The sequence below is a fragment of the Lathamus discolor genome, chromosome 1, assembly GCF_037157495.1.
Source record: "Lathamus discolor isolate bLatDis1 chromosome 1, bLatDis1.hap1, whole genome shotgun sequence".
NCBI lineage: Eukaryota > Metazoa > Chordata > Aves > Psittaciformes > Psittacidae > Lathamus > Lathamus discolor.
The window spans coordinates 133,575,489-133,645,257 of record NC_088884.1 but is presented as its reverse complement, the minus strand read 5'-3'; the positions used below and the strand labels follow the sequence as shown (position 1 = coordinate 133,645,257).

General features: G+C 41.1%; 4 protein-coding genes and 1 long non-coding RNA gene across 18 annotated transcripts in view; 2 read left to right on the top strand and 3 right to left on the bottom strand.

Annotated features, from left to right (window-relative positions):
• Positions 1-10,737, top strand: part of PCM1 (pericentriolar material 1) — a 44,675-nt gene extending 33,938 nt beyond the window's left edge. For 9 of the 13 annotated variants that reach the window (XM_065696263.1, XM_065696348.1, XM_065696296.1 and 6 more), the window contains 12 exons: positions 1-93; positions 368-501; positions 1,074-1,208; positions 1,733-1,930; positions 4,021-4,080; positions 5,886-6,024; positions 6,897-7,045; positions 7,203-7,278; positions 8,232-8,482; positions 8,702-8,794; positions 8,898-9,021; positions 9,966-10,737. The exon at positions 1-93 is cut by the window's left edge and continues 45 nt beyond it. In XM_065696263.1, the coding sequence (XP_065552335.1) occupies positions 1-93; positions 368-501; positions 1,074-1,208; positions 1,733-1,930; positions 4,021-4,080; positions 5,886-6,024; positions 6,897-7,045; positions 7,203-7,278; positions 8,232-8,482; positions 8,702-8,794; positions 8,898-9,021; positions 9,966-9,991 (1,478 nt within the window). In that variant the 3' untranslated portion in view covers positions 9,992-10,737. The remainder of the gene's footprint in view (positions 94-367; positions 502-1,073; positions 1,209-1,732; positions 1,931-4,020; positions 4,081-5,885; positions 6,025-6,896; positions 7,046-7,202; positions 7,279-8,231; positions 8,483-8,701; positions 8,795-8,897; positions 9,022-9,965) is intronic. The other 4 variants (XM_065696303.1, XM_065696287.1, XM_065696338.1 and 1 more) reach the window with 2 other exon arrangements.
• Positions 10,738-12,421: 1,684 nt separating this feature from the next.
• Positions 12,422-20,676, bottom strand: LOC136007369 (general transcription factor IIE subunit 1-like). Of its 2 annotated transcripts, none has more exons than XM_065665253.1 (5): positions 20,597-20,676; positions 15,778-16,257; positions 14,293-14,494; positions 13,560-13,783; positions 12,422-13,143 (listed from the first exon to the last, which is right to left on the bottom strand). In XM_065665253.1, exons 2-5 carry the CDS (start codon positions 16,223-16,225, stop codon positions 12,746-12,748), a joined length of 1,272 nt encoding a protein of 423 aa, XP_065521325.1. In that variant the 5' UTR covers positions 16,226-16,257; positions 20,597-20,676; the 3' UTR covers positions 12,422-12,745. The 2 variants fall into 2 exon arrangements, with proteins under 2 accessions (XP_065521325.1, XP_065521326.1); XM_065665254.1 differs by having other exon boundaries at positions 12,422-13,140.
• Positions 20,677-29,583: 8,907 nt separating this feature from the next.
• ASAH1 (N-acylsphingosine amidohydrolase 1) lies at positions 29,584-45,968 on the bottom strand. Its single transcript, XM_065696231.1, has 14 exons — positions 45,815-45,968; positions 41,333-41,379; positions 41,048-41,138; positions 39,782-39,868; positions 38,762-38,840; positions 37,193-37,267; positions 36,408-36,453; positions 34,827-34,971; positions 33,672-33,726; positions 33,384-33,465; positions 32,631-32,762; positions 32,277-32,400; positions 31,660-31,716; positions 29,584-30,981 (listed from the first exon to the last, which is right to left on the bottom strand). Exons 1-14 carry the CDS (start codon positions 45,890-45,892, stop codon positions 30,892-30,894), a joined length of 1,188 nt encoding a protein of 395 aa, XP_065552303.1. The 5' UTR covers positions 45,893-45,968; the 3' UTR covers positions 29,584-30,891.
• On the top strand, positions 43,551-45,405 carry LOC136022653 (uncharacterized). The gene is made up of 3 exons (XR_010616245.1): positions 43,551-43,972; positions 44,636-44,771; positions 45,152-45,405. It is a non-coding gene; the product is annotated as an uncharacterized LOC136022653 (long non-coding RNA).
• A 6,878-nt stretch (positions 45,969-52,846) lies between the features above and the next one.
• FRG1 (FSHD region gene 1) lies at positions 52,847-59,620 on the bottom strand. The gene is made up of 9 exons (XM_065696217.1): positions 59,448-59,620; positions 59,040-59,107; positions 57,601-57,723; positions 56,597-56,654; positions 56,314-56,428; positions 55,823-55,927; positions 54,991-55,082; positions 53,863-53,973; positions 52,847-52,974 (listed from the first exon to the last, which is right to left on the bottom strand). The coding sequence occupies exons 1-9, from the start codon at positions 59,507-59,509 to the stop codon at positions 52,938-52,940; spliced, it is 771 nt and encodes a 256-aa protein (XP_065552289.1). The 5' UTR covers positions 59,510-59,620; the 3' UTR covers positions 52,847-52,937.
• Positions 59,621-69,769: the final 10,149 nt, after the last annotated feature.

Below are 69,769 nucleotides of genomic sequence, written 5' to 3'. Positions count from 1 at the left end.
AATATGAGCGTATGAAAATTGAAGCTGAAAGTACCCTTGACTCTGAGGGCTGCTCTAGTAATTTTCAGGGTGCTTCTGCTGCTAAATTAGAAGGTATGCACATATATACATATTTTGCCTAGTTTTAGAAAATAATTACTTTATCAAGAATCATGTAATCGGCTGAATTACTTTCCTCTTCATTTATTTTGTAAACTTAGCAAAGTTTCCAAGGAAGTTTACATACTTAAGTAAATATTATTTTTTTTTTTTTTTTAATGAAAATACGTGGTTTTGAAATTGCATTTCTTTGATAGTGATGTTGAATGACTTAAATGTGCCTTTTTTTCTTTTTTTCTTCTTTTTTTTCCTTTTTTTTCTAAACAAGGTCCAAGTAACAGTGAATGTCCTCCTGTGCTACAGTTAAATGAAGTTTCTGCAGTTCCGTGTCCTCATATAGATACTCAGCAGCTTGACCGGCAGATCAAAGCAATTATGAAAGAGGTCATTCCTTTTCTGAAGGTAAAAACTCCTTTCAATAAGGTGTGAATTAGGATAGGAAAGGGATCTGCACAATCGCATAGAAAGCATTGCTTAAAATTGGTAACTTGCATCTTGGAAACAGCTGCCAAGAAGTGTGTATGAAGTTGCAGACTTTGCAGAGGATGAAGCAATAAATGCTCCAACAGAAAGATTCTGTGGGTCTTTTAATAGGAGGAAAAAGAAGTTATAAGGTTTCTAGATTGCTAGAAAGGGTTGGTGACTTGGCATCAACAGGGATAGAGATTTATTTGTTTGGAGCTGACCAAATCAAGTAGAAATTTTTGTCCAAACATTAAAAGATTACATGTATTGAAAAAGTGGAATAAAGCTTTGTGTGTCAAGGCAAATCAGTCATTAATGAAGTATGGTATCTGCTATAACGGTAGTCCACTTAGTTTATTTTGTGAGGTGGGTTAGGACCTGCTCGTGGAGTGCTGTTCCTTTGAAGGACAGGTGATATTTTTATAAATTGATTTCAGGATTGGACTTGGTGGCTAGTTGTTTGGGGTTTTTAAGTAGTAACTATGCTTATTGTGTGATACTTGTTTTAGGAACATATGGATGAAGTGTGCTCGTCGCAGTTACTGACATCAGTAAGACGTATGGTCTTGACTCTTACACAACAAAATGATGAAAGTAAAGAATTTGTGAAGTTCTTTCATAAGCAGCTTGGCAGTATACTTCAGGTTAGTAGCTTTTTGGTGTTTTGCCACCCTGTTTCGACTTGGATAAAGAGCAACTGGTAAACCAGCTTCCCTGAAGCTGTAAATTACAGTATAGCTGCTGCTGTTCAACTTTGATACAGCAATAAGGTGTTTATTACCTTGTTTCCTAAAATTAAACTTCACTGGGTACAGAACTTCTTTTCCATCACTGCCAAACAGTGAGAGGTGTATCTGCAGCCTGTGGCTGTCTTCAGAGAGAGCTCTGGTGATGCTCTTCATGGACTTTTTGTGTAAATTCCTTAAAATCAATAGGCTGCTCTTGCTCCTTTTTTTCCCTGAAAGAGTTTCAGTCAGTAACTTGATAAGTTCTGTTACTTGATTAGAGATTCTACTTAAAATCTCTTTAAGACACTAAACTGTACTTTAAAAGAAGTACTAGCTATTGTATACCTAACTAGTTTTGAATTGTTAGGAATATGACAAATAATTAGTTTTCAAAGTTTGAAAGCCTGTTTCAGAAATGAAAGAATTGTTTCTCTTCACAGGATTCACTGGTGAAATTTGCTGGTAGAACATTAAAAGATTGTGGAGAAGATCTTCTTGTGGAGATCTCTGAAGTGTTATTTAATGAATTAGCCTTTTTTAAACTAATGCAAGACTTGGACAACAACAGTATTTCTGTAAAGCAGAGATGTAAAAGAAAAATGGAAACTACTGAAGTGATACAATCTCATGCTAAAGAGGTTTGTTTTATTATATTTTTGAAAAAATGTAGCTTTTTTAAGTCTCTTATATCTGTATTTCCTAAACTAGTTCAATTACCTTAATTCATACATTGTATATATGTGGGGTTTGGGAGTTTTGTTGGGTATTTGTTGTTTTTCATTGTTAGTTTTCATTTTACAAATGAGAACTATGTAGTCACAGTATTGCTTGTGTAGAAGTGTGAACTAGTTTTCCTCAGTAAGGGAGGTGTCCTGTATTATAGATGAGCATCTGTTATAGATATCTAAGTGCAGACTTTGGTTTTGGTAATTCACAGGAAATGTGTTTTAATGGTTATATGTGCACATAAGAATGAATGGTCAAGTCTTGGAATAGTATTAACATCTAAGGCCATTGTGTAGTTATTGTGGTTTAACCCCAACCAGCAGCTCAGCACCACACCACCACTTGCTCCCTTCCCCCCAGTGGGATAACAAGGGATTCATTCACTACTTCCCGTTGGCATGGGAATGTTCAGCCATCTCCAGGAAAGCAGGGCTACATCACACATGATGGGTACTTGGGAAGATAAATGCCATCCCTCTGAAAGTTTGCCCCTTTCTTTCTTCCTCCCCCAGCTTTAGATACTGAGCATGACACCATATGGTATGGGATATCCCTGTGGTCAGTTGGGGTCAGCTGTTCTGGCTGTGTCCCTTCCCGGCTTCTTGGCATTCCCAGCCTGCTCTCTGGTGGAGTGGTGTGAGGAGCAGAAAAGGCCCTGATGCTGTGTTAAGTAGTGCTCAGCAATAACTAAAACATTCCTGTGTTATCAACACTCTTTTCAGTACAAATCCAAACTGTAGGTCCATACCAGCTAACATGAAGAAAACTAATTTTATCCCAGCTATATATTTTGACATGGCAGTCCCAGTTCATCATCTCTCCATCTATGCCTACAGCTTTCCTTGCAGTAGCTTAGGCAGCATCTTTACCTAACTTGAGTAAGTCCTATGCAGTCATCAAATAGTTGCCTTGTTGGCATATGTAGAAAGTACCACTTTCTAGACTCAGAGTATAAAACATGTATAAAATTTTCAGAAATATTTAAGACCGTGGTACATATTCTGCTCTAACAAAGCAAGTTTTGGTTGGTTTTTGCACCATTTACATTATTAAGATGTTGTATCACCATTTCTAATCTTAGTCTTGCAGTTTCTAGGAGCACAGCATTTTTTAACTAAAAAATGGACTGTTCACAAAACAAACACTAAAACAGATCATGTTCATATACTTACATCAGTCAGGTATCTACCTTAATGTTTCTTGTATAGTTATGACTTCAGTGTCCTTTCAGGTTTCTTTTAGAAAAATGAAAACTAAAGCAAACCCGTAACTCATTTAAAAACTTCAGCAGCAGGTATTTTGTGAATCTGTCAGAAAGTTCTATAAGCAGTTTTAAGCATATCATCAGCTATATTTCTTGTTTAACTCGGGTATACCAGTAATACAGCTGGTATGAGAGAGACTGTGGAGTGCCTTGTAAAAAGGCCAAAGAAACACTCATGTCCAAATCTTTCTGGATTCAGACTTCTTTCTATCTGAAGTTGCTTGTTGGGTCCTTGTTACTTGAAGGATTGAGTCATACACTTACGAGGATGCATAGAGCCAACTTAGATATGGCATTTATCTTCTTCTGGAAGATGGAGAATTAGGGTGAAGGTCTGTTTGCCTTGTTCCTATGGCAGCAGTTCAGATTCAACAGAGTGAGAGATGAGCCAGAACTGATAGGTCTCCAGTTACTTTGTACAGATCTGCACAATTATCTGAGTGGTCTTCTCACAACTTTCAACTCTGGGATCCTGATGCAGACACGTCTGATCTTGCTCGATTTTTGTGGCTGTCTTGACCCCAGTAAGCTAACTGGTTTTAGGTTCCATGCTGAAAAACACAGCACTGTCTTGACAAGAGCTGGTGTATCTAATTCTGTATGTTAACTATGTTTTGAGATAGATAGTAGTTCTTGGTAAGACTGGCATTTCAGCCAGGCTTTCATGAAGCCCTAGTTTGGTTCAGTATTTCAAATTTATTTCAGTTTAGAATTGAAGACAGTTTGTGTTTCTTCTAGGCAAAAAAAGGTGTCCAGGTGGATGTTTGTTCATCTGCTGAAGATGTCGATGAGGATAAAGTATGTTTATGCTTCTCAACTGTCTTTATACCTCAGATAATTTCACAGATCACTTAGTCTTCCTGTTTCTGTCATATAAATCTAGTATCCGTAAGGAGCCCATTTCATAGTGTTAATAAATATATTCAACGTCATGGGTTTTATCTCCTTTTTGTTATTTTCAGCGATTTATTTTATCAAAGTAACAAAGTATAATTTCCTTTTTTTAATATGAGTAGATTGTCTGGGAAGGAAGTGACTACCAAAAAATCTGCCTTCATCAATAAATCTCTGTTACTGTATGCATTCAGTAAACATGACTTGGATATCACTTTCTTGGTTGCTCTTGTTTTACTCTTGTTTCTACTGCAGAGCCATTACTAGCTTAAACACTATAATAAAGTATTATCTTGTTACCTTTAAGAAGTGCATTCGGACCAACAAAGATAGTACTGAGGATGTTTTTCTGTTTATTGTTGGTGTCCTATATATAGAGTGACCTTTGCTTTAGGACTGACAATTTGAAAGTCTAAAGCAAAGTTTATGTTGAATGCTACACAACTGTAATGGAGTCATTTGTTACACTCACAGAGCAGCTTCAGGGTAGGGTTTCGGTTTTCCTTTTAGTATTCATTTTCTGTATTTTTAAAGAAAAAAAGACCTGTTCTGAAGGTGTTTATTGTGGGATTTGTTCTGGGGCTGTTTCCCTTGCTCTCAGCTCAGAGCACTGAGCATGCAGTCATTTGCTGAAGAATTCAGTAACAAGGACAGCTTAACTATTTTTAGCAATTAGCATTTTATTTCTTAATGGTATGGAATAAGTTGTTTTCATCTTCAAGAGAAGGCAGAAGTTCTGAGTTGAGAAACAAGGTATTTGCAGTTCTCAAAGTGTGCATTTGCTCTTGAGTGTTAAATGTCAAGGCACTAGATTTCTGCCTTTGCTCTTCAAGCTTGTTTCAAAAACCACTAAAATCATTGTGTTTGGGGAGATAGGTTATATATGAAGCTTTGTAGTTTCTGCTGGAATGTTGCACTCTTTCCAGCCAAGGGAAAGAGATGGGTTAAGTACTAAGTAGAATGTTGAATGCTTTCCCAAATGGGCATGGGCATAGGCATATGTGTAGCCATGTACGGGCTTAGAGTTACTGTAGCACTGCTTTGGAACTAAAAGTATGTATCACTTATTAAGGTTGCATATCACTTGTTATGCTTGCTGTAGTATAAAAGAGTGCTGCCAAAATTTGAAGCCTAGCTGAGGGATTTACTTGGGGGTTCATATAGGCTAAGCATCATTTTCTTATTCAGGTTATTTAGAAAATCGTTCAACAGAAACTGCTGAGTAGCTGTTGCTAAAGAAATGAGAAGGTGTAGTTAGAAATATTCCTAATGTTTTCTAGAAGTCATTTAGAAGCAGGGAAGTTGCTAGAAGGTACTAATTCAGGTGTGTCTGTCCTCCTCTAGATAATGACAAGCCTAATTTAAATAAGCTTTTTTAAGCTAGAATACTGATCAGTGTGAACCTTTTCAGATAATGAAAAACTCAAGTTACAGTGTTCTTGATAGCAATGTCTGAACAGTGCATGATCTCTTATAGTAGGCTCTAATGCTCTGTTTCAGGAGTAGCTTTGCAGTATTAATTTCAAGGCCTTAAGTACTACTTAAACATTAGGTTTAGTCTGTAGATACTTTTGAGCAGCAAAGGTGACTCCTTGATGCAGAAACCATAACTTAATCTATAGATAAGTGTCCTGGCTTCAGCAGGAACTACTGCTGAACCCAGGACAATAAGCAAGCATGAAAATGCACAATATCCCTTGTTTTCCTAGGACAAGGATGAGACTGAAAATGTTAAAGAAGTACAGGACTCGGAAACATATGATGGTAATGGAATTCCTGAAAGTATTAGGTCTGATGTGTCTGACCCAGAGGAAGATGAGGAGAATGAAAGTGGTCCAGTGGCAATAAGTAAGTGATTTTTTTTTTTTTTTTTTTTTTTTATAGCTCATTATTCAATGCTTTCACTGTAGTTTTGACCGACTAATTTTTACAACAGGATTTGCGTCAAGTACTGCTGTGTGACATCTCCTCTCACGGATTTTCTAGTTATAGGGTCACAGAATGGTCTGGGTTGGAAGGGACCTTAAAAGACCCCCCTGTCACTAGACCATTGGAACGTGCTCAAAGCCTTGCCCAACCTGGTCTTGAACACTTCCAGGGACTGGGCATCCACAGGTCCTTCCCAGTGAAAGTTTTCCAGTACTGTATTTGCTAGTATTGTGTCAGGGGTTAAACACTCCAATTGGAACAGCTTTTTCTTTGTAATCAGTACATCGGTAAAAACAGATTAGAATCAGATTAAGTTACATATTCTGTCTCAGCTAAACTTGAAGTTTCTGAACCTTTAAACTGAATATATGAAGGCTGCTGAAATTTCAGACTTTCTTCATGTAAATGATGATTTTTTCTTTTTTATATATTCTTCCACTTGAACTTGCATATTTTTTAATAATTTGTTGTCCTATTTGTGGCCTTACACCAAATACAGCTTGGTTTCACTTAGATTTAATTCCTTCACACCAGTTTGTTTAATAACTTAGATATTCCACATCAACACAGTGGTGTTTGCTTGCAAGATAACTTATGGGGAGCATATGGATCCTTGAAAGTTCAGTCATCACTATATGTTAAATTTCAAAGTTTTGAAGTGAGAGTTATAACTGATCATTGCAGTAAATTTCCAAAACAGGTTTGGGTTTTGCAGCCTGACTTTGACATAGTCTGACAGAGTAAATGTGTAAATATAATATGGAGGTGGTTTTCCGTTGATTTGCCTTCAGGTTTATCAAAAGCAGAAACCCAAGCTTTGACTAACTATGGCAGTGGAGAAGATGAGAATGAAGATGAAGAAATAGAGTTTGAGGAAGGGCCTGTTGATGTGCAGACATCACTACAAGCAAGCAGTGAAACAACAACTGAAAATGAACAGGTATCACCAAAGCTGTAAATGCAGTAAAAACTTAAGCCAGTGCACAGCTTTTCAGTACATATTTGTATGTATCTCAGTTTTTCTTGTTTCACTGTTTTCACACTAATGAAGGTAGAATGATAGAAGAAATTAACGTGTTTGCAACTTTCCTTAATAGACTTCAAAGCAAGAATTGAGTAGGACAAAAAGCAGTGAGATTTTGTCATCAGAACAAGAATCTGCTAATGTTAAAGGTAAGACCCCTGTGCAGTAACTGAGAGATTAACACTTCTGTATGAATTTGCTTGCTGTGACAGTTATCTTGGACAGTGCCTGTGATATATGTAGTTAAAAGGAAGGCGTTCAAAGCTGCAAGAGTTTACTGGGCTGGGTTTTTTTATGGAACCACATCAGCTGACTCAGTCTCTCTGTTGATCTAGACACAGCAGACCTTTTAAGGAGGAAACCTGGAATAAACTTATCTAGATAGATGTGGTTTTGATTTGATTTGAAAATAGCATGAATTTCAGTTAACTGTTGTAGCCCTTGGCATATAATTGCACTGGAGTTAAATTTGTCAGTTACGGCATTTTGATGTTTAGATTTGCCTAGTACTTGCTTTTCTGCTACTACGATTTACTAGCAATTGAAATCACTTTACATTTTAGGGATTTATTTCTGTGAATAATAATGTGTTGTAACTGATTAAGAACTAAGAAATCATTTTCTGTCAAAAGGCTCTTTGGGGTGGTATGAATGTTACTTCTAATCCAGCAGTTTTACCACCTTCTCCTGAATGTCCTTCTGTTGCAAATACTTGGTTTATTCTTGGTCTTTTTCTGTTGGCTAAAAGCAGTATTTGAGTAGATCCTGTGTTGCCGTAAGAATGTGGCAAAATGTGAAGGAATTTATTGTTCTTTATTATTTATTTCCTCATATCTAGAATGAATATTTTACAGTAGGTCATACAGTTCTGGAAGTTGTTTTTCGTTGCTTCTTCATTTTTACGTCTGTATGAAGTCAGATATTTTGAAGTCGCATTCTGCCTTGTGATAATTGCTGATACTTAACGAGAGTAGAAGTAACTTCCGTTCATTTGTAGCTTTGGATCATAATCTAAAAAACATAATACAAGGATCCGTGAATTTTGTATGCTCAGGATCTTTTCCTATCTGTACCTCGTTATAATGTAGTTTTGTGGTTTTAGGTGAACAAGATGTGGCTTCAATTTTGCCTCATTACCTCAATGGCGTAGAGAATACACCAACTTTAACACTCAGTACGCCAGAATCCTTTATAACAGCCAGCATGAAAACAGAAGAATCAAGCTCCTCTTTAACAGTAAATGAAACTCAAACACTAGATACAACATGTGTGGAAAACAAATCAGCTGCAAGTTCTGAAAGCTCCATGGCTGGCAGCCCCGATACAGAGTCACCTGTGTTGGTGAATGAATATGTGCGTATATTTCCACTAAGATACATCCAAGAGAAATGAGAAGCTTTTTTCTATTTCAGTGTTTAGTTCACAGTCTTGTACAGTTTTGATATGTGAATTTGATATTGTTTTTTGGTGTACTTTATTATAATAGTCAAGAATCTAGTTTTTGAGGGAAGATGAACTGAAGTAGCACTATTTAAGAGTAGCACTCTTAAATTTCACTGTTTCTATTTACAGGAAGCTGGTTCTGGAAATGTAAGTCAAAAATCTGATGAAGATGACTTTGTGAAAGTTGAAGACTTGCCCCTTAAACTTGCAGTATACTCAGAGGTATTTTGCTATTGTTTGTGGGGTTGTTATTTAGCAGTCTTAATTATCAAGAGAGCAGTAAGAATTATCCAGTATTTTGAGTTTTGCTTTCTGTCTTACAAAGGCAGATTTAATGAAGAAGGTGGCAACAGAGGCCCAAACCAACAGTTTGTCTGATGAATTACTGGGTGGAGGTGGAGCTCAAGATCAAGAATTAGTAGGAGATGCCCAAACTTTGAAAGAACCTGGTAAAGATTATTTTTTAAGTCCTCTACACCTATTGGGAAGACACTCTGGAATGGCCTAGAATTTAACTATTTTATTACGACTGACGGAAGTAAGCAGTCATTGTGGTGCTGAAAGACTATCCTTTTTTGTTTATGTGCATTTTCAAATGATGTATTGAAGTAAAGGGATTTTGCTTCTGTGTCCTTTATATACACACTTCTGTTAGATTATGTGGCTGATAGTCATAAAAAGTAACACGTTATAACAGGATGGTTTTAAAACTTACTAAAATTGAACAGTATTTTTGTTCCTTGTTACACAAGCTGAGGTTTAATAATGATGTAAATTCTAATTGCTGTTATCTGATATAATAATGCTTAATGCAGTTTGCTGACAGACTGCTCAGTGGTTTTGTAATAGAAGAGTTCAAGAGACTTCTCAATAGTAAAATCTCTCTTCAGGGAAATGAAAATAATTTTTAGTGTGAAGCACACCATGAGATAGAAAAAACTTTCAGTGTGTATGACAACAATAAAAGCTTGTCACTCTCATGAAACAGTATTTATGCAGCTACAACAACCTGATGGTAATACAGGTCAAAAAAACCTTTGCGGGTTTTTGGGTTTTTTTTAATGTTGATATTGTAATACAAGTTATGGCATTAGAAGCTTATGTTCTATTGTTAGGCTTGTAGCTCTCCAGTGGAAGGTACAGTACAGACATATGTAAGTGCATGAACTGGGTATTCTGATGGTAGTTTTCTGCTAATGTAACTAGTTCCAATTCTTCAAACAAGACAAGCTGTTCAAGTAAGCTATGATTCAAAATGCTTATAAAAAAGGTTGAGGATGAGATATTTCATCAAGTTGATTTAATGGATCCTTACAAGGAGCTGAAATGTGTTCAGGAGCTGTTTGATGCCTTGTAGCTATTAGACAATAATGAGCATTCTTTTGTTTTACAGAAACTTTTGGAGCTCAAAGTGGATGAGAACAACCTTGAAGATACCTGCATTTATAAACTCCTTGTATACAAACACATATAGAAGATCATCACTTATTTCCCAGAATTCTGGAAGTGTATAAAAATGTAAAATTTCTGACACACTGCCTCTTAGGATAGGTATGCTAACTTCTGCCTGTGGCAGTTTGAACAGCTGGAACTGAATCTTCTTCTATTCAGTTTTGCTGCACTGTTCTTTTTCTGTCTTAACCTTTTCTTTATTTTTATTGTGACTTGTTTAGTAATTTTTAAATTGTTCAAAATGGTAGTTTCAAATAAAGTTTGGACTTGTCTGTAAGTTCATCTTCTGAAAAATTTTACTCTGACTTACAAAGTGGTATGCAGAGTTTGGTGGTGGAAGTTAACAAACTTTAATCTTGGAATGCTTATAGCAGCCTGTTACTCATCTTCAGAGAAACATTGCTAATTTTCCTGGGACAAGAAACTCTTGTCCCACAGATTTTATCTTCTACAAATATAAAGTGTTAGCACAATATATGCCATACCAGTTTGTTGGCTTGTATAGCCTAGAGTATAGCTGGTCTGTAACAAACAAACCAAACAAAAAATGTTCCTGTTCAGGGCCTGTGGAATTCATTTCTATTAGCACACTTACTTACCCGAGGCAAAGTAAATACTCTAGGTTTGTAGTTAGCTGCAGAAACCAGCTCTTGTTTTCTTCATTTTCTGTATTGACTTTCAATGTACAAAGGAATAAACCTGTCTGAAAAATTTAGTGTTGTTACAGTTGCTGCAATAGGAACAGATTCTACAGGCTTTCAAATGTATTTGACTGTGAAGAGTTTTAACATTGAAAGGAAGAAATTTAGGAAATTCATGTTTAAAAAACCTTGAACAGTTAAAGTCAGCACCTACTGAAGTTCTATGGCAAAGGCAGGACTAGGGTTCTAGAAAAGTAGATTGGAAACATTGAATCAGAACAAACATTTCCTTCACTCTTTCAGATCAGAGTTGCTAATACCAGGAAGTCATAAAACAGAGCTAGAAGTAGCTTATTTGGCATATCTATCTGCTGCATTACAGAGATCCATTTACCTTAAAAACAAAGTTTTCTTGAAAGTGGTTAAAAAGCAGTGGTGATCTTTAATTCATAATTGTCTTCCTTTTGAGGTCACTGTAATAATACGGCTATATGCTGTGAGAAACAGTCTAGTGCCAGTGAAGCCTAAATATGCCTGAAGTTTGAATAAAAAGGAGAGTGTGATTCTTCTGTGATTTCTTTTTTTTTTTTTAGTTGAAGTCTCTCCAGGTCTATGAGCACATTTTGAAATGGCAGATTACAATCCAAAGAAAAAAGTGTATCAGAAAGTTCAATTTAGTTACTGTGCAGGCTCTAAACACACTGTAGTACTATGTGCAGAAAAAAGCTTCACAGTTTTGAGGACAGAGGAAGTATATTGTGACAAGGGCAAACCTGTGAAACAAAAGTTTTTAATCACTACAGTAAGGCACAAGAATAAGTAAGCCCAGGAGTGTACGTGAAAGGGGTCATTTTCATAGTGTAGAATGGTAAGATCCCTGAATAGTTGAGCTTAAAGTTTAATGATTTACCATATAAACTAGATTTGACTCAAGAAATGGCATAAGCACACACCATTCCTGAATTCTTGTTCTGGAATGGTATGTACGAACAGTGAACTGACATGGCATTTCTTTGGTCATGCTTTCTCTCTGCCCTTTCACTACAGGCTGGCTCAGGTTGGCAGGGACCTGTGAAGCCAGTCTTGTCCAACCCCCTGCTCAAGCAGGGCTACTTAGAGATGGTTGGTTAGGACTGTGCCCAGTTGTATTTGAGTATCTCCACACAATCTCCCTGGGCAGCCCATGCCAGTGCTTGGTTCCTCCTAAAAAAAGTGTTTCCTAACACTGAGGGAAGAGCCTATGTTTCAGTTTGTGACCATCATTTACTTTCATTCAAGTAGGAGTGCTGAGGAAGTTAAGATCTCCCTTATATTCTGATGCCACTCCTACTCATGTCATTCAGTTCAAGTGGAATGTGTTTTTTTCCAGTGGGGACAGGGAAGGTCTTGGTTTAAAAAAGGTTATGGGAGAATAGATGAACTTGTAAGAAGCAGGCAAGCATTGCTTGCTGTCTTACCCATCCAGACCAAAATGTTACATTTTGCTGTCTAGTATCCATTGCACAGTTCATCACAAAGAATTCAGGTAACTATTTTTAAGATTAAATTTAAAGAGATCAGAGATGGTTCTCTCCTACAGCCAGTGCAACTCAGTAGGAGTTGTTACTGCTCTATAGTGAATGACCTAATAAAACAAATAGAATACACTGGTGTGGAGTGAAACCAAATCATATTTGGCTTCAACTCATTTTCACTACTGGAAGTATCTGCTAAGTTCTGTATGGAAAGTGCAATAATAGATTTCTTACAAATAGAGTTCACCAGTGCTTTTGAAACTTTATTTTAATCAATCCACTGCAAAATTATTCATGCTCCAAAACTAATTACAGCATTCACAGAGTCTAAGCATTAAGACAACAGAAACCCCCTAATAACTTTGGGTGGCTTTTGCTGCAATGCTAGCATTTTGAGCTGTAGTCACCTACTACAGGTTTATAATCTTACGTAAGAGCAAGGAAATCAAACAACACCACCCTTTGATGGTAAACTTTGAAGAACATAAGTTAAACTAATAGATTGTCTTATTTCAAAAGAAGCCTTTACCCATTCTACACAAATTTACATGTTCACACTGCCATATTTATTCAAAGACAGACTGGAACATTTCTTGCCCTACTTTAATATACTCTTCCCTCTCTTCATTTGTCATTAGAGACACAAGCTCTGGATTTTCATTAACTTCACTGTATGAATGAGGCTGACCAGCTACCATTAAAATAGGACCTTGTGTTTCCTGTTCTTCATCCTCTTGTTCAAAGTTGCTGCCTGCTCCTTCCATTCCTGCTGCTCTTGAGTGCTTGGCACCACCTTCAGGCTCACTAACATCACTGCCTTCTTTCGGTGGTTTGCTTTTGACAACAGGAGCCTTGTCTGTGCTAGATGACCACTTGGGTTCATGGAGCAGGAGAGTCCTGAGGATTTCATTATCAGTGACAGTTTCTTTACCACTTTCTTCAGTTTCTTCAGAGGCATTTACTGCTAATACACAACACTAAGTGTCAGAGGTATCAATAGTTTACAGTTACCACAGGCATTCTGCATAAATTAGTTTCTTCTACTCTGGATCATCTTTACCCACACTATAGGATTTTCTTCAAAGTGCAGATGTCTCCAAGACTTTCCCACTTTAAAGATTGCCACTAAAGTTACTGCATGGCTACAGCTAAAAATTCCAGGAGCTGGTATCTGACTTTACAAATGCTGCCTCAGTCAGGTTAAAGACTGGTATTTATAAGCTGTGATAACCACTAATGCAGAATTAAAGTGTAACTCTATATTCTAAACCAAGCTGACTACATTTTCAATAGGGAAGCTATGTTTAAATGCAGTAAGGCTACCAAATGTAGAGTATTTGCTAAAAAAAAAAAAAAAAAAAAAAAAAAAATCCAACCTACCAACACTGTTGGTGGTTCTTGTTGCTCCTTCCACAGTGCTCTGCAACATCCAGATAGGTTGCTTCTTAGCTGGTTTTTCTCTTGTTTTCTTCTTGTCCTCAGAGTCTTGGACATCAACAACTAAGTTTTGAGTGTACATACTGCTGTAAGAGGAACATCTGCTGGCCCATTTCTCAGGTTGGCTGCAGGAGTCCAGCACACTTGAATCTACCTTCTGATCAAAGCTGAATGAAACATCACCCATTTGGGGCAGGTTAAATTCAGGCAAGAACCCTCCAGTTCCCATACAAGCAAACAAAACAAGACCAAGAAAAAGCATATTTTGTCATCAGAGAAGCTTTAACCAGTGCTCTATCTTAAAGCAGTTCTCATTCCTTGTTACTTCATCTCAGAGGCAAGTGGCTCTGAACTGATTTTTGCATGGTCTTCGCAGTTATGTGTCTCTGGATGGAGCATGCTGCTAGAGAAACATTACTTTCTCACAGAAAGGGTTATGAATATTAGCTAAAGAAGTCTGGAAAATTAATTACTTTTAAAAGCAGCAAAAAAACCCTATAAATACATAATAATTTAAAATGCCTTAGGTATTGCAGGCTTCTTTATTAAGCAGCTGACAAAGCAGAACTGAGTAGAAAGTGGGCTGCAATTCAGTATTTCAGAGGTTTTACAACTGAGCAGCTTTCGGGGCGCGGGGAGGGGGTGCTGATCAGAAGTTTGAGGGTTATGATTATACCTTCCTGACAATTCTGGTATTTCTGTTGGCTGCGGTTCCAGCAACTCATATGGCAGAACAATGTCTTCAGTTTCACGCAGCAGCACAAAGACAGGTTCCATCTGCTCATTGAATTTCGCTAGCAAGGTTTGAGTGTCACGCTTCAGAAGTGCCGAGGCATCTTCCTCTACTTCAGTGTTGCAGTAAGTGCAGTGGAAAGTCTCTGCAACATGATCCAACATGGGGAATTCGTGAGTTCATATGACACGAAAAAACAGCAGTATCTTGTTAAGAAATCCATAACCTGCACTATTAGCAAAACATTGCTTGTTCACATTAACTAGGGAACTCAAGTTATAAAAGCAAGCCTTTTTTGCCTTTTGGAGAGGGACTGATATTCACACTATGCAAGGGAGAAATGGCTGTATTGGGGGAGGAAAAGTTAAGTTGGCTAGACCTGGAATGTCATCAGATAGTAAGATCTAGTATTTTTCTTCTCTGTTCTCATCTTAGTTCATCATGTAAGAAAAGACATTTGCTAGCATAAATAGCATCTGTTGTTCAGAGGTCTGAAGTTCAGGAAGACTCATTTAATGCTAAGCCCCTGTATTTATGTCTTAAGCAAGAAAATAATTAAAGCATATTCTATTAAAAATATATTGCAAGCCTCAGTGTTTGCAATGTTGACAAAGTCCCTGCATTTAGAACAAGAGATGATTTTGCTAACTGACAGTACACTCCTTTCACCTTCAAAGGTCCAAGCTAAGCATGTAAAGTTTACTCTCTCTAGTTCTGGCATCCTTTGCCAATTCTACAGCCCAAATGTTAACAACACAGCAGCTGCGCTTAGAGTAATGCCTTGTAGTGTGGTGCCATTTTAACTCATTTTGAAAGAGTACTTTCTGTTGAGTTATTTTGATTTTGGAGAAAAGAAACCCTCAAGCCCTGATGCACTTCTGCTGTGGATGTGTTGTGCTGCCACAGGAGAAACCTGAGCTTCCCCGCTTCCAGCACAGGGAGTAACGGAATGCCTCTGCTTCTGAGCTGCAATACTTTTATCACAGTAGCTGGCTGCAAACAGTTTTCTCCATCTTGTCCAACTCTTTCAGCAGAAGAACTGAACACGCAAACGGATTAATTGATGCATTCAGAACAGAGTCAAGTGAGTACTGTATTCTCATTTCTGTATGAGGAGGTGGGGAATCACAAGACTTTGGTGAGTAGTATTAAAACAGGTTAGAAGTCTTGTTCATAGCAAAGCTGAGGCCTGAAATCTGACTCCAAACCCCAGCACATATATTTAAGATTGCTCTTCCTCTTGCTTGGCCTCTTCTACAGGGACAGCTTTCTTCTTACCCTTGCATTCCAGCTTCTCCTGTCTAGGACCTTTTCCACCGCAAACAAGAAATACATTCTAAAAACAAGCTTTTATTGCAAAGTTTGCATAGGAGCCAACTTTGTGCTATCAAATTTACTCTTTAAGACGAGAGCAAATAGGCAACATACCTGTAAATACATCAAAGATCTGATTGACCTCGAGGTCTGTGTAAGTGCTGGAGCAAGACGGACATTTAAAAGAGAACCTGGTAGTTGAATCCCGCTCATCCGCTTCTATTTTCCGGCGTATATGATCCATTTTGTATTTTACCACATCCACCAGCACCTTGTAGTTGATGTAATAGTAATTGTGCCTTGTGCTCTTCCCATTAGGCCCCGTTTCAACTCGCATACGCAGCTTCACAAACTTGTCTGCCTTGAGCGTATTGAGGACAGCTCGCAGTTGCTTATGTTCGTACTTGAGCAGCTGTAACAGGTCATCCTCTTTGATGCAGGGGTAGCGGATCAGTAGATCAAGGGCCAGGGAGTGCTCTGCTCCATAGAAACCACGCACTATGTGTTTGGCCAGGCGCTTTAGGGCTGCCGGGACCTCTGTGATAACACTTTGCTCTTCCATCAGGAGCTGAGCCACTGTCAGAAAGAGAAGTGCTGCACAACAAACAGAAGGGAGGTGAGCTACAGTGAGCCTTTCTTAGCACTGACCTGCTTGTACAGCAGGTCATTTGCTGTGCTTCTACGAGAGTCTTCATGGACCAACAGATTGATGTCAAATCCTTAACCTGCAACTAGGGATGGGGAAGGTATCAAAGATTACTCAATTTTGATGTAAATTATTCATGTCCTCTTGTGTAAAAACCCACAGAAGATATCTAGGAAAACAGGTTACAGAAAGTTCATAATGATTCTCTTTACAGAGGACAGCACAGTTATCTTGCATGTTCAAGTCTGCCCAAAGTGTCTGTTTTCATTCACAGCCAGCCAGGTAGGAACTCAACACCATGCACCTTCAAAAGTAAAGCTCAGGACACAAGCTAGGTAAGAAATCTTTGGCTTAGTTCATAACAACATGTGAAATAGATGAGCCTGCATCTCCCTTTGCGGCAAAGCCACAAGAGGCGTTTCAACACCTTTTAGCTTGTACTTTGTGATTTTTCTGCTGACTGCTGCATGGCAAATCTGGGGCACAGGCTTTTCCATCTTGTCTGGCACTGCTTTCACTCAGCACTGGGTGCCTGGGACTGTGCCTGCTTTTTCCACCACACCAGATCACCAGGGAACATCTGTAGCAGGACATTTTACTCCTTAGTACTTAATCAGTCCAGCTGTCCTAATTGTGCCTTACATGTAAGAAGTGGAGGGAAAATAAAAGAATTGGTATAGGTTTCAATAAAGCCACATCCCAGTTTCCTTCTTTGAGGCACATTAAAAATCCTGCAGTGGTGTTTGGTAGCACAGCCACCGGGCAGGCAGCTGTGCAGAGAACTGTGCCATGTGCAGCCAGGCAGTGTTGGTGTAGCTACAGGACCAGGCACTGAGCAGGCAGTGGATGCGTTACAGCACACTGCATTGCCAGCACTGGCACCTGCTGCTGAGTGGCAGCTTGCTCGAGCACAGCTAATGCCACACAGAGCTTCCAGGTGCCCTTCATCAGAAATCCTAGATAAAAACCCAGACCTGTTTGCAGTAGCCTTGTAGTCAAGCCATAATTGAATTTACATCTCACAGGAGCAGCCTTTTGGATAAGGAAAGCCAAACATAAACCTGCTGGTATGAGGCTGGAAACCCTGAAAGCAATAGCACCACACTGACCTAAATTTCCTCTCACAGGAAGAGCAGGGAAACTGGAATAGGCTGCCCAGACTGGGCAAGAGCCTGAGCAGCCTGACGTTGCTTGGAGATTAGTTGTGCCATGAGCAAGGTTTGGACCAGATGGCTTCCAGGTCCTGTCTAACCTAAATTTTCCTCTTCTGTGCAAAGTGAGGTAAATTCAAGCACAATAAGAAGAGAAGCTTTGGGAATGTCAGTCAGTTCCTTGACAGTCCTCCTCAGACTGCTAAAAGAGGATTTTTGTGCTTTTTCCACACAAGCCTGGAGAAAGAAGCATTTTTTTTATCATTGTTGTCATTTTCATAGTTCTACTCTTTCACTTCTCCTTTGCCCTCATCCTCAAAAGAGGCTCAATTACAGTGCACCTGATTGTCGCATTGAGACAGGCAGCATAGCTCATCGCAAGACAAACAATATTCCCTTCCACAGGCAGGAAAGGTTGGGACCTGCAGCTTGCATTCAACCAAGCCTCCCAGAAGCTAAACCCTGTTCTTGCTGCCAGCCAAGTCCTCATGAAGGTTTGACACGCATGTGGATGTGTCTGTGGTGGGACAGGGACATAGTCTAGTCCAGAGTCAGAAGCTCCATCTGCTGAGCAGAGGCTAGATGCTTAATAAAATCCTTTTGACTGCAGTCCCACCTCCACCTCTTTCCCTGATGGATGAGCTACCTCAGGTTGCCAGGGCATTTTCTGCTGGATAAAGCCATAAGCAGACCTGTTGGATAACAGGTCAGTGAGCACAGTGGCTACCCCTGAGCCACTCAACCATGTTCACGCCTCAGCTGCACTTGGCAGGCAATTTTCCTTTCCCCATCTACAGCAAGGACTCTGCTCTTGGCATTCAGTAGGCTTTCCTTTGCAGTCAGGATAAGGGTATGCATGCATATATATACATATACACACACAATGATATTGAGAATAGCCAAGAAGCTTCAGACTGCAAAGAAGCTACTGGTGTGTGGGATAGCTTATGTTTACTGCTCTTGACCCAGGGCTATGCTCTGGTTTCCCACATCTATCTAGTGCTTTAACCTCCGGGGCACTTGAGCACAGACAAACATCAGCCTTCTTCCGCAGAAAAGTGGGCTAACTTACAGTAAACACACCTCCTTCTTCCTCTTTCTGGCCTCACATATTTGGAATGTTTCTGTGCCATAGCTTATACTCAGCAGGAAGGACAGGCAGCCAGTGTTCTCAGCCGGCCTCCATTCCAAGGATCAGGAACATGTCTGCGAGTCTCCTCATGCTCTGGAGAGCCCTGAGCCTTGATCACTGAGCAGCACTAAATTGCAGCCCCAGCACCTGAGTCAGATGCAGGACTAGTCATGTGCACTAGTCTGGGCTAAGATCTCAGAAAGGGCCAACATGCCCCCTGCCTGGATTCATTTTGTACGAACACCAGTGTGAGTGTGGGAACCATTAAAAGAACAAATCCACTTCTGCGTCTAGCCCTTGGCTAATGGGGGCAGAACCCTGGCACTGAAAAGACTTGTATTACAAGCAGGTCTCATGACTGTTTTTCTTACCCCAAGCCAAATAGAGAATGTAATCATTTCAAAGGGAGTGTGATAAGTAGATAACATCATTAAGGAAGAAGTAGGACCTGAACTGTAAGTTTGAGGTTTGCTGACCTATCAGTTCTCTGGATGACTCCTTATCCAGACTTGCCTTGCGTACTTGCATCTCTAGGGCAAGCAGTGCTCTGAAGTGCTGGGAAGTCTGGACTGCGTTTAAGTACTTCCGAGCACCTTGATGTTAAAAGCTCTTCAGGTCCAGGGTCCTACAACCGTGTAAACTATTCAAGGAAGGGAAAAAACCCAGCTCACCCACACAGCAGAACGCCCCATACATAGACACATAGCGTAAATATCATGAGTATATCCTGGGAAATGAGTGAAAAGCTTTTTCCAAGAACAAGTCTATAGAGCCCACTGTCCATGTGCAGCGGGAATGTAGATATGCCTTTGGTTCAGTGTAAAAGGAAATCACTTTCTTTTACAAAAATATCTGAGTTTGCCCTGAACAAAGAGCATTCATGGGAAACACAAAGCCCCCCAGAAGTGTTCCCTTACGCTACACAAAACCACAACCTGTGTTTTTTAGCAAAAACCACATAAGATCAAAGTGGGGGAAGCTTTCTCTGCAGTGCTTTGGTTATTTCAAGCTCTATTTCCCCAGTCCATTTTCAAAAACTCCTCATCACCAAAACTGAAGTCTTCCAATTCAGGAAAACTGCTGATTTTTAAAAGCTGTTGTATAGTTTTCAGCTCATAGGTAGCAGTTCTCCTTTAAAAGCACCTAGAGGTGACCCTTACCGAGCAAGGGAGGAGGAAGAAGAGTAGGTCCCTATAGACAGAGAAGGGCTTTAAACTGGAATCTGCTCTGTAGGTGAGCCACAGTCTGCACTAAGGAGACAGGTATTTTGCTGCTCATGTAGAATAGAGTATTTCCAGCTGATAGCATGTCCGGATAAGATACCTCAGAAGTCACAATCTAGCTTCTGCCTTTAGATACTTCTAAAGTATTTACTTATGAGTCTTGGAGGGGCTACCTTCTTACTACACTGATTAGCTGTAAGATTACTCAGTTACTTAGATTCTTGAGAGCCCCTTCTGCTTGTAGTTAATATAGAGCCATTATAATCTGAATAGAATCACAGAATGGTTTGGATTAGAAGGGACCTGAGAGCTCATCCAGTTCCAACCCCCCTGCCATAGGCAGGTACACCTCACACTAGACCAGGTTGTTCAAAGTCGCATCCAACCTGGCCTTGAACACTGCCAGCAGCAAGGGAACCACAGCTTCTCAGGGCAACCTGTGCCAGCATCATCAAGGAGAGATAAATGCAATGTTTTGTCTTTCCCACATACAGGATCTACCTTTTGGATCCTCTTTTTGCTTTGGGAAACCTACGCAGAGGTTGGCAGGCAACAACCAAAAGCAGAATTTCAAGTTAAGAGGGCATCATATAGAGCAAGTTCTGCAAGGTTTCTCCAGAGCCAGTTGCTTCATTAACATTTCACTCAAGCTACCCGAGAAAGCAAAGTACCCATCTCACACTTCAGAAGGCACTAAACCAGAAAGATTTAGTAAGGCAATCTCCCATCACACTTCATATAACCATATCCTTTGCAGATAAGTTAAAAACCTTATCATTACCTCTCTTAAATAGGCAGGAGACTTCAGACTGGTACTGTAGAATTGCTCCTTTGCTAAGAGGGAAAAGGAACTGCAAAACAAGCTTAAGTATTTCCCAGCCTTTTCCTAGACCTATCTGTGATAAGCCCTAATTATCACCCAGCTGGAGCAAGAGAGTCCCAGATCACATTTCATTAGCAACTGAATGAATTCAGCCTTGCATACATTGTGTCATGATAAAGTCATAAATCTATTGCTCAATGAAATCCACCTACGACAGGGAAGGACTGCAAATGTAAGTAACTGCAATCTTTGATTAGTGTTTGCATTAGCATGACTTTAGAAGACTAAAAGTAACATAATCATTAGCTCTTCTTTTGTTGTTACAAACCAAGTATTTAGTACAGGTATTTTATGTAATCTGTGTTCAGAAGCTTTCATAAGCAAACCTGGAAACTTGAATATCTTACAAAGAAGAAAGCTGGAATTTACATGTTTATTGGGTTTGTATGTTTACTTATTAATCTTTTCAGGTGTTTTATGTTTTTGAAAGGAAACAAAAAGCAATTTTTCACTGTGTTTCTCTAGAAGATCAGGTTATGGACACTATTATTTCCTTCTGTGGGCTAGACATCCGTGTTTAAAAACGATGTCGAAATACAGTTGCCACACACTGTATTGTCCAGGGTTAAAATGCTGAATTCTATTGGGATTACGATCATCTTATTCCATCTCAAATCTGTATCTTTTATGTATGCGCAGTAAAGGCTAATATGTTATAGTGATGTGGCTTAGGTCTTCATGATATGAGTTGCAGTGTGCAATGTACTTTTGTTACTGCTGTTTTGTTGCTGGAACTGCAACTCTCCAACTTAACCTGGGTCCGTGGGGAGCCCGCAAGGTGCGGGTGCTTCTCTGCATAGCACAGGCTGTGGGACTGGCACCTGTGAACATCACTACAGAAGGTGGTGCCACTGAGAAATAGTCAATACCAGAAAAACACCCTCCTAGTTTAGCAGCAAAGGTTTGATACCACAGTTCAGAAACTGCAGGAACAGGTGACTATGAAAAAGATCCCTGAGATGAGCTCTGCTCTTGCTTGTGATTTATAGCAGCAGGGATCGGTTTCATGCCTTATGCCGGGAGCGACCCTTTACTGATCTTTTTCTGTTCCATCAAGTAAGAAGTTATTTAGTGGATGCCAACAGCTGAGGAGCGTAACTGGCATAAACATTCAACTGCAAACTGAAAATGCTCACGGAGGTAAAATGAAGCAGATGCACCTCATTCCATGCAGTGGTTATTGAGTGTGCCACTTTGCTGTCAAGTTACACGAGACAGTGCAAAGGAGCAAGACTGCTTGCTGGTACCTGTACAGTTCAGTCTGTGGAAAACGTTTACGATGAGGAATACCCGTGGGTTTCCTCACAGAGTGTTTTAACAGGGCAAATGCCGTGTAACCTCCGCGCTGCTGCTCATGTGACAGTCCTCAGCCTGCGCGTGGACGTGTGGAACCGGATCACGAGAGAACAGCTTTCTAAATTAAGGACGGTGATAGTCTGCCTGATAACACTGCTGCAGGAACAGGAAACCCCCGCTGCCTGCGCCAGCTGTGCCTGACACCACGGGAGCTGCTCACCGAGGGCAGGTAAGCTCCACACAGCACAGGTAAACCTCCATGTAGCAAAGGTGCTGCTCAGCCAAGCGTCTGCCTGTTTGGGGGCTGGGAGGGAACCCCACATGGGCTCATGCTGTGCTCATGCAGCACTCCGAGCAGCAGTGAAAATGGCAAGCCAAAACCACCCCCAATAAGGACACAGAGTGGTTTGAGCAGGTATTTGTGGCTGTGGCACTGAGGGCCGTGGGAAGCAGGGTTTGTGCCGGTGTGTTATCGTGATGTTGCGCAAGAGAGACATCACTGAAAGCAGGAGGTTGAGGTGGGGATAGGCAGTCGCCTGGCTTCATTTCAAACCCATTTGGTGCTGGGTTGTTTATCTCTGATGCTGTCTGCACACACTGCACTGCCAGGCTGCTTGGTGAAAAGGAGGCCGATAATCAACTGGGCAGTGTCAGGTGGGAGAAACAAATATGAGTCCCACCAGAGGGGAAAATTAGTGGGTTGCTGCTTTGGGGGACAAAGGTATGATCAGGATCCTCACAGAGCAAACGTGGCTCGTTTCACCTGTTGGCAGAGCAGAGGCTGCTATAGATGGCCTGGTGGGAGGATGTGACTTGCACCTTGTGTAAATAGGAGCTGTTATAAGTTGCTTTATTGTCCTCTCCGGGCCAAACGGCTGCTGCACTTCCTCTCACCAGACAGGCATGAGGAAGCTGTGTTCTGGTGTATCTTATGCTCTCCATTCCAACTGAATACCCTGCCCGCAGCTGAAACAATAAAACCTCTAGCTGTCTAGCTTATACATTCAAGCACTGCAAAATAACCACCAGGAGCACAGTAAGCACCTGTAGGTAGCCTGCTAACCCTGCCCACGCAGTACTCTTCATCACACGGTCATCTCTCCTCTTTTTCCCTGTGCTGGCCTTTCTCAAAGTCTCTGTCTCAGTGCATTGCCCTGAGATCTGTTGATTTTACGACCCATCCAAACCTTGCATTGAGATGGTTCAGTTTCTTTGCAGTTTTCCTATGGTGCTCTCTCTGTGTTACTTAATTCCATGATTCCTGAAGGCTCGCGGCTATTGGACTAAATCAGCTTTGTTTGAGGGCTTCAGGCCTCTCTTTGGATTAGTTTATGTCACAATCTTTCTGATATCTAGAAAGATAGGGGATATCATGCCTGTATTACATATGGGCCTCAGAGGTACAGAATTCGAAACCAAGGTGCCTGGAGGATTTTTGAGAGCCTGAACTGAGATGTAAAGAATTAGGACACATTGTACAGCACTTCATCTGATTGCAGCATAGCTCCCTCTGTCTTGATGGTTGCTGTGATCAGTACTTCCAAGTCAACCATGGGTATCACAGACTGCTACTGGCCAAAACCCACAACTTACTGGGTTGCCTGTGTAGCACCTGGCAGAGATGGGTGAGGATTCGGTTGTCCCAGAGGGTACTTAGGCCTGCCTAGTCTGCAGCACCTTTCTCTTGCAAGGCCTTATTTACTGTCTTGAGAGCTGGAACAAAGCAGAAGCCTTTCTCCTTTATTATGCCATCCTCATTAATCACAGGAACACAGCCTGTCCTGTGCAGAGAGTGAAACAAGGCATCTTTGTAAAAGGAATTTTGGGATCATACAAAAAGCCTGTGTCCCATCCAAAAAGGAAGAGGAATGAGTAGCTGCTATGCTTGCTGGCTTCTGGATGCTTTACAGCCTCCAGCTGTATATCTTGCTTTTAAATCTGAAGAGTGGCTACCTGGGTAACATGTATGTTTTAACTTCAGTATTCTTTCCTCCGAGGATCTGTTTAGATCTACTAACTCTCAGCATGATTTGACAAACTATAGTAACAGCAGTTGCTGCAGGTGGGGAGGCACATTTTGGTTGGGCTTTCATACAACAGCAAAGGAATGCTTAGTTTAGGGAGCAGTGGGGTCAGTAGAGGAGTGTACTCTTTCTCTTGTTTTTCCTTCTCCATCCAATCACTTCGGTTTCTTTTCCCCACCTCGTTCATGCAGAAAGCATACCTTCTGCAGCTGAACGGGGCTATCTTGGCAGAACAGTTTCCAGCTCTCCGGGGATGGTGCATGTGCACCACTTGCAGGAATGCAGATGCAGCATTTTGGGAACTAAGTTGGGCAAATCATATGCAACTACTCAAAGGTTTAAACAGTGGTGCAATTCAAACGGTTGGTGTAGCCTGAGAAAAGGCTGTGTCTGATACAAACACAGAATCACAGAATCACAGAATCCCAAGGGTTGGAAGGGACCTAAAAAGATCATCTAGTCCAACCCCCCTGCAAGAGCAGGGTAACCTACAGTACATCACACAGGAACTTGTCCAGGCGGGCCTTGAATATCTCCAGTGTAGGAGACTCCACAACCCCCCTGGGCAACCTGTTCCAGTGCTCTGTCACTCTTACAGTAAAGAAGTTCTTCCTGATGTTAACGTGGAACTTCCTATGTTCCAGTTTACACCCATTGCCCCTTGTCCTATCACTGGATATCACTGAAAAAAGCCTAGCTCCATCATCCTGACACTCACCCTTCACATATTTGTAAACATTGATGAGGTCACCCCTCAGTCTCCTCTTCTCCAAGCTAAAGAGACCCAGCTCCCTCAGCCTCTCCTCATAAGGGAGATGTTCCACTCCCTTAATCATCTTTGTGGCTCTGCGCTGGACTCCTTCAAGCAATTCCCTGTCCTTCTTGAACAGAGGGGCCCAGAACTGGACGCAATATTCCAGATGCGGCCTCACCAAGGCTGAGTAGAGGGGGAGGAGAACCTCTCTTGACCTACTAACCACTCCCTTTCTAATGCACCCTAAGATGCCATTTGCCTTCTTGGCCACAAGAGCACATTGCTGGCTCATGGTCATCCTCCTATCCACCAGGACCCCCAGGTCCCTTTCCCCTTCACTACTTTCCAGCAGGTCAACCCCCAACCTGTACTGGTACATGGGGTTGTTCTTCCCCAGATGCAAGACTCTACATTTGCCCTTGTTAAATTTCATCAAGTTTCTCCCCGCCCAACTCTCCAGCCTGTCCAGGTCTCGCTGAATGGCAGCACAGTCCTCTGGTGTGTCAGCCACTCCTCCCAGTTTTGTGTCATCAGCGAACTTGCTGATGGTGCACTCAGTTCCCTCATCCAGGTCATTGATGAAAATATTAAACAGCACCGGTCCCAGCACCGACCCCTGGGGAACTCCACTAGTCACAGACCTCCAGCTAGATTCTGCGCCATTGACCACAACTCTCTGCCTTCTTCCTTTCAACCAGTTCTCGATCCACCTCACTACTTGATCGTCAAGCCCACACTTCCTTAGCTTATCTATGAGGATGCTGTGGGAGACAGTATCAAATGCCTTACTGAAATCAAGAAAAACTACATCTACCGCTCTACCATCATCCCTCCACCTAGTCACTTCCTCATAGAAGGCTATAAGGTTGGTCATACATGACTTCCCCCTCATAAAACCATGTTGGCTGTTCTTAATGACCCCCTCATCCTTGATATGCCTAGTGATGGAGTCAAGAATAAGTTGTTCCATCACCTTTCCAGGGATGGAGGTAAGGCTGACCGGTCTATAATTACCCGGGTCCTCCTTCTTGCCCTTCTTATAGATTGGTGTGACCTTTGCCATCCGCCAATCCTCAGGCACCTTGCCCGTTTCCCACGACTTACCAAAGATGATGGAGAGTGGCCTAGCAATGACCTCCGCCAGCTCCCTCAGCACCCGTGGGTGCATTCCATCCGGACCCATCGATTTACAGATGTCCTGTTTGCATAGCTGATCCCTAACCCAATCCTCATCTACCAAAGCAAACTCCTCCTTTGTCCTGACTCCTTCTGGGGCTATAGAAATCCGGGGCCCTCGGGGAGAGTCTGCAGGAGTAAAGACAGAGGCAAAGAAGGCATTCAGCACCTCTGCCTTCTTTATATCTTCTGTCTCCAGGGTACCCACTTCGTTCAGCAGTGGGCCTATATTGCCTCTTGTTTTAGTTTTATTTGCTATGTATTTGAAGAAGCCCTTTCTATTGTCTTTAACCCGACTAGCAAGATTGAGTTCCAAGGAGGCCTTAGCTGTCCTAATTGCCTCCCTACATCCTCTAACAACTGTCCTATATTCCTCCCAAGCGGCCAGCCCCTCCTTCCATAATCCATAGATTCTCCTTTTCCACTTGAGTTTGCCCAGCAGCTCCTTGTTTAACCACGCCGGTCTCCTAGATCCCTTACTTGACTTCCTACTCATTGGGACGCTCCGATCCTGAGCTTGGAAGAAGCGGTCCTTGAATGCTAACCAACTATCTTGAGCCCCTTTACCGCCTAGTACACTTTCCCATGAGACTTCCCTTAGCAGTTGACTGAAGAGGCCAAAGTTGGCCCTTCGGAAATCCAGAACTGTGGCTTTGCTAGGTATTCTATTCCTCCCACACAGGATCCTAAACTCCACCATCTCATGGTCACTGCAGCCAAGGCTGCCATTGACCGTCACCACTTCGACCAAACCCTCCTTGTTGGCGAGTACTAAATCTAGCAGCGCTGCTCCCCTAGTTGGTACGTCCACCATTTGCATTAAGAAATTATCATCAATGCACTCGAGGAACCTCCTAGACTGTGAATGACTGGCTGTGTGAGTCTTCCAGCAAATATCAGGGTAATTAAAGTCCCCCACGACGACTAAGGCATGTAGTCGCGAGGCTACTTCCAGTTGCCTGTAGAAAGCCTCATCAACTCCTTCGTCCTGATCAGGAGGTCTGTAATAGACCCCCACAACTGTATCACCCGTGCCAGTCAGCCCCTTGATTCGTACCCACAGGCATTCCACTTGCTCCTCATCCGACCCCGGACAGAACTCAATACATTCTAGTTGCTCTCTCACGTAAAGAGCAACTCCACCACCTCGCTTTGCTGACCTATCTTTCCTAAAAAGGACATAGCCATCCATGACCACATTCCAGTCATGTGAACTGTCCCACCATGTCTCTGTAATCCGCAGGTACCTGAATTAAAGTTCCACTTTAAAAACCAGATGGCAGTTCAGCCCTTTGCTACAACTCAGTGCTTGTGATCTGTCTTTACTACTACAGACAAAACAAGTATTTTTTTGTTAGTGAGATGAACTACTTTCATTGCAATTTTATAAGGAGGGAAAAGCCTAAGGATTAACCTTTTTTCTACATTGGGTGTCTTCCTAATAGAGAAGGCTTAGCCAGATTGAAAGAAACACAAGACTATTAGTGGAAAACCCTAAGCAAGCCCTATGTCTGGAGTTACCTTAAACATGGAATGCCCAACAGAGGCAGTCTCACTACTGGGATTCTTCTGTTGCTCTTCCGTCACCCTTGAGCTAGGAGAACAAACTTTGCAAAACAAATTACACTGAGAGGGACTGTCCCATATACAATTAATATAATTCAGAGCTGATTCACTGTGGATCAGAAAATGTCCCAAGTACAGTGCTTCTCGGTATGTAAACAGACTAACTCCTTTATAATTACTGTCCTCTCCTCTAAGTAACAGTATGGGAGCAGACTTAGCTACAAGAGGCCTTTAAAATCTTTGATACTGCCAAGTTATGATGATCTGAAAAACTGGTAGGCAGACCTAGAGAGAGCAGCTGCGTGGTGTGCTTGCTTCTCGATCACGGTATTTGGCCAGTTGGTACGCCTTTAACAAAGGCAGCTGCTTATAAAATGCGTAAATACCTGGAGTTTTCTTCCCAAGGCAAATTGTGGTTTCTGCCACTGCGTTTGACTTAGCATTACTCTTTGTGGCTCATCTTGTTCTTCTGGTGCAAAGGATGAAAGGTTTTGCTGCTGGAGAGCTTAGGTGTGCCTTTCTCACCAATGCATCTGGTCCTCCCAAAGCAGAAGAGTCCCTCTAATGATCTGTGGCATAAGCAGGACATTTCCCTATTGCTGCCACCAAGGTGAAATCCATGTTTTTGAGCTTTCTGTTTGCATTGCTTTCCTTCTTTCTTCTTACACCTGTAGCCCAAAGAGGTGCCTGTGTGAAGGTTGGACAGGTGTTTGTGCTGAGAGCATTTTGCTATCTGTGGCACCTGCCTAAAGCTCTCAGCTGCTCCCTCTCGTTCCATTCTCCATCATGCCTCCATGCATGCGCCAGCTCGTCTTCTATTTACTCCTGCTGCTTTTCCTGCAGGCACTTTCAGCACATCTGCTCTGAAGCCTGGCTTCTAAGCAAAGTCTTAACTCATAACTGACTCTAATGCAGAGTCACTTGCATGTGTGTGCCATAACTAGTGCTTGACTTTGATGAAATCCAGTTCCTTTCCTGGATTCTCCTATCCTCGCTAGCTGCTAGTGTTTTACTCTTTGACATGGGAGATGCCATCCTTTCTTCCTCTGAAAAAGTATGGGGCTTCACCTCACGGGTTTCTTATATTGTAGAGGTGTGAAATTTTAGTGGCAGACAGGTTTTCCATTGAAATGCCAGCGCCCAAATGTTTTGTCTTTCCTGTAATGCTTTATTTGAGCAAGGTCTGAACAACTGGATTAACTCTTTGTATTTACATTACCTGTAAAAATCTCTTGGAAGTTAAAATACTGAGGCTGTTCTTTATAGAACTAGATTATTCAGTGATAATACAAAAGCATGTTTGTCTTGTTGCTTACATATATATATATACCTATTTTTTTTGCAGCCGCTTGCTGATTTTTCACAACAGAAGTAGGAAAGCTGTGTAAACCCCTTATCTAAACTCCAAAGAGAAAATACATATGGTTGCTTCCTTGACCTAGGGAAAAACAAACCTTAAAACAAAAAACTCAGGCCACCCTTTCAGTGTTTGTGAGGTACCTCAACTATTAAGACATTAGGAAGAAACTCTTTACTGTGAGGGTGGTGAGACACTGGTACAGGGTGCCGAGAGAAGATGCGGCTGCATCGTCCCTAGCAGAGGTGACCAGGTTGGATACAGGGGCTTAGAGCAACCTGCTCTAGTGGAAGGTATCCCTGCCAGAGGCAGGGGGGTTGGAACAGGATGAGCTTTCAGGTCCCTTCCAACCCAAACCAGGGTGTGATTCTATGAAGCATGCCCATTTTTGTTGTGTCTTTCTGTTCAAGAAAAAATAACAAAGAAACTAAATGAAATCCCAAAGTTTCAAATAGTTGTATACATTTCTTCAGTGAAACAGTCTTAGCCTCCATTACAGTGCCTAGGGCTGCAGAAGCAGGAGGGGGCAGTAAACTGCTGTTAAAACCAGATGTCTCTATCTGTAACAAAATTAAACTTTTTGTGTGGCTTGAGCAAACCTTCAGATCAAGTGCTTTCAGAGTTGACAGGCGAAGGTCAAATCAATAAGCAATTCATCACATTCCACACTTTTTCCCTGTAAGGCAGACACAGTAAGACATAGTTGTTGGGCTTTTTGTTTCTAAACAGCTTTGTTTATTTTAGTCAACAGCAGGCACAGGCATTCAGGCTCTGGACAGACATCCACGGGATTTAGCTGTGCTTTTGCAATTGTAAAGCAATTTCCAGTGTGGAAACGTGGATTGTCTTGCACAAGGGACATACCAAAAGCTCATTAGTTAATGACTGTAAATAGTCTACACTGCCTTGCTCCACATATGCTAAAGTGGGACAGGACTCATTAAGCAAGTAAACTTACTTATTTTTAAATGACAAAGTAATTTGATTATGGCTGTTACACAACTAATTCCAAATAAACCTGAACAACCCCCTACCAGATTAAGGTGCGACCTCAGAAGTACACGATATGTTCTTAATGGTACAGACTGCATTATCTGACTTGGTTTAACTGCTTTATATGAATCAAATGTCCCAGAAGCTGCAAATCACACTATACAGGCATTTTCCCCTGATCTAAATCACGCTGTTATGTGACTGTATGAGATGGCAGAGATTTTTTGCCATGTTCTATGTAACATGCACAGTGACTGCCACTGAGGTACAAAATCAGTGCATGTGTTCTTTGGTGAAATAAAGTAGTTCTTAACAATATTTACTGTATTAGTATTTATTTTTTTGAGACAACAGAATAATCTGTATTAAAAAATTGTTATTGGGCCAAGAAAGGGCTTCAGCAGAATATCTTTACATTAGTAAAAAGACATTTTTTTGGCTCAGATCTCATTTTAAGTATTGCCCTTAGACCTTGTTTCTGTGAGCAGGTAGGTTATTTTATAACAGGTTATCTTTGACATATCCTTACACTGGAAAACACTAGCAATTCTCCTTAATGTGCTTAGGGTACAGTTCTGTTATTTGTTCCTCCCAGATGGCCTTCTTATACCCAGAATTTTTCCTGCTTGATAAGTGCAATTTTAACTCCCGTGTGCTTTAGAAGTCTAAAAACCCCAACCAAATAAGAAAAAGTAACAAACCCACAAGCCAACAACAAACCAAACCAAGAATACTGCCAAGACTGAAGAGATCTAGAGCCAACTGCTGAACTCATTTGTCAGAAATGGCTGAAATCAAAGCAGACATTCATTAGTACACATTTCTTGTCAGCACAACTGCTGGTCAGAAAGCAAGAAAGTCCACTGTGACAGTGGGGCCCCCACTGTTAGAAGCTCATTGGCATTTCTATGTAGCCATTAGATTTCTGAAGAGAGGAGTTAGACTGAGGAATCTTTTTCCCAAATTATTTTTTCTTGGATGACCTCCAACTCTGACAAGCAGCTTCCAACGCAGGAAAGGTAGAAGACTACCAAGGGCTACAGGGATCTGGGCACTCCCGCAGGTAAGTCTCTGTATGGCCATTATCCACCTCCATCAGCGTTGTGCACACAGTCAGCTATCAGGCAGGTGGGAGGAAGAAGAAAAAAGGGAAAGAAAAAGACAAAGCCTCATTACAGCAATTAGTGAAAACCTCTCTCTGATACTAGATGAACAGTTTGACTAAAAATGAGCATTTATCTTATTCAGTCAACAACATGGAAGTATGCACAGCTTGTGTCCTCAGCCAAGAATGCTGCTTCCACTTAATACAGTAACTAAACTTTATAATTCAAAACCTCTTTCCATCCTTTTAGTCCTTTTTTTTTTCCCCTCTTCCTAAACACCAAAACCTGAAGTTCAGACTAAAACATCTGCTGCTGCAAGAAGAATGTGCATGTAGTATGCCTAAACCATGAGGTATATCAACTTGTTTCTTGCTACCTATAAAGGAATGTATCACAGGTTAATTCAGGTTAGAAGGGTCCTTAAGATGTTTATAGTGCAAATGCTGCCTCAAACCAGAGCCTGCTAGGAGAAAAGGGCTCAGGCTGCTCAGAGTTTTAAAGGTGTAGGGCCTCTGGAAAACAGCAATTACCTTTTGGTTTTACAAAGTAAACATGAAATTTGTTTCATTTTTATGCACATGTTTTCACCTAAAAAACTCTGAATGTACCACTGTGACCTCCTCCTTAGACATACAGTGGTTAATGGTCTGCCCCCCACTCTAAACCTTCTGCAGAAATAGAAGCATTACCTTGTTGAGGACAGGCTTTGTAGAGAGAACATCATAAATGGCTGGTAAGGAGAGGTTCTAAAAAGAAGATAATACATTGATGGTAAGGGATATTAACCTGTGAGAGTAAATGCTCAAAACTGTAACTTCTTTATTGCTCAATTAGGTAGTAAGATACAGCTTTAAGAGTACATGGTACTTGTACATGTTGAGATCAGAAGAATACGGGCTGCAAAAACCTGAGCAGACCAGATCTCAGTACAGCATACGACACTTGAGTGTCAATGTTTGCTGCCCGACAGCATGTGTTTGAATTTCACTGGTGTTAAAACAGCCCAGGAAACACTGAAAATTCTCTCGAAGTATCTCCTGTTTAACCTCCTGCAAATGCAGCTGCAGAACATGCTTGCAGGAAACCCACCTACATGAAGAGAAACTCTAAAACAAAAACCCATTTGTGTGAAGAGCAGCTGGTACTTCACTACCCAGGAGCACAGACAAATTGCCACAAAACCGTTAGCCACTTTTGTCATTAGAGCTGTGCTTGCAAATGCACCGGCTGCTCCTGGCAGTGTCAGAATCAGTACTGGAGCTGAGAGCTTCAAAGCAGCAAGGAGAGGTATTGGGAAGACGTTTACCTCTTGTGTTGTCTGGTTCAGGCATTTCATTGCAGGTGTTCTACGATTATCCAAGATCAGTGGAGGCTTCCAGCGATCGTAGTTTGTTTCTAAGACATACCACGTACCTTTCTGGATATCAAGGCTGGAAAAGACGTGTATGTTTGTGTTTTGCTTCCCTAAGTATACAGTAAGTACATATATAGTATATACTACATACAGGCAGATGTTTTTTTAGGGTTCCTGTGGAATTTTTCAACAATGCTAAAGTGAGTTCTTGGACAATAGCAGCCATGAGAAACATGGGATGCAATTATTGTTGGAACCCATCCTCTTCTGGAAAGCCAAGTCAGGTGTAAGGTCAAGCATACTCACTCCCAGATATCCAGAGTGGCTGTCCTGGAACGAGTTATCACACACCCTTCTCCTGAATTTTTTCCACCCAGTATAAAGTAAGCCGGAGCCAGCAGTCTTGTTTTTGCCAGTTTGTCTTTTGCATCCTGGTAACTGCAGATAACAAAGTAGTGTTGGACTGTTAAACATTATAAATGGTTGAAGTACAGAAAAATGAGTTTCACAGACCCAGGAACAGTTCAGTAGTTGCACCTTTCTTCCCCTTTTATGCACATATGAGGAGGTTGTATCACAATGAAGAAATACATTTAAGCGAAGCTCCTCTACTCACTTTTGTATCTAAAGTATGGCTGTTGGGAGGTACTCCACACTTTTCATCATCTTATTCCTGGTTTAAACGTACATGCTGTGTTATACTCCATCTAATTCATTTAGTGAGAGTTTTTGTTGCTGTTTACTTTCTATAAAAAGCCTTTCGGATGTGCTGTGACCCAGAATGCTGCTGTTACACATTCAGATACCAATAGGTTCATTGGAACAAAAATATCCAAGAAAACAATTTGAGGAGTTCTAAGGGATCATGTATGATGCTTCTCCCTCCTCCAGGCTACCAGCAAAACCAGAACTATTTAATGTTAAGGTTTCTAGGAAGGTATCTGTATCATTAGATACCAAGTGATAAGATCATTAGATACATCTACAGTGTTCACGCCAGTTGAAAGCAAAGTAGATTAAAGCAGCAGAATATTGAGTGTGAGTGGGTGGGGGAAATACCTTGTAGCATTCTCTAGTATTGTTCTTGTAAGAAAGCCCATCCACATACCATCTCTTCTACCAAGAAACCATTCGAAGATTCCTGCAAAACAGCACTGGTTACAGTAATTTGTTTTCAGAAGGTTCACACATGCTGTTCTAACTCTCATAGCCTCTAAAGTGAACTGTGCTTTATCTTATTCATCTGGAATCTTTTCACCATTTGTGTGCCTGTTTATTAAGCTAACCGGCATGCCCAAGGTCTGGAGAACTTGTACAGAAATAGTGACAGAAATAAGCATTACTCACCAACATAACCACCATCAAGACTGAAACGCTCATTCATTGTCAGAGTGAACAAGTCCTGAAAAGCATAAAATAAGTCAACATCCATTCATCACCAGCCCACTGATGTCAGTAATAAACAAGGGGCAGCACTGCAATTCACATACCAGTTGAGCTTCTTGTTTGCTAGACTTTTCCCCTTTGGGCTGCAAGATTAAGCCCATGCAAAGAAGAACCTAATTCACCACTGCTTGAGGAAGTGAAATGGTAATTCATAGTCTTCCAGCCTGGCACAGCAGCCCAGCAAACCATGCTTTTATGCTAAGCAGGTCAAGCCTGTGGACATTTTTCTTTTGGTCCTTGCTGCATCGCGGAATTACCAGTTTTCCTTCCCCTGCTGTATATTACCTTCTTCCCAAACCTCTGAATACTGCTTCAGTTTGAAGGCACATTTTTCAGTCCCAGTGCTAAGTACACCCTGGTATGTTATTGCTGTTCACATGGGCATGCAGCTGTATGCAGTTCAGCATGCAATTCAAACTCAAATCCCAGTCCAACTAGTTTCTTTTGAAGTGGAATTCAGCTACACTGGATCATTTTCAGAATGGACTGCTCCCAATTTATTTGACCAGAATTAAAAATAAATGGATACAATGCAGGGATTTATGCCAGAAATGCTCTACTACAAAAAGGGCCACCTACTATAGAGGATAAAAGCCAGAACATGTAGGAAAGAAGGAGTAAGCTGGAGACCTTGGCATATTCTCCACTGCTGTTTTTTAACGACTTAAGATAACCCCCAAATTTCAGGTGCCTATTAAAATAAGAAATAATAAAAACTCCTTGCAATGTAGGACTCCTTTTCCAAGGATTAGAGGAGGAATTAAAATAGCACAGCTATGCCATTTCACCTCTGGGATCACAGTAGTATCCCTTTGCTAGCAAGAAACTCCAACCACTTGAGCTTTTTGTGTTCACTCCTGTTTGTATTGAGAATTCAACGTTTGGCATTGGGGTTTTTACCTTTCTTCAAACAGCTATACAGTGTACTATAACAATTAAGGTATCATTTATTAAAAACCATCCCGAGGCAGAGAGTGAAAGCAGACAAATTTACATCTTAAAAGGAAGTCTGAAGCGTTATTAACAAACTGACAACACCCCCCTCCTCTTACTTACTGGTTTGACTCCAGACACCATGCCTATGTATCCTGCGAAGTTTGTAGATTTGAATACTGTTTTGTTGTTTCTCTGGAAGTCCAAATTCACTACTATGGGCTTCAGTTCCCGAGTTAAAGTCCAGGAGTTATTTTTAACGTCCCACCTGCAGAAGACAGTACAGCATTTGAAACCTCCCTCCCTCAGCAGCTTTTAAAACTCCCCTTCAAAGCACACAGATTGCCTGTGTGTGATGCCTGTCCTGTGTGATGCCTGTCCTCTGATCTTACTCATGCCAGCCAACACCACTGCTCAGCAGTTAATGGGAGCAGCACCAGCAACGGACAACTAGGAAGTCTAAATACAAAAGCAGTGAGTGAAAAGAACCAAGTTTTGGTTGAACCAAGAGCATATGCGTTACTCGGGATTAAACAGCACAACCAATACAGCTGGTTTGCCTTGACACACATAACTTTGTTATATTCCTAGTGGCAAAAGGAGGCTGCTACAGGTGCTACCTGTGACACCAAACCTACTGTATTCCGAAAGCATGTGTAGCTTGTTCTGCAGCAGAACGATCCGGTTCCTCTAAATCCTGACTTTTCAAAGGGAGAAAACAAACCACATACTACTGGATTTGCTCTACCCTGAGGGAAGCCCCAGTCTAGTTTGTAAATTAAGCCAGAACAGTCTGTAGGCAACAGGGTGCTAAAGTGCACTTAGCTGACCATTAAATTCAGTGGAAACAATCAGGTTCTGGGAGCAGCTTTGGAAGTTGCTTTAATTTTCAGGGAGCACGTTCGCAGTATTTCTGACTAGTGGGAGAATTTCAACACAAGCCAAACCAAGGGATAGGTGGAGTCACAGTTGACAACATTAAGAGTTTTTGATAGACAGGTAAGAATCTTAATGGGGATGGACATTTAAATTCCATCTGGGCATTGACAGCCATCTGGATGCGTGACATTACACAATATAGTGGGATAATAGAACTACATGATCATAAGGTATGATATGAAAACTAGAAGAGAATCCAGTGCTGGGCACCAAACTAGAATTTATATCCAAATGAATGGTAATGTTAGATCAGTGGAGGACAAAGCACTGGCTTCTGAGTCAAAGTGATGAATGATGGGAAGTGCCAGTAGAGCACAGTACAGTAACTAGGGGAAGAATTTGGGCGAAAAAAAAGCAACCATAAACCCAAGCCTCAATCCAATCTACATTTCTCTGCATACACTACAGTTGGCGCTTCTGTCCCACCATTTAAAGAACAAACCATACCTCAGAGATACGGTTACATGGACCTTTCTAGTGACAGTTTAAATTTGAGCTGAGAAAACACTAAGTAACACAGAACACAACTGTTTTACAAAGTCATTCTTGACACACTTGCAGTAGTTTGGCATAAGATCAGCAGAACTACCCTTTCACTGGGTTTTTTTAGCCCTTTTTTCACAACCTGCAATCCAGAATTACTTGTCACAGTTCAAACAACATCCAATTCATCATTTAGACTCATAGAATGCATGTCAAAATTTCAAGTTCAGCTTTCTCTTTGGGTTTAAAAATAAACAAATAATTAAAAGTGTAGTTACTTACCCAAGAAAAAGCCCAAAATCCAAGTTTCTGGCATGGTACAGCTTCCCTGCATAGCAATAAAAAATTAAATACAGTTTTCTAAAGAAAGAGACATAAATTTCAGCTTAGAAAATCAGGAAATAAATAAGCAGGAAAAATACCTGGGAAAGTAAGCAAGGAAAATACCATTGTCTAGTTGCCCTTTTCATAAGCCCAGTAAATGGGGGGGTGTGTGTTTGGATTAACAAAGTGTTTTGCCGTAATTGAAATCCAGTAATCTTGTAAACTGCTGTCCATCTTAGCCTGAGATGCTTTCCACATTATCTTAATGCAATGCTATTACCTTGAGCTTCCTCTCAAAGTGAGATGTTCGTAAGCCCTCTGAGAACCCCACAGACATTTCCTGAGCTGGAACAGGTACAAACAAGGGCTGCAGAACTGAGTAACAGAACAAGTATTTTTTTCTCTTAGAACAGGCTATCCCTTTTCATAAGGAATAACTAGGAACTAGATGCTAAACAGATTGCACTAGAATCCCTCACGGCACTGGGTGTCTGGCTGGCGTTTCTTTCCCCTGGAAAAACAAATGCCAGCTACTGTAATCTTTGAAGGTACTTTTTCCCTTTTTTTTTAACCTCAGACAACTGTGATCTCTTGCTCTCTTCTCAGGAATACCTTTTTATTATCATGACTTTTAGTCTCTTCTACTAGACCTTCTTGCCTGCAGTTGAGGACTATGTTTGTGTTAATTGACCTGGACCCTCTCCTACATACAAGATTCTTATGTAAATTCTGGGTTGCATTACCTGTTTTATCTTCCGCCACTATTGATGTACATACAGTAAAAATTTCATAAAAGATGTTAAAAATAACAATTTCCCCTAGAACAAAGAGAAACAAAGTTCAATAGTCTGAAACTTTTGCCATGAATAGAGAAAAAAAAAAAAGGGTAAGAAAAAAATTTACTGCAAAGTTCAGCATTCTATGATATTTCTCTTACGAATTTCTGTTTAAATCTCATTTGAGCATTGAAACGACTGTTTCACCAAAATCAAGAGCTTCCTGAAAAGCAAACAGGAAGATCAGAATCCTTTGGCCTTCTGCTGTACTATACAGAAAACTGACAGTAATTGCTATTTCCTGCTCTGGAAACTTCAAAACAAGCTCTAAAATTCACTTTAAAGAAGAAATGTACTCTATGTACCACTCTTCCATAGAAGAGCTGCTGATTAGCACCAGCTACACTGCTCCTGTATGGGCGAAGCAGTGGAAGCAGGTGTAGAGACCTTCTCTGTCACAATTCTGGAAGAATTCAATGTCTACTTCTCAATGGAATTGCATTCTTTTTCACAAGGTACGGAAGGAAGGAAGGAGGATGTGGCAAAGGATCACAATGAAATAAAGCATAGCATGAAACTAAGCCTTGCCTTCTTGGTATATCAACAGCAGCCACATAGCTGAATGGGAAACCAACGAGAATGAAGCATTTCCCCCAAATTCTGGTGCACAGGAACTGAAACTCGCTCCACCTCCCAAAACTCAGGAGTGAGAAGCTACAGCTCTACAGAGAATTTCCAGCCTGATGAAAGGCTTATGTGATTTATTGCCATTCTCCTCCAAAATACTGTTTCTGGTTTCATTTAGTTTGACATGCAATCTATTGCTTTATCTACTTCATTAATAATTTATTTGTTATAGTCACAGATGACTACAACTATAGGGCAGATTGTACACATACTAATTTTAAATCAAAAGGAGTGTGACCAACAGGTCAAAGGAGGTGATCCTGCCCCTCTACTCTGTTCTTGTGAGACCTCACCTGGAGTATTGTGTGCAGTTCTGGTGTCCTCAGCATAAAAAGGACATGGAACTGCTGGAACAAGTCCAGAGGAGGGCCACAAGGATGATCAGGGGACTGGAGCACCTCCTGTATGAAGACAGGCTGAGGAAGTTGGGGCTGTTCAGCCTGGAGAAGAGAAGGCTGCGTGGGGACCTCATAGCAGCCTTCCAGTATCTGAAGAGGGCCTATAGGGATGCTGGGGAGGGACTCTTCGTCAGGGACTGTAGTGACAGGACAAGGGGTAACGGGTTAAAACTTAAACAGGGGAAGTTTAGATTGGATATAAGGAGGAAATTCTTTCCTGTTAGGGTGGTGAGGCACTGGAATGGGTTGCCCAGGGAGGTTGTGAGTGCTCTATCCCTGGCAGTGTTCAAGGCCAGGTTGGATGAAGCCTTGTGTGGGATGGTTTAGTGTGAGGTGTCCCTGTCAATGGCAGGGGGGTTGGAACTAGATGATCTTGAGGTCCTTTCCAACCCTAACTATTCTAAATGAGTCTGGCTTTTCACAATGTTAACAGACTGCTGGAAACTATTACCCAAAGGAATCCCGGATGAATTTGCAATCCCTTGAAGTTCTTCATTGAAAGGATAAGGAAGCGTGGCTGTCAGGTGAACCTGAAAGGAAAAGTTTTGTACATTGTTTGTGTAAATCGATACTATTCTGTTATTTAAAACAAATCTCTTCCCAGTAGTACACCCTTCTCACAAATACTGAGTACTGAATTCCTCTGCAGCCTGTAGAACTTGAGGATGACAAGTACATACTTGGGGAAAGCAAAAACTATTACTCATCAAAATATTGATATGTGAACAACAGAGATTAGCACAGTTTTTTAATTATTGTTAGCAGCAGCAGCCAGAACAGAGTGCAAGACTCTTACATGCTAGGAGCTCAACCAGAATTCAGCTTGACTTTTTGGGAATCCCTACCTTTCACACACTGGCATCACTATTGTAGATGCTACCTTTATGTCAGCCCTACTCAGGCACACAGGGATACAAATGAAGCATGGCCAGTATGACCTAAGGCTTCTGTAAATAAAGATGGGGGACAGATCTTACCTTATAATGTCTCTAGTGCTACACTGTGTTCCCCTGTTCTAATTCCATGCCCAAGCCTATTTTAATCAGAAATAAGTTATTTTGTAAGGTGACACCTGGTCAATTGTCCCTCTACTCAGATACTTATGACAGTTTTAAAACCTGATTTTATTCTACTGTTTAAAAGGAGTTGAACATAGCAAAGGGAATTCCAGTTAAGTGTTTTGCTACAGCAATATCCTGGTTTCCTAAGTAGCATATGTCATGACTGATCCAAACTTGAAAAGATCTCAGAAAAAAATCAGAGGAGGAAGAGATGTGTGCATTTTAGGCTTGATGGTTTCAGAGTAGTTCAGAGTAGGCAAGAAGGCAAAATTTCAGAGTAACTCTTTGAAACAGCATTTTTATTCTGGAAGAATTATCACTCATGAAGTTCTTAACTGTCAGACTTAGCGGCACTCCAGTTCTGGTAGTCGAGCATACGGTAATAAAATTCTTAAACTGAAAATACTTACTATTTTCTTATCCACTATGTCAACAACTTTGCCACTGGGGAAGAAGGTATTTGCTATATCTTTAATATTCTGGACCACAGTCTTCAGCTAAAAAGAACAAAAGCTTTTACTGAGTACATCTGGAGCATTAGGATTGCTACAATATTAACAGAACTCCTTCAAAAAATCATTTTGGTGAAAAATATGTATTTAAGGGAAGTGCTAAATGTTGTGCTCCTGCTGAGAAAACCACCCCCAACTCCTCATTTTAAAGAGTCATTCTTCAACCTTTATTCAAATAACTTTCTTGACTAGCTCTGATGTGTAGAGAAAAAGAATTACAAGGAAAAGCCATCCTTGTCTTCTGCTCCTTTGATCATGTTTTAATACGCTGCACTATTCTGTCTTTAAAAATGTTAATTAAAAGCTCTTCACTTAAGCACTGATGTTCTTGAAGCCAAAAGACTCAATAAATTTCTTACAGAAGTACATGCTTTCCATCTGCGACATATGAATGGCCACAAATAGAGTTCCACATCATGTGATCTAACTCCAAAGTACATGAGAGATAAAACCTGCCAGAATTCAAGGTGAACCTGAAGCTTCCAACACTTCAAATAAATACTACAGTGTAAGTAGAATTTGTCTGGCCTTCAGAGCTGAAAGGTTAAAGTTAGCAGGGATATAGCAAAAATCCCAGGCCTTTTTTGAGGAATTAAACATTACTGGTTTGAATTTCCAGCAACCTTCAGAAGAAGCTGCTCTAAATAGTCTGAAATAGTCTTGAGTATTTTAAAAATGATTTCTGCTCTGTAAGCACCACTGATGGAAGCAGCATCCCTGAAAAGTGAGGAAATTCACTTCAGCATCTCCTGCAGTGTTTTGAGAGAAGCAGGGATGTGCAGAGAAGGGATGCTGCCTCCGTTTCATTTCATTTTGCTGTAGCTGTCCCTTTCGTGTAGTCCTCCGCTCTTTGTTCTGTACTGCTTCATGAGTAAAGAGCTTTGATAAATGAAAGCCTGCTTTATCCCGCACCAGTTTCTATTTCTCTACATCCCAAACATCAGTGCCCCTACACTGGATGCTGCAAGCTCAAGAGCTGAATAGAAAGAAGTTTTACTCAAGCAATTATTTTAGTCTAGAGTCATAATAAAAAAGTCAAGTAGAAATGTTATCCCTTTCAGAGAACTTTAGCACAGGTATTCCTTTCCAAACTTTTTTTCAAAGTACAGGCCATGAGCTAGTTTTATACCTCCTAAGCTTCAAAGCAAGCTCTGCATTTCATACCTCTGTCTTTTTGTCGCGCATCAAGTTATCCCATCTTTTGCTGGGAGGTAAATCAAGATTTATGACATACGTGGGTACGTTCCCTTTGAACCTGAAAGATAAGGACCAAAGTTTAAATTTGAAGAAGGCTTTGAAAAAACAGTTGACAAAATAGGTGCTTGCACCTGTAACTAGCATTTTTTAGAGATGCAAAGGAATAAGTTACTAAAAAACCCCCAAACTGTTCAGACTTGCAAATCACTACTTTTCTGTCATTTTTTAGACAGGTTGAATCAGATTACTTACGTTGGCCCTGAAGGAGGGTATGTTTTAGTCCTGCACTCTTCTCCATACTGTAAAGACAGCAAACCATTACAATTTAGCTTCTTAGTTAAAACACTATTACTCTATCAGCCTTAGATTTTAATTAAACCTCTAGGACTAATCAACTAATTCAGTTCCTGATGAGTTGATAATAAAGACAGTCTTGGGACTTTGGAAAGGGTGCAGAGAACACAAGAGGTAGGAGACAAACAACAGCTTAGTTCAAGGCAAGCACAAGTTTGCCATAAATATACAGACGCATTTTTACTCTGTGTGATTCAACGAAGAGTTGAATAAGCATACTCTATAGACAAGTTCAGAAACCTTAAATCTCAGCATTAACCAGTTTGCTCATAATCACATTTTATAGCATCATTCATAACTGTGCTTAGCATTAAGCCGCATTGTGCAGCTGCAGCAGAGAAAGCACAATGAACTCCAGGCAAATTACTCGGTGCAATGAGCTACATGGCATGACTTCATATTTAGTGTGGGAAAGTGCTGCTGAACTGCTGCTAAATATTATGAGAGGCACATTTCAGGAACATAACTAAAAACTAGTTACCTTCATTCCTGCGAGCACGGCTACTTACAAATGAAAGTTTGAGGACTGTATTTAGGCATTCTCAAAGTGAATGCAAGGGTGTTTTCTCATCAATCACATAAAGCATGCACATACATATGTAAACATATGCATATACATGCCACAATTACAGCTACATGTTTTACCCAATGAAATAAAAGTGAATTCCTACTAGCCACACTTGTGCTTCAAGCCAGTAGAGAGCAGACCAGACTTGGTCCCCAAGCTATCAGAACAGCTCAGTAAACAACTAAGAGCACAGCATGTCCCACTAGGAAAAAGGAAAGGTACGCATACTACAAAAACTCCCAAGACACAAGTGTTTGGGAGACAGAATAGAAATAAGAATATTTAGCAATCATTCCACCACTCCACACACCTCAATTTCCAATATTTATTTGGCTTTACTAATTATATTACTAATGTGTCCTTATAATGCATTCTGGCTCCATTAAAAACTGACACAAGATGTCTAGTAGCTATGTATCTGGACAAAAAAGCTAACTAATGTCCATGTTCTACTTTGGGCTCATCACATTATCTGTTTTTAATGCATAAATCTTGAAAACACAATGCTTTACACAATGCCACAAGCTTTAAACACTGGCATAATTTGTTACAACTGGAAACAGGAATTTGAAAGTGGGACTGGTTTCTGTGTGCTATCATGTGTTCTCTTTTTGTATTGTTTCCAGCTGCTGAGAAGAAGCATGGGATGAATTTTGGTTCTCCTACATGCAAGGCGAATGTACAGGACCAGCAGCTACGTGTGCTTCCTAGATTTCGCCGTGGTGCAGCTATAGCCTTTGCAGAGCTGGAACAAAAGGTCAAACAGAAGAGGCCATTTAATTTTCAAAATGAGGAAGTTTCAAAACAAGGAGGACAGGGGGTGGATATCACATGACTAATTAGGCAACAGAAGTCAGAGTCTTCATGCAAAGCCAAGCAAAAGCTTAACAGTACTAATGCAACTGTCTTGTGAAGTTTTCCATCCTGCAATACTAAAATCAATCACAAAAAGTGACATTACATACACATACTAGTGCAATGGATGCGCAGATCTGGACCTTCATGAGATACCTGCTGTCAGAATATGCTTCTTGAGAGACAAAGCCTGTAACAAAAAATTATCTGCAGCGGATGGAAATTCAGTTGATCTGTCTGTATAGCCCACGTGTATGCAGAGGAAACAGTGGCAACCATGCAAACTGATTTCAAAGGATTTTCAGCGACGTTCCACGTGCCAAATCTTACGTCACTCCTGAGATTTTAATCTTGTATTGGAAGCTATTTTTATCTTCCGAGCCCTTTGCAACCTAAGCCACAAAAAAGGTGGGTAAAGCAACAGCTAAAGGAAGAGTTATGGGAAAGATACAGAGAAAATGTTCCTTCTTTACATGTCGGCGATTTTAGACTTCTCACCTGTCTATTTATAAAGCAAGCTAAAGAAACCAAGAATCCCCAAAGCAACCCATACACCTTCCAAAACTGCTAGCATTGATTGTGATATCTGAAGAAAGCCAATATTATTAACAGTTTCTTTAGGTAAACTACTATATCCTGGCACACAAGCAGTAATTTAAAAAGATGTCAAGACAACCAGAAAACTAGAAATGTTTTGGTTGCTTGTGAACAAAAAAACATTGCCTTTTGCAATCAGCTGAAGACTGACTGCAAACGTCTCTTGCAAGTTAAAGATTGAAAGAGACATCTAAAATATTTTCTTAACAGCAACAGAAAAGCCACCAGGCACTTTGTCACCGGCCTGAAATAAACAGCTATGGAGTTACTGCTTCAGTCAGCGAGATCCTCCCCTCTGCAGAGGCTTGACACTGGAAGAGGAACAATAAATGCTGTCTGAGAAGCAGGAGCAGCCTTTCAGGATGAGAGGATCACCTTGAGTTTCCAATATGACAAGCCAGAGGGGGTTTCCCAGAAAGAGCCAGCAGAAGCTGGCTCCAATCAGGAGGTCATCACTATAGACTTGCTTTTCAAACATGCACTGAAGTGCCTAGGAGGAATACAGCTATTCTTGAGTGGTGATTAAAGCCTCTTTCTTTCTTTCTTTCAAAATTGCATGCACATAACAATACAAAAATGGATGTGTGGCAGCATAGGACCAAACACTTAAAGAAAGAGAACACAGTGGAGGAGAAAGATGGTATGGGGAAAGATGGAAACAAGAAGAAAAAAATGGAAGTAGCTCAGAAGATTTCTATTACAACTGATTGTATAAAAAGGAAAAAAAAAAAAAAGAAAAAAAAAAGGTAGACCAGCACAGGAACCAAAACAGCCAGAAAACTGCCAAGATGACAGTTATTATTCACTCTAGTACAGAAAATTAATGCGTGGCTTAATGACTGACGAGTTAATATTTTAAAACTTAGCCGGATTTCATTAATTTGAAATAGGTGGAATGTAGCTTGTGCAGCCTGAGGAATGCCAGCACTCTCTTTATTACGCTCAGAAATACTTTTGAGGTAGACCATCTCTGGCATCCTTCCATAATACTCAGTGTTTCCCATCTTCATATTAAAAAATAGATACAAAAAGACCTCTTTGAGCTACAAAATAAGGTTCCACAGTTTAAGGACATGGCATTCAATTTCTTCCAGGCAAAGTAATCCGTTACATGCAGCATCTTTCTGTCTAAGAACTCTGTGGCCTAATACATTTTTCTCCCTGCTCCTCTTCCCCTACAGGACGATGCCAGTGGAGCATCTGTCTGCTGCAGCAGTCCCACCGCTCTGCACCTTTCTGAACAGGAAAGCTAAGAGTACTCTGGCAACGCTGACGAAATGAGGACAAAGCCAACTTAAACTGCATTTTGGACAAAAAGTTGAGTATGGCTGAGGGGCCTAACCAAAAGCTAAAGGCATTGACTGTCTGCACCACTGAGATGTAATTCATGGCATTTAGCTTCCATGTTCCCGGTTAACGGAAATCCTGCATAGTCAGGGCACTAAGGGAAGATGGGTCATGCAGACGTCCACAGTCCTCCAGAGCCTTCCCTGCAGTCCTCCCTCTCCCAAAACCCACACTCATTTTCCTGAAATCAATATAACTTCCTAGGAAAAATCTTAGAGCAAACACAAAAGAATACAGGGAGTAGTACGTTCCCAAAATATTTAAAAATCTAACATAAACTGTATTTAAAAACAGGTTGCAAAAGAGTATTTTGAGATCCAGAGATATTTAAAAACCTGTTCTCTTCCCAGAGGATGAGAAGATTGGGAAACCGAAGAGATCAAAAAGTGCTTTGAAGCTTTGGGAATAACGAAACACATCAGGAAGCAAGAACGGCAGTTTACATACGCAGGAGATGGAAGCCAGCAGGTTCCAAGTAACTGCCCCCGCTCCCCTGACCTCTCAATTCCACCCAAAGTTAAATATTTCACCTATGCAGTTAAAATAAAAGCAAAACCAAACGAGGACACCCCAAGCCCACCTGCTCCACACTTCTAACCTTGGGTATGGCTATAACAAATATACTGAGCAGATTGAAAAGCGTATGTACTTTTAGCAAGGCCGTCTTAAGTTTCCTGCTGAATGTCGCTGCTTTGCTGTAACATTACAATATTCACTTTACAGATGTGTATGAAACTGAACGCGGGGATGAGTAAGGACTTGTAAAACACACCCCATAAACGCCAAGACTTGTAACCGCAACCAGAGCTGTCAGAGGAGCCATTTAGAAGTTACGAAGTCCGTGAGGGGAGCCAGGCGCTACCTCGAACCCACACGCGTGAAGTTAAAGGCCTCCTGCGTGGGGCCGGCTGCCCTCACACCGCCCGGCCCCGGCCGCCTCCTCCCCCGGAGAGAGCCGGGAGTGATCCCCTCCGCTCCGCGCCGGCCCCCTCTCCTCCCGCCGCCAGGCTCACCGGGTCCGGCGCCCAGACGAGCTCCGCCACGACGAGCAGCGCGGCGGGGCACAGCAGCGCCCAGCCCCAGCCCGCCATCCTCCTTCCCGGTTCGGCTCCGCGCTTCCCGGTGCGGCGGCCCGCATGACACGGCCCCGCCCCGCCTGTCAGAGGTAGGCGGGCGGCGGCGGGAGGGCCTGCCAGCGCCTCCCCGGCCGCCCCAGCGCCGCCCCAGGCCCCACGGCCCTCAGCCCGGCCCTCCTTGGTGTTCTCCAGTCAAACTTCCAAAAGAGAGAAGTTCTGCACGGGAAGATTTGATCTAAAATGGTGTCTCTTAGGTAAGGCTAAAAGCAAACCCGTGGCACTTGTTTTCACTTCATAAATACTGTAATTACTCCGAGTCCTTGGGAGATTTTAGGCAGGTTTTTGTGGTGATGAGAGGTGCAGGGCAGGTGCCTTTGTTAGGAAGATGGAGTTTTCTCCATCTTGCCTGCTCAAGAGCACAGGAAATGGGAGAGACAGTCTAATGACAGACTATGAGAATACACCCATCTAAAGCACATACACCAAATGGTCTGGGTTGGAAGGGTCCTGGAAGACCATCCAGTTCCAACACCCCTGCCAATGGGCAGAGACACCTTCCACTACAGCAGGTTGCTCCAAGCCCCATTCAGCCTGGCCTTGAACACTGCCAGGGACAGGGCAGCCACAGCTGCTCTGGGCAACCTGTGCCAGCGCCTCACCACCCTCATAGTGAAAAATGTCTTTCTAATGTCTAATCTAAACCTCCCCGCTTTCAGTTTCAAGCCGTTCCTTCTCATCCTGTCACTACCTGCCCTTGTAAAAAGTCCCTCTCCAGATGTTCCGTAGGTCCCCTTTAGGTCCTGGCGGCTGCTCTAAGGTCTCCCCAAAGTCTCCTCTTCTCTGGTCTGAGCAACCCCAGCTTTCCCAGCCTGTCTTCATAGGAGAGGCGTTCCAGCCCCCTGATCATCTTCATGGCCCTCCTCTGGACATGCTCCATCAGTCTGCATTCCTCATATGTTGGGGGCCCCAGAACTGGATGCAGCACTGCAGGTGGGGTCTCATGAGAGCAGAATATATAGGGAGACTCACCTCCCTTGACCTGCTGGCCATGCTCCTTTTGATGCAGCCCAGCAGTCAGTTGCCCATTATTTATTTACTACTATATGGAAATCTATTTGTTGTATTATCACATACAAGCCAGCAGCAGAGTAAGGTGCATCCTCCAAATAACTTATAATAAAAAGGTATAATTTTAGTGTGAGCAAATGAACAGGTAATGAGTATATATGTTAGCAACAGTTTTTGGAAGCACCATAAATAAATACTAAAAACCTTCTAGGATGCTTGTGTTTTAGCTTGTGTCTTGAGCTTCATGCAGTGCCCCAGATGTGTCACATTTTTAGGCACACATAAAAGAAGCAATGCAGTCTTTCATATCATGACTTAATTGGCTGTACAATTAACTCTTATAAAAAAAAAACCAGGGGTGGTAACAAAAGGAAGTCCTTGGTTGATTGAAAAGCTACATTACATTGCAGAAATTAAGAAACAGGAAAGGATAAAAGAAACGCGTTGTAAGATGTGAAAGCCTTGGGCAAAGGGAGGGAATGCAGCAGTGTGTAGGAAGGAATCAGCACAGCGCTTTAGAGACCAAGGCAGAAAGCATTAAGTACTGACGGAAGAACATACAGACCCAATTAGGGGATTCAGGAAATGAGGAAAATTACAGCGTAACAGGAGAAACCTTGAGATTTTCCTGGGAGTGTCTTTTACACATAAGAAACTGCTTTGTTTCCTTAGGGCTCAGGCAAATTTTTCTGGTTGAACACAAATACCAGGGAATAATTCTGCATTTACGCACAGGTAACTGAACATACTATTGCAGTCTAATGTGAGAAATAGTCAGATTAAGTTGGTGCTGTTGTTTTCTAAACATCTGCAGTCCCTTTTGCTTAGCTTTCACTTCTGGAGCAAGCAGATTTTAGGTGCCTTACTGTGAGAGAAACTTGTTTTCGCGTATCAGGGGTGGGGCTTCGCAGTATTAAGGCTTTGTAATATTAAGACTTTGCAATATTGAGGCTGGGGCTAAGTTACTAAGGGAACAAAACAAAGGGGCACACTCTGTAGTTAAAGACAATGTCATCTTTGGGCAACAGACACACTCTGTGGTTAAAAAGAATGCTATCTCTGTACAACCTACGAAACTAAGGTGGTGCAAACTGGTTCTCTAGTTAGTCAGTCAGTTAGGGTACTACATGTCTGCCAGAGAGTTATGAAACTGAACCATAAAAGGAGACAAATAAGAGGAAGGGGCATACAAAATCGAGTAAGCGGAGATGTAAATGAGGTGGGACAGTTAGCATGTAGATTATACGTGCTGGATAGGCTGTAAACCTTGGAGTACCCAACCAATGAGGGAACAAGGGAGGGAACAGGGTAGGAAATACAAATCAAAGTTCTGCCTTTGCTGTGTGTGCCTACTTGCCTGGATACCCGGTTTTGCAAAAACGTGAATAAATAGCTGCTTCACTGTTTTATCTAGAGACCATTTCTCACACTTACTATCTTTATCTTCATCTAGATGCTTTACCATCTTTAGGACATTTTTAACAGTAGAAAATAAATTATGACTTTGGAAAACTAAAAGCTTTAAATGCTCTGATGACAAAATTACACCCTCATCACATTAAACATTCACAACTTACTTTTTTGAAGCCTCTTTATACTTCTGGTTTAGTTCTTTCAACAATAAAGAAATTTTTGGTTTAAGGAATCGTTAACATCCTCCAGCACCTGTGTTTGTCTGACTATGGCTGTTCCACTGCTTTCCTATCAGAACACCTTGCCTCCAGAGTCCACACCAGTACCATTTTGTTGTCTAGATTTGCTCCATCAGTTTTCAAAAATCTACGTTAAGTCAAAAGAAAAGAGCTTTGTAAAATGTGCAGCTTTACACATTAACTGTACTGATAGCTGGTGTCACCAACACCTAGTACTTCATGTCTACCCGTTGCTTTCTTGTACTCATCTATCCAGTACTGTATTACCACTCCCCAGATTTGTTCTTTCCTCCACATAGAGAGGTTGCACAAATTACTTCCCCTTTTCTCTCTGCTTCAGTTAAAGTTCTTTGTGCTAACACTACTGCTAGACATGGTATCACCAAGACTCCATTAACACCTCCAGTGAGAAAATATCCCAACGGACTCTTTATAGCTACAGTTCAAGAGACATTGTGTGGGATGGTTTAGTGTGAGGTGTCCCTGTCCATGGCAGGGGGGTTGGAACTAGATGATCTTGAGGTCCTTTCCAACCCTAACTATTCTAAGATTCTATACTGATCTTCACTGTTTTGTCATACCTTTCATTTCCTTTTCTGGAACTAAAATTCCAGTGAATTCCCCAGACCTCTGTTTCCGTGTTATCTCAGGCAACATTTTTTTAGCAAGAATCTAGTGTATCATTAGTTCCAACACAGAGGGGTGACCCCATTGCTACTACAGTATCCTTATTCTCTGCAATGCTGCTTGTCCCTTGCTGAATCCAGTACTACTTCTTCTTAGGACAATGTCATTTCACTTGCTGTAGCATTTCTTTTTGTTTCAGTTACTGCAAGGTCTTTAACAAAATGCTTCTGTTACTATCACTTGGACCTATTTACAGCACCTACACCTTGCGTTCTCCTATTTACACAAACAGGAAATGGAAAATTCCTTTCTATTCATGAAAGGAAAACCAGATACTGCCACATCAGTCTATTTCAACCATCACTTCAGATGCATTTAAGATTCACAGTGATTGTGGATCAGTGACAACTGCAATGGACTGCCAAATAAATAATTACTCTGGCCTGCAGCCTGCTCCTTGTGGTGCCACCTCTTTCCCAGCACTTCCAGGAACAGTTTTGGCATCATGGCCACTTCCAGGTCCATGATGCTGGTGTTTAAACCACGACAGTTGTACACCAGGTTACTTACATTTCTGGGGAGGGACATCTGCCGTGGTACCTGTAACCAGAACTGAGTCCTAATCCCCAGAACTGAGTCCAAACTGAGGAGCTCTGGGGAAAAATCAATTACAGTTTTTTTCCTGTGATAGCAAAACCCACAGCTATGCTGCATTTTCTTCCAAGAATTCCTCAGACTCCAGCTAGCAACATTTGCCAACAAATGTCTCTTTAGCCCTACCTTTTGGCCTTCTCCTTGAAAATTCTGCACTCGCTTCTGTCACACCTAAACATGCGCAATGCATCTTTTCTCACAATGTAAGAACTCAAAATATGGCCTTTATTAACCGTGGAAAAGGCAGCACAGCCCTCTTCTTCACAAAAACTGAGTCATGGAGTGTATGGACATACACTGCAATTGTAAAGCCTCTAAGCTACACATACAATCAGTTTCATCTGCTTGACCATTTCTGCTACTGGTAAAAAATTTAGCCTCACGCTCTGCCTATACGGTTCGCTGATTGACAGGGTATCTATTCTTATTTGAGAGCAATCAGGCTATACACAGAATTCCCTGGAAAAGCCAACTATTCTTTCTCAAGACCACTGAGAGACTGGGAGCTTTTTCTCTGGACTACATCATTGCACAGGGCTTAAGTTATATTGCAAATAACTTAACATTGGTAATTTACATACTTTTAATTTTTCTTGGAGCCATTCCCTTAATACAAGCCAAATATCCAGAACTGATACAGTCAATGAGATTTTATAACTGGGTTATCAGTATGTGAGGGAAGTTTAACATAATTCTGGAAACACCTAAAAAAAAAAATAAATCAGAATCGAGGATCAGTTCAGCTAATTACAATTTCTTTCTGCAAATGTTTTAATACAGAGACTCACTACAAACATGTTGACATTCCCAGCAATTGCCTGCATTCTTGAAAGAATGCATAGTTACTAGAAATTGATAGGAAATAAAGGTAACTTTTAGTCATTCCTGCTATGCGCTAAGCTTAGACTCAAAAGTTTTGCACTAGAACGAGAAATAAAATCTGTGAAAACTTTAAAATGAAGCTGTTGAACTGGCAAGAAGCTCACGTATTCACTCAGTTTATGTGACCGCATGATACTATTACATTTTGGTTAATAGTATTTCCTGAAATACAATAATCAGAAAAGTGATAGACATAAGGGAAAAGACAGTTCTCTAGGATTTAAAAAACCCCAGCCACTAAGGGGGCTTTTGTACCTCTGGAAACTGAGGAGAAAATTCTCATTTGATTGTTTTACTATTTTTTTTTATTCAACACAAACCTTGCTTATTTAATTTCTCAGCATTGTGTTATAACTTCTATTCGCATTAAAACAGAAATTCTTGTGAAGCAGCTGGAATGACACAAGGTCTCCAAGGACTTGTCAGTACAAGAAAGTTACAAGCACAACAGTCCCAATATCGCTGCACAAACCAGCTCCCCAGAGGCAGCATTTTGATTTCTCATTTGTTGTGTCAACAGAAAAAGCTGAAGTGGGAAGAAAAGGCTCTCATTCCAAAACAGATATTCAAACAAGGAACTAGTGAGTGTGCCTATTCTTATAAAATAGCTATTAGGTAAAGAGTAGGTTTAACAGGTATAAAACAAATACGTAAGTTACACTGCCTTAGAAGAAAAAGCCCTGTGGCAAGTCTCTGTACTCAAGTGGGATAAAGCACTGATAGAGCATGATAAGCTTAAAAATGCCATCTGTGGAAGGCTTAGACTTCTGTTTGCTCTTCTAAAAATGTTACCTCATGAATGTGCCCAGCCTGTGGAGATTTTCTTCTTCTGGTTCCATAAAATGTGTGTGGGCTATATCCATATTTTTTAAGTTCTTTGAAAAATTACATACTTTTATTGCTAACCTCAGCTAGCCTTCCTTAACCAGCTATAATTTGTTTTCAAGCTGAAAGTCAATAAAAGGTTTAAACAGTTACGATGTATTTAAATTCTTTGTGCTTTTTCCTCAAGGCCAGCTGCCTACCAAATTAGACCAATATAAACTGCCATTACTGGCTAGGCTCTATTGGTCTGTTCTTGTGCTCTTTTCAGACACATCATTATCTTGCATGAGCTTACAGTTTTCTACTATATGTGCAGTTCAAACTGACAGCCAGGAGGATCTCCATAAAGACAATTTAAATTATTCCCATGAAAATGCTCAACATTCTTACCAAGTAATCTTTATGACGCAGATTACAGAAGCTGTGGAGGGAGTAAGCAATTGTTCTGAGATAGTTCCTATGGAGATGTTGTTACTGTAAAGCTTCTTAGTAATCAGAGCAGACAGGGGTGCTGTATTTTATGAGATACTAGGAATGCATATTATACATGACCATAAAAAAAAAGTCCCTGCTCTTTTATTAAATAAAGTCCATGCCATAGAAAAACCAGCAAAATCATTTTTTCCCTCTTGGAAAATAAGCGGCCTGCTAACACAAAACAGCCATCCCCTTTTCTTATGAAACCACTTGCATTTTCATTTGTAATAGGGTTCTGTGACTTGTCCACACTTTTTCCAACATATGGATTACATCACTTATCTGTTTAGAACATTGTTTTATGAAGGCTGAATATTCTGGCCCAGTACTCACTTGATGCAGTGCTCTATGCAATATTTGGGACTACATCTGAATATTCTGGCCCAGTCCTTACCTGAATCACTGGCTCCACAGATGCCCTACGCAGGATCTGAGAGGATGTGTTCCAAGACATACATTTTCAATTATTTCTTCTTGTTCGGTAGTTACATACTTATACGTTCAATGTGTTAACCATATTTTGCTTTTGAACTTCATCACCGTTCTCTTCAGCCCTTAATGTCTTCTGCCCTGGCTCTTCATTCAGGTTCCTTTCATCAGCTTTGGAAGAATCAGTGGGTCAATTTCTTTCCCATTAAATAATTATCTCACTATTTCAACAGCATGTAGTTTTAGAGTAAATGTAATTGTATTCACCAGGGAAAGATGACATTAGTTTGACACTTAATTACAACTCTTAGGTGACCCTTTAAAAATAAGGTAATAAAAACATCAGCAAAACTCGTTCAATAAAAAATAATTACAAAACGTTTTACTCTTGTTTTCAATTATGACACTATCATCGAAGCTGTAGAAGAAAATGGATCAGCTGGTTGTCACTTGCAGTATCTATCTGATTTCACTTTTGCTCTCCTGTATGGAAAAAGTAATGAAACAAGATTTAGATTAAGACTAAACACGATTACACCAAGGTGTTTTAGCTGCCTCAAAGCATTAAGCATTAAAAGCAATTTTTCTTAAACTTTACTTCAGTAACACACATATAAAGCCTAACAATACTTTGGATTTGTTAATTAACTTTGTTTTTTAAGGAGCTAGAACTGCAATGTCTAAAGTTAACCTTGTCTTTCCCTTCAAATCATCACAAATTGCATTTTCTCCACCCTGAGGAATAGAATTCAGATTCAGTGTGATTTGAAAGTGACACTCAATCTCTGATGTCCCAGGAGTCTTCCCCCATCACTTGCAATCATCAGAATAGTCTGCTGCATTCCACCAACTGAATTAATGCAAATATTTCTGCTATATATTGATACAAAATGTTTTAAAAATCTGAGACAGTTTCTGTAGTCTCAGCTCATGTGGGGAAAAAGATTATTCCTATTAGATTGCGTTAAGAGTGTTCTTAATAAATGCTATTTCTCTTTAAAAATGCAGCTTTCCACCCTCCAAAATGCTTTGGTGCCATAGATATTGAAAATGTTAAAATAGCTTGATTTTGTGGTTAAAAAAAATGTATCCCCCAACTCTCCTGTATTAAACAGACTGAAAAGCCTACTTAAAGCTTTCTGAAACAATTAATTTCGGGGTAAATTCAAACCTATGAACCTCAGTTTAAGAAGTGAAAACGCAGACCACAAAAAGAAGCCAGCCCCAGAACTCAGGCCGACCACTGACCCAAGAGGAAATGCTTAACAGCCCACCCATGAAATATAGCTCTCTTTTGTACCCCAGGTTTAGTATAATTCCATCTCTGAGTAGTTTTTAAATCACGACATTATTTCTTGTACTCCAAAGTACCTGTCAAGCAGCATTTCATGAAAAGTGCCTTCTTTCCTGGCTTTTCTAAGGGCTTTTGTATCTTCTTTGCTTATTTTAAGCTTTTTGTCTTGAAAACTTTGGAATTTCCTTCTGTAAGGGGAGGAGGAAAAAAATAAAAATAGTGTAACTGCTTTATTGAAAACTTTAAAGAAACAGCTGTGGTAAGAATCTTAACTTCTGTTACACAGTGGACAACTGGCTAAATAAAACCAAGCAAACTATTACAGTACCAAATACTAAGACTTCTGTAGATGAAGATATTCTCAGGGCTTTGTTTTTGGGGTTTTTTTTCAGTCTAAATGGGAATAAGCCCTACACAATTAACATGATGTGGTTACAAGTTCTAAAGTGCTCCTTCTTCAACTACTAGCATGGTAAGTCAGGGAGGGAAAGAGTATTGGGTGTAGGTGGCAAGGTGCTGGTAGTGGGGAGCTTCAAGGATGGTCTCTGTGTGAAAGGGCCAGGGCCTGCCCTGTGCTGGAGCCACTGCAGGATGTAGATGAGTCCATCAGCAAAGCTGGTGGCACCTCCATGAAAATGTATTTAAGAAAAGCCAAAATGCCACACAAGCAGAGGAGGACACATAAAACCATAAGTTTTCGAGATGGCAGTGTGAATATCAAGGACTCAGAAGGAGAGCGAGGGAGGTGCTTCAGGCAGTGCAGTGAATATTCCCTTTCAGCCCATGGAGAGGACCATGCCTGAACAGGAGAAAAGTGGGACAGTGGCAGAGAGAAAGTCTCATATATCGACCCATACCCCATCCTGCCTGGGGAAGCAGGTAGAGTAGTCTGAAGTTGAGCCTGGGAGGTGGGTGAAGGAAAGGTGGTGGTTTTAATTTTTGTCTTTGTTTCTCATTAGCCAAATCTACTTTAATGGGCAATACATTTAAATAGTTTTCTACAAGTTGAGTCTATTTTGCCTGTGACAGTATCTGGTAAACAATCTCCCCATCTTTATCTCAACCCACGAGCTTTCTCATCCTGTTTTCTTTCCTTGTCCTGCTGAGCGGAAAGAGTAAAAAGTTGTGTGGGAGCTTGGCCCTTCCAAAGACAGCCCCAAAGAGAAGTGCAAAAAAAGTACTTGAACCTGCTGTGAACTACATACACATAATTGATTTCACACTGTTTAACATTTCCTTTGTCTTCATGTGGAACATCATCTTTCTTCTCAGCTTCTCTTTCAGCACAAGTACGAATCTAGCCATTGACAGAAAAACAGAACAGAAAATGCCTCTATTTTTAAAACCAGAAGTTCCAGATAAAGACAACAACATATCCTTAGTAACAGAATGGAAGTTCACAGCTTGCAAATTGGTTAATTCACAACAAGAAACAGCTGTACTAAAAGCAAAAGCTGCCTCTTGAGAAATATTAAACGTGATCCTCAAAGCTACTGTAAAACATGATTGCCTTCATCTCGGAGAAGCACTATTGCAGTTCTTAGTTTTAGTAGGGGTAAAATGCCTTTTTCAGAGACTTGATTTAAAAGTATTATTGCTTTCACAGACACCTACCTGCAACTGAAGGCACACATATATTTTCCATGTCGAGATAAAGTCAATATAGTCTTTTTACATTCTCTTACTTAAAAGATCTTCCCTTCTGCATATCATGGTAAACCTTCTCTGTCCCTGCTACAGTCGTAATTTATCTCTTCCATATAAAGAAGTTATTTCAGAACTATCTGGACTATCACACAGACTGTCCCGCCCCCTCCCTTCTTCTTGCCCTTCCCTAGTGGTAATGTATCTTCCTGCCTCTACTGGAAGTACCTCGGCTTATGTAGCCCCACAGCTCATTTACCTTTCTTGTGACCAAAGCACATGACAGCTTATAGAAAGCTATTATAACTATTAACAGTAATTTGCAGCACACAGACACCTGCTTGTTTGAATATCTGTGCCAACTGCAAAGTAACTGTGGAAGTTACAGATTACCTTGATCATTTCTTCTTCCCCTGCAGTTTTGCTTTTGGCTTCTATGTCTCCCTCTTCATTGCATCTAATAAAACGGCTGTTTGCTGCTAGCAATGCCATTTTCTTCTGCAGATAGAATATCATATATTGTTAGTATAAAGAGTTTGCATATAATCCATGATTCACAACATTTATTCTCTACAATATACCAAATAATTCCACAAATGCATTTTATCTTTTATGTATGGACATGTCAATAGCTAGCCAGTGGACTTGCTGGCTCCTGTATTCTTAAGATGCTTACAGCTGTCCAAAAATGCAGTAACTTGAAGTATTCTAAGAGCTTCCAATTATAGAAATGCACTGCAGCTGGGAAACCAGAAGTTTATATGTTACAATATAGAAGAAACTGCAAACGGCTTTTACTTGACAGGCAAAGACCATCAATATAGATTAATTTAAAATACAGTCAAAAGCTAAGAAAGTCAAATGAACTATTCCAAACAGCTTACATCTTGGAAGACAGGTTCCCACTGCTCTCTTGACCCTATTGCATCTGCACGTCCAATGACAAGTCCATCTGAATTTATACCAAGGTATTTGCCATAACCAGACTTCAGAGCAATCCTCAAAGAGAAAATGCAAAGAATTTTTAATTCAAGCAATTCACAATATCTAACACATCACAAACACTTTTTACTAGACAATATATCTCAAGAGAATATAAAAGCATTTATTCACAAGAGAAACAAAGATAACAATTATCAAAGCTGGTAACATTGGTTCAGTAATTACCTTGTATCAGACAACTTTACTGCTGTAAACTGTTCAGGAGGACTAGGGCCTTCATCATCTGAGGAATGAATTTTCCATTAGTTAAGTACAAAGTATTAAACATACAGTATTTTAGCCTGTTAATACTGCAGCTCCAAAAAGAATTAAATATGGCCATTGCTAAGTACTGTGGAAAGCTGCAATATTTTATTTCTTTAAAAATTCCTTTTTTGAATTTTCACTTTAAGAAAGTAATGCAGGTGCTCATTTCATGTATTTAGAGTGCTTACAGCAAGACAAAATAAAGACAGTCCTTGTATAAAGTAATTTACAGTTGAGAATGTTTCATAATTCTCCAGGTGGCTTTGAAAACCTTCATCTATTTGTAATGATATTTTTTCCACAACAAAATGTACTAAGGTTCAGATATGATAACACAACTCAGTATCCTAAAAGCTACTAGCCTCTTTATCCCTCAAAACCAAAAGGAGAGAATACTGCCATCATTGCTTTGATCTCACACTGGAGGTGAAACACAGCTCAGTGTTCTGGAGCACTCCTTGTCTGGCTGAGGGCTCTTAAATTCAAAGTAAGGACAAGCTAATTATTTGACCACATTAGTAGCCCACTTGTGCAGCAACAAAACAAATATATTAAGATGAGGATGTAGCAATAAGCCTTGAAACTCATCTGCCTTCAGTACCACTCCTGAAATGACACCATAAAGATTTTATAGGATTTAATAAAAGTTATACTGCCTTTTATCCAGTAAGCAGTATGGCCTTTAACAGGTGATCATTTCCAATGCATTTCAATTTATTGTACATATAAACCAGCAAGAAACTAGATCAGTGAAACTGACAGTCATTAGGTTTAAGTCATCTGCATGCTATGGCTAGGTTTATTGCATTATTTGTAGTAAGCCTTTTTAGCTGTAAAACTACTTGCCTCTATGTCAAGCTCATTTTATGCTCTTGTGCCTTTCATTATTAAAACTACTTATTTCCAAATTTCCTGTAGCAAACCTTTATGTGGTGCTCCAAGCGTAAACAAGCCATTGTCCAGGGCATGGATGTACGCTCCTTTATCCATTTCTATAGCTATTGTTCCCGTGATTTCACCAAAATTACGGACAGCCCACCAGTTTCCTAAAATACAAAGAGAGTTAGTAGGGTAATTACAGCTTCGGATTACAGCAGTTACCGATGGTATTTCTAGGAGTGTCTTCTTTGAGATTTGAAATTCTAGAGATACAACTGCTATTGCCACTTCAAGATCTTTCTGAATTATTTTATAGCACAGAGCAAACTTAACAGGATTGCTGCTGAACTGGGATGTCTTGCTGCTCCAGCCATCCTGTCATCCCTAGTTACAGGCTCCTGCACTTCAAACCTTCTTTGTGTTAGTCCATAGAGCAAGCTGATCCATTCAGCAGCAAATATACACCTTGCAAGGAAGGTATTTTGTGTTTTCTTTTTCCTCTGGACCATTGTACGGGCCATATCCAATTACTAGCTTCTCCAACAGAAAATAAAAAACTATCTCATCTTGCTGTTAAAATACTTAAGGTGAGCTGTAACCTTAGGCTTAGGTCATTCAAGCCAATCTGTGTTTGAATTTTTGAGCCCCACAGAATTCTACCAACATTAGAGGTATCCCTACCCCCATGTATGACTTAGAATTATGACATCTGTAGCTGTTAAACAGTAGAATTTTCTCCTAGCATACCGTTTTACAAATACTTCCTACCTAATTAAGACAATATCTATTTTTAATTAATCTGAAAATATCTTTTTTACAGATGGTAAATCCGGCAGGTTATTCTGCCTTGAGCTGAAATAATCTTCCCATATCATTATATAACATATACTTATTTGTCTTGTCCTATACACCCTGAATATTCCACTTATGCATATAGAATTAGATTCAAGGCATCATCCAAGAAACAATGCCCCCCCAAGACTCTTTTCTTTTTGAAAGGATAGAAGGTTGAGTGAACTAAAGAATGCAGTCAGAAAGTAACTAGTGGCAGAGTAAGAACAGAAAGCACAGGAAATCCAATCACTAATTTTCAAAGTGATAGTAACAGAAGATTTAAGTCGTTTACATACAAATGCGCTCACTAGGTAGCAGCATTACAGTCTTAAAGTTTCTCCTCCTGAAGCAAATACTATTGAAGAGAAAACAGGAAGAAAGAAAAAAAAAGAAGAAAGATCCAAGCTGGTAAGTAGCTTGAGATTATATAAGAACATGCTTCAGCTAAGAAGGTAAGTGGAAGATCCATCCCATTGGTGTCAGAAGTTCTATCTGGAGTCCAGGAAAACCCCAACATGCAAATAACGTTTTGAGACAGTCACAAATCTCTACAGAAGCTACATTTCCTTTGCAAAGCCCTGTAACAACCTCTTTGGCTTCGCCATCCCCTAGTTTCCACCCTGTCACGTAATTCTGGAAAGCAGCTCACCAACAATATCAAGTTGCTCTGCCGCATCCTCTACCCTTTTCCTTTTCTTCTCCTTGTGCTTTTTCTTGCTGCACAGAGAGATGTAAAGAAGTAAGAACGTGCCTCCGGCCCGTCCCCTCCCCAGCAAGTCCGCTCTCTCGCACGGCCTCGCTCCCAAGGCGCACCGCAGCTGGTAACTGACACCAGGCGGGAGCAAGGTGCTCACAGTCGCAGAGCCTTGCCCTGTCCGGCCAGCCCAGGCTCATCCGCACCCGGAGGGACGGGACGGCACAGCACAGCCAGGTCCCAACCCTAACCAGTCTCCGACGGCCCCGGAGCAGTGGGAGCGCTGCCGCATTTCCCGGCCCGAGCGCCCGCGGCTGCGGGAAGCCGGGCGCAGACGGTGCCGGCGGACAGCCCACTCCTCACCTCTTCTCTTTCGCCCCTTTGAGGACGAGCTTGGTGGATTTAACGCAGGAATACTCCGCCATGTCCGCCTACGGCAAGCACAGAAGGACACATCCGGGTGCGCTCCGACGGAAGCCGCGGAGCGACAAACCTTTCCTCCAGTCCGTGCCCTGCTGCATCCCGGGCATGCGCATACTGCCCGCCTGTGGGGCCGGGGCGGCGCGGCGTGGTCAGCTTTGCGTCGTCGCGCGTAGCGCGGCCCGGGCGCACATTTTGGGGGGGGGGGGGGGGGGAGAGTAAAGAAAAGTTTAAATTCACTTTTAAAAGCGTGTTTCCCGGCACCTGCGCCTTTTATAAGTGTGGCTCGGTGCCACCGGTTGTCCTGGCGCTAAGGAGTGGAGAGTTCACAGCTTTCTGTCTGGTGTGTGGCAGCTTCCTTTTCACGTGTGTATTCAAAAGCTGCTCTGACAGACACACCGCAGAGCCCTTGGCCCTGTGCCCTCCACCAGGGGCAGCAGGCCGTGCCCGAGTGTCTCAGTGGCAAGGGCGATATGACCTGGGGCTGTGTGGATGCAGGAGCAGAAGCTTCAAGGCAAGCCTGTGAAGATAGACCATAGAATCACAGAATAGGTAGGGTTGGAAAGGACCTTAACATCACCAAGTTCCAACCCCCCTGCATGGTCAGGCACACCTCGCACTACACCGTATCACCCAAGACTCCACCCAGCCTGGTCTTGAATACTGCCAGGGATGGAGCATTGGGGAAATTGGATGGAGTTTGGGGACATAAAGCTTGTAAGGCAGCCAACTACACCAAACTAGGGGAAAAACGAGGTTTATGGTATTTTTTTCCTATCAGCTGCTTGGAATTCCACAGATTAAAATCTATCTCAGGCTTTTCCCTAGGGATGTAACCATCCTTTTCTCACAGTTAACTTATTACCTTCTCAACAGGTATCTCTGCATCCTTGGGGAGTGACATTGATAGGACATATGTGATTAGGCTTCCCATTAGAGCAGTAATTCGTGTTTAGTCTTCCTAATCCGTTGTTTCTACTTCACACTAATGAAAGGGGGTTTGTGCCCAAAGGTTGTCTGCTGATTATATTAGCTGGTCAAGTGAAATATACCATCCTTGTCAAATCTTGTCTAACTAGTACACACACAGAGATGCTTGCATTGCTTCCTTTTGGTTTCCAATTTCATTACCTGTCTACGCTTGCAAGTTCTCAGCACCTCAGAGGTACCTTCTACAAGTAAGAAATGTAAGTCTCATACATTGTTATGTCAGGGCCTTTAAAAATCACTGCAGTCATGGCCAAGTGATAAAGCTTTGTACGTGTAGTGTCCCAGTGAATGACTCTGGAGTTTGTGGATGACTGCAGGTGGCTTCCACAGATAGTTTGATTGGATCTAGGACCCTGCCCCTTCTCACCAAAATGCTTTCAATGCCTGTCTACATGTCTAACATGACTAACCCCATGTTTTACCTGTGAAGCTGGAGTCTTTACACCTGCCAGGTAAAATGAAAGCAACAGTTACGGACTTCCAGGAGTTTTTGGCAAGTCCCCCATTTTGGAGCTTTGGGGAAGAGGCAGTTGGGGAGGAGGCATGGGCTTGTCAGCAAAAGCAATACTTGAATGAAATTTGATGCGATGTGTAAATCCAGAATACTTTCTTTGGTGTTTGTGGTGTGCTACTCTCCTGTTAGTGTCTACTTCTGTTGCAGTCTGTCAGTGGAAGAAGCCATCCCTTTGATCGGTGTTGGGGAAGCGGACAGCTTGAAGCAGTGTGTTGCTGTGGTAGGCAGTATGTGACTTTATTGGTTTATTGAACCTGTATCTTGCGATTAGTTTTTCCAGTAACAGCTAAAAAACTAGGCAGTACAGGAAGCTGCAGGCAGTGATGGACAGCTTGCTGGGCACTTCTGGTCTCTGCATAGAGCTATAGTCAGGGAAGTATTGTGTTAGCAAAGTCTTGTATACAGTCCGGTTGTGAAGGTCCTGCAGATCCTACTGTATGTGAAGGACCAGAGAAGATCCAGATTTCCAAATTCAAAACTGAGATACCTAGCCAGATTACTAGCAATCCATTAGTTGATTTCAGCCTCATCCTCAAGTACATTCTGTTTTCTGTTCTCACATTTCTAGAGGTTGTTGTCTGACTTCTAGGGATCTTGTACTTAGAATTTTACAGCCAATATTAGAATGGTTGATCCTTAGTTTGCTTCCTTGGTTTTGGTGGTAGATACAATGTCTTTTTCAGTGTTAAAACATTTTAGAATCACAGAGTGGTTTGAGTAGGAAGGGACCTTAAAGATCATCTAGTTTCAGTCCCCCTGCCATGGCAGGGACACCTTCCATTAAACCAGGTTGCTCCAAGCCCTGTCCAGCCTGGCCTTGAACATTGCCAGGGATGGGGCAGCCACAGAGTTTTTGGACAATCAGTTATGGTGTCTCACCACCTTCACAGTAAAGAGCCTCTTCCTAAGATCTAATCTAAATCTCTTCTCTTTTAGTTTAAAGCCATTCCCCCTTGTCATATCACTACATGCCCTTGTAAAAATCCTCTCTCCAGATTTCTTGGAGGCCCTCTTTAGGTATTGATCTCCTCAGAACCTTCTCTTCTCCAGGCTGAACAAGCCCAGCTCTCTCAGACTGTCTTCATAGGAGAGGTGGGGGTTATGTTTCCCCTTTTCCTGTCAGTCAGAACTTCAGTGGACTGCCACAGCATTGATAATGGTTTGGCCAGTTAATCTGCCAGGTCCCTTGTTGGCTTCTCTGTCAAATGGGGAAGGAAGTTACCATTTTAGTCAGTACATTCATATTTCTACATTCTCATGTCTCCAGTCTTTTGAAAATTAATTCAAGCTAGCCTCAGCATCAAGCAATTTTAGCAAATATAACTGCATTTGAATCTCATTTTATCATTAAATACTTTTTTTTTCCTGGCTCTAAACAGATATGCCTGTAAGGCAGAAATTTTAGTAAAGGGAATATGAAAAATGTGAGAGCAATTATGTAGGAATTAGGAGAAAGCAGAAAGGAAGTTAGTGAAGTAAAAAAGAATGCCTGTCAGCATGCTGATCACTCAGCCATCCTTGCATGCTTACTTGCCCTTTGGTGGTTTGGTTATTTTGGGGTTTTATTTTGAATTCTTTTAAGGCTTCAATTCTGTGGAGAGGAAGTCCGCAGGAGTTCTTTAGTGTTTTTTTCTTAACTCTACTTTAACTTTCCAACTTTATTTGTGGTAGATTTTATTTTTTGACCACTTGGCATTTGTGGGGTATTTGCATACTCTTGTCAAAGTGTGCCAGTGTACGTTGACACAGTCTGACCAGCTCTTCGAGCTATGTAAGCGTTTGCCTGCCAGGTAAGATGGGAGAGGATGCTTTGACCAATTCTGGTTAAGAATATAAAGCATTTTATAAGAGATGCAATAACTTTTTAAAGTTACTAAGAATTATGTACATTAAGGTGATGTTTTTCTTGTTAACTTTAAAAAAACAAAAGCAAGTAAAACCAGTTTGTGTTTTAAAATACATTAGATCATACGATGGAAGTGCGTGAGCTATTTTTCTGTTTGCCCACCAGATGCTGCTATAGCCACGGAAATAAATGCAGATTAAGGGATTTAAAAAAAAAAAAAAAAGGAAAAAAAAAGAGTGGTTTATTTTCATTACAGATTACCTTTACTTATCCTGCTCCTGGAAAGAATTACATGCATGTTTACATTTTTGCATTGGGAGTAATCCCAGTGAGTTCCATTAAGCAACTCACTCTGTGTGAAGTTAAGCATGTTTATAAGCTTTCTCAGGATGAGGCTATATCAGTTATGTTTGCTGTTTTCTGTATTTGCTATTCTGTTTTCCCCATTATGAAGCATAAGAGGGAAAGGCAGAAGAACAGATTCCATAAATTTGTGATTTTATTAGAAATGTAATTTTTTAATGCTCCCATAATGTAAAATATATTTCTTTAATTAATATAATTTTGTTTAAATTTCACATAGTTTAGGTTTCTTCTTTAACTTAGTGACTCCAGCAACAAGTAGGCATCACTCCAATATACAAAGACAGTAAAACGTCTTCCCACAGGGCAAAGAAATGCCATCTATTAGAAGGCTGTATCTAAAATGGTACCACTTTGGCAAAGCTATTTAAACACTAATTTGCTAGTTAGTATTTTTGAAATTAAAACATTCTCAAAATGTCCTGGCTATGATTGTTTAAAACCCCCCTAACAGTTCATTTTCTTTATGGCAGTGGAAATAAATGGAGCCTTTGTGTTTGCAAATGTAGAAAACAAATCACTTTTTTAATGACTGGATTTTCCTGCCAGCTTGGAATTTGCCGCATGTGCGTTTTATTTGGAATGCCTGAAGAGTGAAGTCATTTGCCATCTCTCATGCAGATGGGGCTGATTGGCTGAGGTGTCCTTTGCAAAATGTGCGCTTTCATCATTCACGTTTGAAGGGGATCATTACAGTGTTTCCGATAGACACTGAGGATGGATGAAAGCGGAGGGCTGAGGCTGAGTGTCCATGAGTATCTATAGCCTAGTGTCTTAAAAGCCTGGACCAAAACTTGGGCGCTTTGGAGTTTCCTTCCATCTTGTTTATTTATGTTAGGAAATACAAAAATACGTCCCCAAACCAGAGAAGCTTGAATTAGCTTTCTTGATAGCAGAGTTGACAGATAGCTTATCTGCTTTTATTTGTGCTTTCATTCCTAAGTGTGGAGCCATTGGGAAATATCTAAGCTGCTGACTGGTGTAACAGCCAAGATTGATACAGTTTTGTTTACTCATTTACAGAAGGAGTGCACTCTGATGTGAGTTAGCACCAGAGCAATGATATTTCGATTCTTCCCCAATGGGACAAAGTACATACACTGGAATGTTGCAGTGGTTTCTCATAATGTTCAGCAGCAGTTGTGTGATGGTATTGAAGCATCCCCAGGACATGATGGTGCATACCACAGTGACATGACAGATGTAAATAAAAAGCTAATTTGATTCTTGCCATTTTCAATGCTGCATGCTGAAAATGCTTTTATTATAGCTTCTAAATTTTAAATGTGTCCTGAGGTTACCTTTTTAAAACCCTAAAATGTAGCGTTAAGTTTTTAGCACAGGTAAGTTGATAGTCTCAAAATGGCATTTCTACTTCTCAATTTATGGTATAGCAGATAGAATATTTGGAAATTAGAAAGGGTTTCTCAGCCTGTCAGGAGCAGGATGGAGTCTTAGCTCAGATCCCCCAGTCCTCAGCATCCCTGGTACAGTGACCTGTTTTGGTTGTGGCTCCTGAGCATCTTCGGTGTTGCCTGATCACTTTCTGTATTGCTTTCCTGTGCTGTCTCTCTGTAAAGTTTTGTGGCTGAGTTCTTGCAGCTGGCCAGACCTTCTCAATGTCTGCTTATACAAACATTGAGACCCTTCTCTGCAGTTTGGCAGTGGGGAGCAGAGCACTCACCAAATCCCTTTCTGCTGGACACTGAGGGGATGCAAAAGACAAATGAAAGGGCAACAGTGAACGTACTGTAGTCTCATGCAGATGCCAACTCTGAATGGTGTTTACAGGGGCTCAGGCCTGCTGGTTTCTTCTTATCATCCCAAATGGCTTAGCATGTGTACTTCAAATTCTGCTATTCTTTTCCACTAATTGGTCTGATTTTTATCCTGACATACTGGGGAAATTTTTCCTATGTGTATGAACACGTGTTTCTCTCTGCCTATTAGTCTGGGGTTTTTATCAATTTTTATTTTAACTGGCCAGTTTTCTTCCAATTTAACAGACAGGTGAAGGTCACAGCAATAATTGAACCCTGATGAGTTCTGAAACCTGTTAGGTGAGTAGGAAACAGACCTGTAACTTCTGGGTTGCAATCTGAACTCCCATCTTACTAGAGATGGGAAGGAACCCTCATGCAGAAAAGGGTCTGTAAAGAAAAACTCCTAGTAAATCATAGGATACTAATGAGTGAAAAAATATACTGCATTAGTTCCAGTACTTAAGCAGCAACCTATTGCTATATACTGAAATTTCAGTTTTTATGGGATGGACATTTGATTCTGTAAGTTGAGTGTATTTGATGTTTTTTTGATGTTTCCTGACAAACAGCTGGCATGTTTGACTGAAATGCAGTTGAAAACCCTTCCCTTTTTCACTGTGACTTTATGGCAAATGTAGACTCAGCTATAAATTAAACATGACGGGATTTCTGGGGCAAGTTACCAGCTTTGTGCTATGTGTTCATACACAGACTTTTCCAGCTCAGGGACATGGTGTTCTCTTGTCTTCAGTGAGCCTTGTTTTCCTTGTTACATGTGGTTGAGTTTGTTTATCTCATTAGGAAAGCCACAGGATCCGTAGGGAAGATTTGCTGTTTCATGTATATATAGCACTGTTGCAGTTGTTCTTTGTTAGCCTATGATCAAGTTTGAGTTAAATACAGTTTCTAACTACTGTTTTGGGGGTTTTGGGGTTTTTTTTTGTTTTTGCTTTTGTTTTAAATTGAGTTTTTCAAAAAGGGTTTCTTCCCTTTTGTATTTCCCTTACTAAATCTGTGATTTAGTAAGAAGTAAGCAGGTGGATTTGCATGGTCTGGGAAGGGTGTACTCACCTTCACAGTAAAGGAGCTTACTGAGGATAAGCCTCCCCCCCCCACCCCCCCGGGTATGTGACTTCCCTTTGAGCTGTATATTTTTCTTACTTCATGTCCTTTGAGACTTCATGGGTGTCCTTTACAATTTCAATAGAGATATGAATTGGCAGGACTTAAAAGGAGAATGAATCTGTGGCAGGATGTTCATTTTTAGTCCTGGCCATAAAACCGCACACTTTTTCTTCTGTAAATTGTGTTTCCTCTCCCCTGGGATTGCTATATTATTTCTTTCTGCATTTTTTTTCTCTGATAGGACTGGAACATTTACTTGCTATGATTGTTTTCAATGCCCATTTGATTTTGAAGGGCTATTCTATGTGATTTTCCTCTCTTATCCTCTATAGCTTCTGATTCTGTGTAATTTGTCCTGAATGAAGATGCTCTTCCATTAGTAGAAAGGCAGTTTTTACTAATGTAGTGGCAGTGAATGTCTTGTAAAAATTTCTTTTGTACGGACTTAGCAATTGTGGAGGTAGAAGGGAGAGCTGTAGACTGTTACATACAGTATCTGTATAGTCTAGGCAAAGATAGAAAAAGCTTTTAGCTCTGGAGGGAATTCTGAGCTGTTCATTATCCTTGTCCACTCACTTTCTTGTAAATGTGTAAAATAGCAGTGGCAGTGGTTCCCCTTATGGGTTTTTTTCCCCGTTCTGGGTCAAATATGAAAGACAAATAAATACACTTAAATTCTCTTCATTTGTGGAGCCTGACTCAGAATGTCCTACTTATTTTTTCATCCAGAGTGCCTCCGAATGCTGACACTGGGCATTTAATTTTGCAGCAGTTAGAGATGAATGGCAAATGTGAGACTTCCTGATCTTTGCCTTATCAGGACTGCCATCAGTATCTTGTTGTACTTTTGTGTTTAGTTTTGCCTATCACATACCTAGTAAGTCTGCTTTGCCCAGCATTTTGTGCTACGCTTTCTAAAAGCAGCACAAGCAGAACAAAAGAGGTTCTGAGTTTGCAGTCATGCCTTCCTTCTTGACATTAGGAAATAACGTTTCTAACCCACAGAAACAGGATATGGAAACTGTTTTGAACTATGGTAGCCAGAGGTGGCAGCATTCACCTTCCCAGTGCAGCTTGGCTTGGTTGGTGTTTTTTTTTTTTAAAGCTTCAGTAGCTTGAAGGAATGGATGAATGATGTCAAATTTTTAGCTTCCACTGAAAAAATGCAATGTAATCCAGAATTCCTATCCCTTGTGGTTATGAAGAAGAGACATAAAACCTGATTGTAAGGGTTTAAAAATTGGAAAGGCATAACAAAAGAAGAGCACCTCTATTGTTTTTTAACATACGGCTTTTTAAGGCATTGCTGTGATTTTTTTTTTTTTAGCCTGACTAGTGATTGTTGAGTGCTTTGAGCTGGCAGCATCTGTTGGCTTGTGTCCTGTCACAGCAGGTAAGTGAGTGGGAGTTGAAACTGCTGATCTTCCTGTATTCTGATCCTGAGAGAAAAGGAGAGAGAACGTTTCAGTAATGCATCACCTGCTTTCACGCTGTTTTCCCCACAACATACCCTTGGTGTACGTCAGTGCTTTTCTTATGGTCTGCGTGCAGCATGAAATGTGTTTTCTCAATTAAGCTTTATTTTGCTGAAGGGGTCTCTCCTGCTCCTGAAAATCCCAAATCTAATTTGCTGAAAATAAAAATAGTCTTTTTGCTGGCACAGCTTCATGAAACTATGTTGTGACAAGACACGATCTGGTTTAGATTTTAAAAGGTGAAGTCTGTGAGGCTGGCAAAGGTGTTTCAGTGCATCCCAGAGTACTGTCTGTCTGGTGCAGGGTCCTAGGGAGTAATCCAGGCAGAGTTTCTGGCATGTGCAATAGGTGGGGTGTAATTTATACAATTAACTTCTTAATGGAGCACTGAGCCATATCCATACTGCTCTTTGGCTTGTTTGGGAGGGTGAAGTCCCGAAGGTGTGTGTGAGGTTCCGCTGTAACCAGTCCAGAGCACTAGATCTGGGATTCTCCCAGACCTGCTTCAGGTGTTTAGTCCTGTGGTGGGTAGGAATCGGTTTGAGATCTGGTTACTCTGGGCTCCAGAGGAACGGCTTAGCATTGGTAAAGTCCATTGTTGTGCTTGTCTTTGTTGCAGATGGCCAAGATCTAGTTCAGGTCTCATCACTGCCTGAGGTGTCCAGAACTGCCATATCTGAGAGGTGTGAAACATCTAGCTCTGTCAGATCCATGAATAGGACACGTATTTTTCTCCAGTATCCAGTGGAAAGCCACAAGTAGTCTAGTTAAAAGAAACAGCATGCTGCCCAGGGCTTCAGCACTATCCATGGACAGCCTGTGAATCTCTGGTCAGATGCGTAGGCTATACACACCGTAGCTCTGCACCTCATTTTCTGTTGGAGACAGGGAGATTCCGTCTGTTCTGAGCAAGGCAAACAGTCTGTCCCACCAAGTGCAGAGGCCCCCTCTCACAGGGACAGGATGTGAGAGGATAGCAATTGCAGCTGGCTGAGGTTGGAATGAGAAAGAAAATAGAAAGGATTAATTTCTTTTCACCCCAAAAGACATGAACACAGTCACACTGTTTAAGCAGAACAGATTTTTAGTGTAAGAATACTGTTGGTGATCTTCTGGAGTGAGGCAAGAAGTGAGCCCTGTAAGCCTGGCCAGTCTTAATGGTCCTTCAGTGCTCTTCTGCTGTGCTGGGACAGATTAAAAAGAAGAGGGTGTTTATGCATAGGTCAGGCTTCTTCTGAGAGGCTGACAAAGTGTATAAGGATCTGCCCTTCTTGGTAGCAGTGTATAATAGTCAAGGTTCACAACCACATAATATTTTCAAATACTGTTTGAAACACTATTCATGGCAGTTTACTGCAGCAGTCTGGAAAGCTTCAGCATCAGTTCAGACTTACTGTACTCCTGTGTCATACTTGGGTTATGGCCTGAGACAGATTACTCACAGGAAGACAACAAACATAAACACTGACCACATGGTGACCTGATATGTTAAAAGCACTGAGAAACAAAAGTGCCCTGTGGGATCAACATGAGTCCAAGGCAATAGTTATTAAAAACCAAGGGTTTGGAAGAATATAAGACTTGGCTACCTTAACCCATGCCTGCAAATAGAGCATTTTTCCACCAAATGACAGTGACAACTCTAAAAAGTGACAAATAGAGGCTCCTGGATGCTGTCTGAAATCCCCTTGCTTGCTTTACTTAGCAACTGTCTCGCCACACTCACCTGAAGATGTCTCTCCCTCCACTTCTCAAGCTGTGGGTGCTGGTAAGGGATGCTAAGAATATGTGCAGGTGCCACCTCTGGTTTCCTCTCCTATATGCGGAGGCATGTGACAGGGCTCCCCAGACCTGGTGCAGTGATGTGTATTTTTGAAGGAATATCTAAAGAGCATATAAAGAGCAGCTATAGCTTCAGTTGTGATGCTGGGTTGAGAAGCAGTCATCCATTTAGTCAGTTCTGCTCTCTCCAGTGGGTAGATATGTATTAAGACTGGATATCAAATTTACACCGTCTGTGTTGATCTGGGTTTGTCAGTATCAGAGTTACTGCCGTGACTACAACTTTTAACAGGTTGACTGCCTATTTACCAGCTTCTGTACCTTACTCTGCTCTTCTCTAAACTTCAGAATAAATTAAGTTTAAGCCTTGTTACCAGTACTGCCTTCACAGGGAAGCATGTCAGTGT

Coding starts and splice junctions, on each gene's coding strand:
- LOC136007369 (XM_065665253.1), bottom strand. CDS start 16,225: ATGGAAGAGCAAAGTGTTATCACAGAGGTCCCGGCAGCCCTAAAGCGC. Junction 13,784..14,292: donor ATACCAGAATTGTCAGGAAG/GTATAATCATAA, acceptor TGTTTCATTCAG/CTTTGATCAGAAGGTAGATT. Junction 13,144..13,559: donor AAGAACCACCAACAGTGTTG/GTAGGTTGGATT, acceptor GTTGTGTATTAG/CAGTAAATGCCTCTGAAGAA.
- ASAH1 (XM_065696231.1), bottom strand. CDS start 45,892: ATGGCGGGCTGGGGCTGGGCGCTGCTGTGCCCCGCCGCGCTGCTCGTC. Junction 41,139..41,332: donor TACCCTCCTTCAGGGCCAAC/GTAAGTAATCTG, acceptor CTTATCTTTCAG/GTTCAAAGGGAACGTACCCA. Junction 32,401..32,630: donor GCCACTCTGGATATCTGGGA/GTGAGTATGCTT, acceptor CGTCTTTTCCAG/CCTTGATATCCAGAAAGGTA.
- FRG1 (XM_065696217.1), bottom strand. CDS start 59,509: ATGGCGGAGTATTCCTGCGTTAAATCCACCAAGCTCGTCCTCAAAGGG. Junction 59,108..59,447: donor AAAGGGGCGAAAGAGAAGAG/GTGAGGAGTGGG, acceptor CTCTCTGTGCAG/CAAGAAAAAGCACAAGGAGA. Junction 57,724..59,039: donor AGAGCAACTTGATATTGTTG/GTGAGCTGCTTT, acceptor TTTGTATTTTAG/GAAACTGGTGGGCTGTCCGT.